The 70272-nt window shown below is 38.0% G+C and overlaps 1 protein-coding gene across 2 annotated transcripts; it reads left to right on the plus strand.

Moving 5' to 3' along the window:
- Positions 1-52683: 52683 nt before the first annotated feature.
- On the plus strand, positions 52684-60635 carry LOC135625195 (BTB/POZ domain and ankyrin repeat-containing protein NPR5-like). 2 transcript variants are annotated; one of them, XM_065129615.1, is made up of 3 exons: positions 52684-53605; positions 54215-54930; positions 60143-60635. In XM_065129615.1, exons 1-3 carry the CDS (start codon positions 53141-53143, stop codon positions 60432-60434), a joined length of 1473 nt encoding a protein of 490 aa, XP_064985687.1. In that variant the 5' UTR covers positions 52684-53140; the 3' UTR covers positions 60435-60635. The 2 variants fall into 2 exon arrangements, with proteins under 2 accessions (XP_064985687.1, XP_064985686.1); XM_065129614.1 differs by lacking the exon at positions 60143-60635 and having other exon boundaries at positions 52690-52978; positions 53066-53605; positions 54215-55108.
- Positions 60636-70272: the final 9637 nt, after the last annotated feature.

The raw sequence follows: 70272 nt of genomic DNA on the forward strand, positions 1-70272 counted from the left end.
CAGGATGAGACATTTAAAGCAGGAAAAATCATGTTGGACCGGAGGAACATGTCAGAAGATTGGACGTCAGGCCGGTGGATCGGTTGACGTATCGACAGAAAGCTTTTGGCCATAAATTCGGGCATCGGGCCAAGAAGAGCCGATATTGTGCCAAGGATATCAGAGTTGCGGAGTCAACTAGCCGATTGGGCAATAGGCTGCAAGAGAGGACGGACGATGCACTGAAGACTCGGACGAAGCGTCGAGGGACCAATGACATGCCGAACAACTTTTTTAATACTTAGTATGTATTATCTAGATCGAAGTGTGTTTTTACATGTGCAGGATTAACTCCGATAGCAAGCCATGAAGCAAAACGTGTTGAATCTCGTATTTTGATGTTGAAACCAATTGATAATTGTGTTTATGTTTTAATCTGTATTTTTGAGTGACGTAGGATGCTTCGATCAGGATGAGACAATTAAAGCAGGAAAAATCATGTTATGCCAGAAGAACATGTTAGAAGATTGGACGTCGGGCCGGTGGATCGGTTAACGTATCGATAGAAGGTTTCGGGCCGTGGACTCAGGCATCGGGCCAAGAAGAGCAGGTATTGTGCTAAGGATATCGGAGTTGCAGAGACAACTGGCCAATTGGGTAATAGGCTGCAGGAGAGGACGATGCGTCGAATAATCGGACGAAGCATCAAGGGACCAATGACATGCTGGACAACTTGGTTAATTGCTTAGAATTAATTGTCTCGATCAAAGTTTTCTTTTACATGTGCAAGATTAACTATAATGGAAGTAAGACATGCAGCAGAAGTTGCGCCGGAGTCAAGACCATGATCACGTTGGGGGTTCGAGAGTTCGACGGAAGTCCGAACGGTCATCGAAGGTTCTGCGTGAACAAATCTGAGAAGTCCAGGAGCTTGCCAAAGAAGCTCATCGAAGCTCGCCAAGTGAATCGTCGCAAGTCCAGGAGTTTGCCGGAAGTCCAGGAGTTTGCAACCACCCAGGTTAAGTAGTGCCACCACTTGGGCTCAGTCTTCGAGCGAGACTGGGTAGTGCAACCGCCCTAGTCAAGCGGTGGCACCGCTTGGGCTCAGTCTCCGAGCAAGACTGGGTAGTGCAACCGCCCCTGTCAAGTGATGGCACCACCCAGAGGCTCAATCTCCAAGCTGTCAGGCGGTTGTACCACCCTAATCAGGAGGTAGTACTGCCAGGACCCTTGAAATCCGGGAAAAGACACTTTTGAGCTCCAAATTCAAACTAGTTTGGGGCCTATGTAAACCTCACCCTTTCCTGCATGAAAGGGCAACCAAAAGCACCGAAAATCCAATCTTACTCTGTGATTTTTAGAGCTCAAAAGTGTTGTAAAGGCTAGAAGTACTCCTCCCTCTTTTCTTTCAAGTATTGATCCTTCAAGAGAGGAGAGAAAAGTTTGTAAGAGTTATCTCCTAAGCCTGTCAAAAGGAGTGAAACTGTAAAAGGGTGGTTGGCCTTCGCTTATTGAAGGAAGGCCTATAGTCGACGTCGGTGACCTCATCGAAGGAGGAAGCCAAAAGTGGATGTAGGTCAAGATTGACCGAACCACTCTAAATCTCGGTTTGCATTTACTTTCTATTCTCTATCTTAACTGCAAACTACCTCCATAGCTTTACTTTAGCTGCACTTCGCCTAATCTAAGTTAAAGCAACTTCCGAATCGGCTTTCATACCGAAATTGCTTTTATCGTACGAACATCGTATTTCGGTTTACAATTACATTCTATTCTCTATCTTAACTATAAACTGCCTCTATATCTTTACTTTAACTGCATCTCGCTTGATCACAAGTTAAAGTGATTTACGAATCGGCTTTCTTACCGAAATCATTTTTATCGTACGAACATCGTTTTAAATCGTCGAAAGTTTTCCGCTGCTCTAATTCAACCACCCCCCCCCATCTTAGTGCTCTTGATCCTAACAATTGGTATCAGAGCCCGGTATTTCTCATTTCGGATTTACACTCAAGAGAAATGACTCTTCATGGCTTTCAAGTAGGCTTTTTGGTTGTTCGTCCACCGTTGTTTAACGGATTGGACTATATTTATTGGAAAACTCGAATGAGAGTTTTCTTGATTTCTATGAATTTGGATTTATGGAATATTATTGAAAACAGTTTTCAACTTCCCTCTAAACCGATGAATGAATGGTCAGATTTGGAGAAAAAATATTTTTTCCTTAAACGTAAAGGCTATGAATGCCTTATTTTGTGCTTTGGATAAAAATGAGTTCAATCGGATTTCTAAGTGCGAATTGACTTTTGATATTTGGCGAACACTTAAAATCACGCACGAGGGAACTAGTAGAGTCAAAAACTCGAAAGTTAACATTTTATTGCATGATTTTGAGCTTTTTCGAATGCAACCAAGCGAGACTATAGGCGACATATACACCCGTTTCATGGATGTCGTCAATAATCTAAGAGTTCTTTGAAAATCTTTTTCAAATTTTGATCTCATAAGCAAGATCTTAAGATCCCTTCCAAAAAGGTGGGATCCTAAAATAACCGCAATACAAGAGATAAAAAATTTAAATGATTTTCCATTAGAAGAATTAATCGGGTCATTAATGACCTATGAAATGACACTTTTGGAACATTTTGAACCCGATGAGCACTTGAACCACCTTCCAAAGAATAGGAAGGATTTGAAACTCCAAACAAATGAATACCACTTGAGCGATGACTCAAGTGATGAGGACAATGATGAACTTGAACTTCGAACACTAAATCTTAATAAGTTCATTAAACAAAAATCTAAAATAAACAATTAACTTGAACAGAGGAAGAGGCCAAAGAAGAGGAAGGCAACCAAGGATGAATCAAGAACTTCCTAAGGTGAAACGGCGAATTGAGCTTTGACGGGCTTCGATTACAAGGTAAGTAACTCAACTCTCTTGAACTATTTTTAAATTACTTGAAGTTTTTCATGAGTGCTTAATTTAGATAGTAGGAATAGGAAATAAAAAATTATTTTTCAAAAATTATATCATGATTTTCTTTTTAGAATCTTTGAAAAATTAAAAATTTGATAATGAAAAGTATATTGTTATGGTTTCATGCATGTTATATTTTGAAATGTTGAATGATGTATGCAACATTAGGGATGAAATTATATAATATGTGATAATGCTTAGGATTAATCCATGCATGTGTATCTTGATGATTTTATTTCATGCATGAGTTTTTGAAGTAAATGTTGATTTGAAACTCTCATTTTAGATTAACATATGTTTGGTCTAATCGTTTTTATGACGAATTCAGAGGACATTCTCATGACATATTAAGATGACATAGTGCATGTACATCTATATATGAATTTCTTGATAGTCTTTTGATGATAGATGTGATATTCTGATGTGTTTGGTCTTGACGGCTTCATGACGAAACTTATGTTTCAATTTTAAATGATGATACATGTTTTCATAAAAGACTTGAATACCCTCACATGAAATCAATTGTATGAAATGGAAATGAATTTTCTATCCTATTGAGATTAATGAATTTATTTTACTAATCTTGGAATCTTATGAAAATAAACATGATGAATATTTTGAAAGTAAATGAGTGTATGATGCATTTGGTCTTAATGATTTCTCTTTAATATACTTTTTGAAATCATACTTGATGATGAATATCAAGATATTAAAAGGATGTTATCATGGAATCATGCTTGATGATTTGTTTTTTACCTTTCCATCTTAAATGTTGACACTTGTTTTATTAAAGGTAAAAGCATGCTTATAAGAACCAAATCACATGAATAGAAATTTATAAAAACAAAATATGATCCTCTATCTTATCGTCTTTTCAATAAATCTATGCTTGTCATGTATGAATTTATTGAATATGACTTTGAGGATGATTTCGGATTTCACAAATGCGAACATGAGACACATTTTAAATATGAATCATGTTCAATACTTTAATCATGTTACATCTCCCTTAATTTATTTTGTTCTCCTAGATTTATTCTTTTTGAAATGAATCACTTATAAATATCTTTTTATCGTGATGTTGATAATTTGAGATGCTTGTTGGAATTCATGACATGAGATAATTGAATCCTTGACTTACTCTTTATATGGCTTGAAAATAGATGTTTAAAATCTTGCTTGATGAGTTGTTTTATAAGATTTTACCTTTACGTCTTGAACCTTCATGCTTCTCTTGATTTGGCATATAAAGATTAAGGCATGCTTAGATGAAAAAGAATCACTTAAAAAATGTCTTTCCCATTTGATCGAGATTAATGATTTAATGATATTTTGTGAATCTCGAAATTAATTTTGATGACTTGATTATGAGTTTCAAGTTAATGATTTGACTTGAATGAGTTTTATCTAAATCATAATCTTGATCTTGCAAAATTATAATCACAAATAATATCTTTTGGTATTAATGAATTGATACTCACAATATGAAAGTATTGGTATTCATGACTTGAATTTGATTGAAACATTGCATGCTTAAATTAATCATTCTCCTATGTTTCAAAAATTCTTTAAATGCCTTATGTGATGATTGAAAATTAATTTGCTTTATGATGAATCATGAATCATGACTTGATCTATAATATTGATATATTTTAATCATGATCCTTGGTTGCATAATTCTTTTGCTCTATTAAAAAGATTTGTCAAATGAATCATGTCCTTGAATTTTCTTGATATCATGACATGATTTTGTAATATGGCTTGTATAATGTTTAAATTTTTTAGCCATTGATTTCTCCCTTCTTTTCGATAATGGTAAAGGGGGAGTTAGTTTACTAGACTACATATTTTAAAGGAAAGAAAATTTGTTAGCTCGATCATTTCATTGAAAGAACTTGCTATCATGAACACTACCAATGAATTGCAAATCTTGCAATATAAAGAGAAGCAAAGAATTGCTATCTCGAAAGAAGCAAAAAAAAATATAAAACTTAGAAAACTTGCAATATAATTGCACTTGCCATGCTTTGTATCAAAAATAGGTTGATATCTTAAAAGCATCGCATTAAATTTTTTAGTGTATCGCAATGTATCACATATATCGCAAATTGAAATTTTTGAGACTATTATCATATCATGTTTAACAATTGATGTCTTTCATGACATGATTTCTTTGCATTGTTGTCTTGTATGTATCATGTGATGATTGAAATATTGATTGATGCAAATTCATAGTTTATGTAAAAGTCTAAATCATTGGTTCCTCTCCTTCTTTTCGGCAATGACATAGGGGGAGAAAGATTGCTAGCTCAAGGCAAATGCTGGCTAGCTTGTACTCTTCCCTTCTTTTTGACAAAAACAAAGGGGAGAAAGCTTTTACTAGTTAGAATATGCAAAGAAAAGCAAAGTGCAATCTTGCACAAGAAGCAAGTGTTGAATTTCCATGATTGAACTTAAGAATCTTGCTATGCTTTTGTGCTTATATGTAGTGATAAAAATCTAGCTTCATGTTACAAAAACTTGCATATCTTTTAAAATAGCTAGAGCTACTTTTACTTTTGTTGATGACAAAGGGGGAGAAATATATGAATTGATACTATGAGTGCCATATTTAGCTTCGGATATTCGCCGGAAGTTCGTCGGAAGCTTGCCGGAAGAAGCGATTAACGCACCGCAAGAAGCGATTGATGCACCGGAGCAAGTTGCAGTAAATGTCTTAAGAAATATCATAGTTAGCATATAGATTAAGTAAGGAATTGGAGGTGATCCCATTAACTTAATCTAGGGGCAATTGGGCCCTTGATAGACCCAAATTGGGCCGAATGGATCAACCCATTTGGACTAGAATTCCTGTTAGGAGGTGGCATCGCCTAGGAGATAGTCTCCCAGGAAAGCCAGGTGGTGCAACCACCCAGGTTAGGCGGTGGCACCGCTTGGGCTCAGTCTCCGAGCTAGACTAGGCGGTGGAACCGCCCCAGTCAAGCGGTGGCACCGCTTGGGCTCAGTCTCTGAGCTGCCAAGCAGTTGTATCGCCCTAGTCAAGAGGTAGTACCGCTAGGACCTCAAAAATCCGAGAAAAGACACTTTTGAGCTCTAAATTCAAACCAATTTGGGGCCTATATAAACCCCACCCTTTCTTGCATGAAAGGGCAACCGAAAGCACCGAAAATCCGATCTTACTATGTGATTTTTAGAGCACAAAAGTGTTGTAAAGGCTAGAAGTTCTCCTCCCTCTTTTCTTCTAAGTTTTGATCCTTCAAGAGAGGAGAGAAAAGTTTGTAAGGGTTGTCTCCTAAGCCCGTCAAAAGGAGTGAAACTATAAAAGGGTGGTTGGCCTTCGCCTATTGAAGGAATGCCTCTAGTGGACGTCGGTGACCTCATCGGAAGAGGAAGCCAAAAGTGGATATAGGTCAAGATTGACCGAACCACTCTAAATCTCAGTTTGCATTTACTTTATATTCTCTATCTTAATTGCAAACTACCTCCATAGCTTTACTTTAACTACACTTCTCCTAATCTAAATTAAAGCAACTTCCGAATTGACTTTCATACCGAAATTGCTTTTATCGTATGAACATCTTATTTTGGTTTGCAATTACATTTTGTTCTCTAACTTAACTGTAAACTGCCTCTATTTCTTTACTTTAACTGCATCTCTCTTGATCACAAGTTAAAGTGATTTCCGAATCGGGTTTCTTACCAAAATCGTTTTTATCGTACGAACGTTGTTTTAAATCGTTGAAAGTTTTCCGCTACACTAATTCACCCTCCCTCACCCCCCCCCCCCCCCCCCCCCTCTCTTAGTACTCTTGATCCTAACAAAATGAAGTCCCGGAGTCAAGGACACGATTACGTTGGGAGTTTGAGAGTTCGTCGGAAGTCCGGAAGTTCGTCGGAAGTTCTGGAGGAACCAGCCAAGAAGTCTCGGAGCTTGCCAAAGAAGCTCATTAGAACTCACCAAGAAGATCGTCGTGAAGTCTAGGAGTTCGTCGGAAGTTCGCCGGAAGCTTGTCGGAAGAATAGATATAGGGATTTGTTTTGCTTAGCAAATATCTTAGGATTTCGTAGTTAGCACGTAATTGGGCTTCGATTTGGGCCAACCCAATTAGGGGCTAGATAGGCCCATGTAAGAACTGTGTTGGGCCCAATAAGAGACTCAAACAGTGCCCCAAGAAGTCTCACCGTCGTGCACAATCTTCGAGACTATGTCAAGCGGTGGTACCGCTAGTCTGGGAAGTTGTACCGCCCCTGGCAGGGTGCCAAGCGGTGGTACCACCAATCTGGGTGGTGATACCATCCAGCACTACACCCTAGGCGGTGGTACCACCAGACCTGGGCGGTGGTATCGCCCAGCGCAGGAGGTGGTACTGCCCGTGCTTGTGGAACCTAGGATGGGAAAGTTTTAGGCTCTAAGTTTGAATCAACTTGAAGCCTATAAATACCCCTCTCATCTCTAGTTAAAGCACACAAGCACAAAGAGTTTAAAAAGAAAGAATTGCTACTAAAATCTTATGTGATCTCCTCTCCCTCTTCTAAGTATTAGACTAGTTTGAGAGATGAGTAAGTGAGTGCTTGTAAGGGTTATCTCTTAAATCTGATAAAATGAGAAGAGGGATGTAAAAGGTGATTGGCCTTTGCCTATTGAAGGAAGGCCTCTAGTGGATGCTGGTGACCTTGTCGGAGAAGAAAGCCGAAAGTGGATGTAGGTCACGTTGATCGAACCACTCTAAAACTCTGGTTTACATTTCCTTTGTGCAATTTATCTTCACTACAAACCTCTTTAATCCCTTACTGCTTTCAATACATTTACAAATGGGTTTCAAGTTAAGATCTTTACGAAAAGGTTTTCGTTGGAAACGGTTTTTATCGAACGAAGTTTTAATCGAGACGAAATCTTTCCGCTGCACTAATTCACCCCCCCCCCCCTCTTAGTGCACTCTTGATCTTAACAGAGGACGCTTGACCTCCTTCATCCTTTCCAACAGATCTATGGGGATTCAAGGATATACGATCTTCTCAAATAATACAACTATCTTATATGTGATTTTCTGTATTACAGGTTTTGTGTATCAATATTCGCATGATAATGAACCACTTTTGAAAAATTTAGAATTTTTGTTTTCTGTTCTTTTGCTACGCATTTGATGTCACCCCTAGATTTCCCTACAAAAAATAAAGATGCTAATAAAATATTATATTCCTTAATAATCGAGTATGTTAGAGAGTGATACACCTTTCAAATTAGGAGCATAGAGTTATGATATGTCTTAATTAAATACCTTACCTCTTGAATTATTGATTTATAATCATTCATAGCAATAATTCATAGAAAAAGTTTAATAAAATCTCTTATAAAATATACTATACTTCACTTAAAAATTTATCTAGATTTCACTATCAATTTTTTAATAATTCACTCTATAATTAAATGATCTAGTTAGTATCAATTAAACCATCACATAATTCTGTTAAAGAATTTTTAACTCACTATTCTAGTTGACCAAACAATCTTGAATCATCATGAAATTTTGTAAAAAATTAGAAGATATAAAAACTAAATATATACTAAATTTTAGCTTAAAACAAAATCATTTGGAGGCTAAACTACTTTCCTAATTTAACTACCAACACCTATTCTATTCTACTAAAATTAAGTCGGGAGTGTCCGAAATTATAAACCTCATATATTGGTATATATAGGTGACATTCACTTAATTCCAAATCTTATAGAACTCTAACAAAATTTTTTAAAACATATCAAAAGGACAAAGCCTAATCATATCCTTAAGGAGATTATTTTAACATAAATAGAACTCTTTCTCATGAAATATGAGATTTTGAGTATCTCAAATTAGGAGAGTAATAACTATATACTAATCTTAGGTTAAAGTCATACTAGAAGTCTTAGAACATAAGAGCTTTATACAAAGCATATCCAAAAATCAAAAACATTTGAAACTAGGTTACTCAAAAGAAATTGAAAAGATCAGCCTATAATTTATAAAATTAAAACCCTAGGCAAAACAAGAAAATAATTAGAATTTTCTTATCTCAATCTTCCTTAGAGCTGAGGTTTCCTAGTCTCCATCAGAAAAAAAAAAAAAAAAAAGAGAATGACTAAAGAAAAAGAAAAAATATCATAGATTATCAGGTTGGTAAAGAGGATGAGATTAAAATAAGATAAAAGTGTTTAATATGTTATCTGAGGTCTAGGGTTCAATCCCATTAGACCTCATTTAATTTTTTTTTCTTTTTTTATTAATATAACTCTAATATTATAGTAATTTTAATTAAGTTTAATTTACTTTGATAAAGATAATATTTTTAGTCTAAATTCATCCTTCAATCTCACTTATGTATCTCAACATTTAGTATAACACTCCTATTTGATTTATATCTTTATTTAATATTTTATTACTCCATCTATACCTAAATAGCTTATGATTCTCCATATTCATAATGTTTAAAATTTAAACTTTATTACATTAATCATAGTCAAACTCATTTAAGCCTTGAAATTTATTTAAGGTCGATTAAAATTCAACCGTTACTTCTAGTCATTATATGTATGCTTATTATCGTAACTTACCCTAATATTCAAGTACACTTTAGCTTGTTGCTCTATGTTTAACGTAAACATTAATGTTTATATATGCTCAACTAACATTTCGTAGAATACTAAGAATAATATTTTTTAAAAATATATATTTTAAATTTAAAAATAAAAAATATGAGCATATCATTTATCATATTTATGAACCATCGACATCATAAATCATATCACCCAGTAGGGATAACATATAAATATTATTTGTACTTCTATTGGCATATTAGTTATAGTTGTGTGTGTTGATTCCGTATTACATTTGGAGTCTAATAATTTAAAAAAAAAATATTTAAGAAATCCTCCTAATATACTGAAAAAATATAATTGAGTATGCACAATGTAATGATTTCATGAACTCAATTGTTTTTGTATGAATCCTTTCAATCTTAGACATTTAGATCAAATAAATGATCCTAAACATCCATATATCTCCTATCAATCCTATAACTCTCTTATTAACTAAAATTATTATTCTTTGGAATCATCACTGTTTTTGTCTTCTCTCTAACTAAATTCTACAACTGATTTCACCCCTTTTTTAAAATCATTTTGTAACTGATTCTATAATTTTTATGGAATTCAAAACCGGAGCCTTCTTTAATCTCTTTTTTTTTGTCTATATATATATATATATATATATATATATATATATATATATATATATATATATATATATATATATTGCATTCAAATGATTTTAAATTTTTTTACTACATCAGAGGCATAATATATTGCTTTCCAAATGTTGTACAGTTTGGTCTTCAAAAGACAAATAAAAATTTTCTCTATATAATCTTCTAATGTGAAGAACTTGACTAATTCCTTTTTCAGCAATGTTGTGTCAATTTGAAAACATAAATAAATTATCCCAGCATTTTACTACATACATACCCCGTTTGGGCAATGTCAATTGCAAAAACAAAGAAAGGATACTAAGGTTCCCACCGCACAATCTTCGCATGTCTATTGACAGTTATAACAATAACAATTAATTTGAGATGTGTTAACATTTATAAGTATTTTTGGATTCTAAAGATAATTATAGAAGTCTTAATATAAAAAGAAAGAAAATTTCGAAAATTAAAATTTGATTATTTTATAAATATGCTATTATCTTTAGATTTTGGTGGGGCAGTAAAATGTGAATAAAATACATTGAGTGCTCTCGTATTTTTTTTCTAGGTTTCTAGAGAGAGAAAAAATAATTTTTAAAAAAAATAAATATGAAATGATATATAAGTAGATTTATATCTAATTTGAAGTTAACAGTACTTATAATTAATCTCATTTATATTTTTTTTTTATTTTTATGAATATAATTTAAAATAATAATATATCAACGTAAAATTTTTGCTATAATTATTGACTTTTAATTTTTTTTATTTTGAAAACTTCTCTCACAATAAAATGGTACGAGAAATGGAACTGTGGCAAAGAATCCAGAATGACCAGTCCAAAAGTTTTCACGTCTCCCACACTCAGATCGTAAGGCTGTCAGCGATGCGTCAATCACCTGCGTTGCCCTTCTCCCTCCTCGACGCACGAGCTCGCTCCCATGCACCACAGGCTGCAACGCTGGCGTCTTCCCGTCGGTTGACTCCACTGCGGTTGAGGCGTGCATGACAAGGTCATGGTCGCTGCTGCCGCTGTCCCCAGCTGCACGAGTCCCCATAACTGTAGTTGCACTTAAAAGACCGGCCCCCGTCGCGGAGCAGGATGCCGAGCTCTCCCAGACGCCTCAGCCTTTTTCTTTACTCTCTCTCTCTCTCTCTCTTTCTCTCTCTGTCTGCGTACGTCTCTGAACACCCGCTCTTCTCTGCAATTAAAACAATTGCTACAGTGATAGTCCAGGTCTTCAATAAGATTATAAGTATTCAAGCTCTGTGGCGCTGGTTTTTCTTGGAGGAACTTGTCAGTTGATGCCATTAGGGTTGATAGCTAGAGAGTAGCTCTTGGACCATAAGATGTTCCAATCAGTGGGAGATATAGCGTCGGAAGAAACTTCATAGTACGGGTTTCAGAGTGGGGCATCCACTGTCCTGTGGAGCTGAGCATATCTCTCAACTGTTGGGTTCGTGGAGCATGCTTGATGTGGACCTCTTAACGGAGAGGTTCACTAGTGAGCATTTCAGGATGGATGACCCTGCGCAGGGTGTTCTTTTAGGGTAACATTGGCTCATCCATGTGTTATTTTTATTGATTTTAGATATCATACTTATTAGTTTTTCTATAGAAATTTAATGAGAGAAGAAAAATAAATAAATTGATACTTAACCAGTATCAATCGATACTTAACCAGGGCTCCAAGTCACCAGCCCCAAAATGATACCATAGTGCATCCCGATATATCTCATATTAATAACTGGTAATAACCGCTCTACCTTATCAAGATCAGAAATCATTGTTGAATCTCGTATTTTGATGATGAAACTAATTGATAATTGTGTTTATGTCTTAATCTGCATTTTGAGTGACGCAGGATGCTTCGATCAAGATGAGACAATTAAAGTAGGAAAAATCATGTTATGTTGGAGGATAACATGTCAGAATATTGGACGTCGGGCTGGAGGAACGATCGACGTATCGATAGAAGGCTTCGGGCCATGGATTTGAACATCGGGCCAAGAAGAGCAGATTTTACGCCAAGGATATCGGAGTTGCGGAGTTAACTAGTCGATTGGGCAATAGGCCGCAAGAGAGGACGATGTGTGTGGACATTGTGCTTCAGTCCCTACCAGATTCCTTTTCACAGTTCATAATGAATTTTAATATGAACAAGCTTGAGGTGACTCTCCCAGAGCTCCTCAATATGTTGAGGTTCTCTACACTGGTAAGACCAGAAAGAAAAGGAAAGCAGAAAGGTCCCTTAAGACGGGAAAGGGCAAGGGCAAACCAGGTAAAGCAAAGGTTGCTAAGAAAGACCCAGCAAAGGACAAAGGCCAATGCTTCCACTGTGGTAAAGATGGGTACTGGAAGAGGAACTACAAAGAGTACCTTACAGAAAGGGCGAAATAGAAGCTTGGAGAAGCTTCAGGTACATTCATGATCAATCTCCAATTATCATATTTTTGTGATAGTGCATTGGTTTTGGATACCAGTATTGCTTATCACATCTACAATTTATTGTAAATTCTAGCAAAGCCGAGGGGAGATTGACGATAGGAATATTGCATAAAGGTTTGTTTATGCTAGACACTACTCCACATATCATGAATGTAAATGTGTCCAAAAGGAGATGCTCGTCATTGTGCGCGCAACAACGAGGTGGAGACCCTACTTGATTGGTCGACAATTTCAAATTAAAACCGACCATAAAAGCCTCAAGTACTTTTTGGAGCGAAAGATATCATCCCCTAAGCAGCAAAAATGGTTAACAAAACTTCTTGGATTTGATTATGAAATAACTTACAAAAAGGGGAAAGAGAATGTTCTTGCAGATGCGCTTTCGTAGCTACTCGAGCAAGCTGAAGTTTCGGCCATTTCACTTCCGACCAGTGACTTCCTTGAGGATATTAAGGTGGAATGGCAGGAAGATTTAGAGACTAGTAAGATTATAAAAAAATTGGAGGAAGCACCAAGCTCCGTGGCTCATTACAATTGGGACTCAAAAGAATTACATTATAAGGGACGCATTGTGCTTATGATAAATTCTACTTGCATCTTCACGAGCAGATTTTGGACAAAATTATTCCATATGCAGGGTACTAAATTGAAAAGGAGTACAGCATATCACCCACAAATCAATGGTCAGACAAAAGTTGTAAATATCACCCAAAGAATTACATTATAAGGGACGCATTGTGCTTATGATAAATTCTACTTGCATCTTCACGAGCAGATTTTGGACAAAGTTATTCCATATGCAGGGTACTAAATTGAAAAGGAGTACAGCATATCACCCACAAATCAATGGTCAGACAAAAGTTGTAAATAGGTGCTTGGAGACAGCCCAAAGCCACCCACCAAATATGACTATCCAAGGAGAACTCCAGACACAGCCAAGTGCCATTATTGATCAACGGATTGTGACTCGACGATGACGACCCACTACTAAAGTGCTAATACAGTGGGTGAACCTACCAACAGAAGATGCCACTTGGGAGAACTATGACGACTTGAAGATCAAATTCCAAAAATTCATGAATCGTCAGCCTCGAGAACAAGGCTGATTTGAAGAGGGCGAGTCTGTTAGGACTCTAGCTAGGAGAATCCTAATTGAGAGAGACATTCAAGTAAAACCTACCTAAGCCAACCCCTATTAAAGAGGTGAAGAGGTCGACCAGGATTAGGAGGTTATTTCTTAGAGATGAATTAGGAGTTGTAAAGGAATAGGAGTCTTGAGTAGAAGTCCTATTAGGAGTTGGTTAGAAGTAGGAGTCTTGAGTAGGAGTCCTATAAGGAGTTAGGGTTTAGAAACCCTATAAATAGTTATGTATTCCTCCTCTTTTGATAAGCAATAGATGAATCTTTTATACAGCCTTTGAGCAGCAACTTGGAGGGAGGAACCCCTATAGAGTTCTAAGGAGGTCGATCCCCTAAAGAGATCAACCCCAAGTTTAGAATCTGCAAGGGTTCTAACAAGACCCTACTATGTGGATCACCACTGGAGAGGAGAATAGTTGACCTCCTTCATCCTCTCTCATAGATCTGTAGATTTTCAGGGATATATAATCTCCCTAGGTAATACACATCCCTTAACTTGCATGGTTTTTCAGTTTTGCAGGTTTTTGCACACTAATTTTCATACGACGACAAGAAACTATTTTCTATTAAAATCTGGGATTTTTGTTTTCAATTCTTCCACTATGAATGTGATTTCACCCTAGGTTTTCCAATAGTCCACATACATCAAATTGGGGTTGCTAGTTGAGGAGGAGAGGGAGGGAGGAGTATAGGAGGTGGTAACTAAAAAGGGTCTAGCCTATGCTTCTTTTGGTTTCCTCCTATTTATAGAGGTCTCTGTCAACTTAACCCTAATGGATCCTACCCTATTAGGTATTGGATTTCCATCCAACTACCCAAGCATCTTAGATTAGTAGATTTCTACTTAATAATCTCTCATTGGCTCTTATTAGATCTTATCCATAAGATCCAATAATTCAAAAGCTGACTAGATATCCAATAAGATAGGGGCTCTAGTGGATATCTCATATCGGAACCTTTACTCATTGTAACACATACCATATATGTGTGACCCATAGAGCTGGTCATGAATTATACCTATCAGAACTCCATCTAGCACAATGAATTATTATCTCCATAATAATTCATTCAACTCATTGAATATGGACTACTAGGCAACTACGTCGTAGTCCCTAGACGATATAGGGGAATCCAATCCATTGGACTTATTTGTCCTTAGTTATTATGTATATATAATCCCTCATCCATCTAATATCCCAGAGATTATATACTGGGCATAGTATTGTCAGGCCCATACAGATTTTACTTATGTCTCGCTCTAATCGGATCATCTTGGAGAATTCTTTCTCTCTCAATCTGAATGACCCTAGCCGGAGATTTGCCTAAGCAAGAACACATATGATATTCCTCTCATGACACCCAGAGTGGATGATCCTCTATTGACATTCAATTGTCCTTGTAAGGTTGACTACCACTCCTAATGGTCGGTTGTGTTAGATTTGAAACTTCTAGAATTATATGTCTAGTATCAAAGAGTGGAGTACTCATATAGGACATCCTTGGTATCTGAATTCTAAGGACTAGATATGCCATTAGGACAATGGAATCTCTATGTAATAATGATGTATCACCAACCATCTAGCATTCCGTGAGCAGATTAATTAGTGAACTCATTCTCTAATAAGCACCTACACTATATCCCTAGTGTCCTCATATAAGCAACTATGAGACTAGTCGCTTCCATTATATGGATGGGTATATAGTACACCAGTTTATTCGGTTATCTCGATGTCCCTTTCGAGTAACCTACGATCGGGATTATTTTGGATCCGTGTTTAAAGACAAATTTGTCTCATTATCATGTTCTCATCACAATCTGATTCCTATTGTACAAATCCATGGATATTATAATAAATGCAATAAGCAATATAAAGTAAGAAAAATATTAAATAAATAATAAGAAAAAAGAGTTTGTATTGTGTCATATGTGCCATCACTCACATGATTGGCTTGCAAGGAACCTATGACTAGCAATCTCCTACTTAACTTAAAACCAATCACCTATATGTTTGATCCCCATCAGACCCCTATGACTCTCAAAGATAATATGAGACAATGGCTTCGTTAGTGGATTTGTAATGTTATCTTCGAATGAAACTCTTTCCATTAGTACATCTCCTAAGGCCATAATCTCTCTGATCAGGTGGAACTTCCTCAAAACATGCTTAGACTTCTAATGAGAGGGAGGATGCAAGAGGTCAAATGTCCTCTTCTCTAGCGGTGATTCACATGCTAGATGCAGTAAAGACGCTCCACAAATCACTACACGATCCTCCTCTTCACCTGCATCACGTGATCAAGAAGGGGTTGGCCCTTTTTGCTATCCACATGCCCCAAACTGGGTGCTAGCTAAGAAGGAGAGAGAGGGAGGAGTATAGAAGGTGGTAGCCAAAAAGGGTCTAGCCTATGCCCCCTTTGGTTCCCTCCTATTTATAGAGGTCCTTGTTAACTTAACCTTAATAGATCCTATCCTATTGGGTATTGGATCTCCATCCAACTACCCAAGTCTCTTGGATTAGTAGATTTCCACCAAATAATCTCTCATTGGCTCTTATCCACAAGATCCAATAATTTAGGGGCTTATTGGATATCTAATAAGATAAGGACTCTATTGGATATCTCATATCTGAACCTCTGCTCGTCACCACACCTGTCATATGTGTGTGACCCTCTAGGCCCAATATCAAGCTAGTTGTAAGTTATATCTATTAAAACTCCTTCCAGCTTAGAGAATTATTATCTCCGTAATAATTCACACAATTCATCGACTATGGACTTACCAAGCCACTTTGTAATAGTCCCCAAATAATATAAGAGAATCTTATCTATTAGACCTATCTATCCTTAGTTACCATGTATCTATATTATATACCAGGTATGGTGTTATCAAGCCCAAATGATTTTTACTTGAGCCTCGCTCTAATCGGATCCTCTTGGAGAACTCTTTCTCTCTCAATCTGAATGACCCTAGCTAGGGATTATAGGAAAATCTCAAGGTAACATCACATGCGTAATAGAAGAACACAAAATAAAAATATCAGATTTCCTAAAAAGGTATTCATCGTCGTATGAAGATTGGTGCGCAAAACCCTGTGAAATTGAAAATCACATATGAGATAGTTGTGTTACCTAGAAAGATCTTATATCCTTGAAATCCTATATATCTATGGGAGAGGAAGAAGTAGGTCAAGTATCCTCTCTAGCGGTGATCCAAATGGTAGGGGCTGCGAAGTTACTTTTCGAATCGCTACCCAAATTTTTATACTTGTTGGCTAAGAAGGAGAAGGGGATAGCAGAATAGAAAGTGGTATTGGATCGCTACCCAACAAGGCCTAGCCTATTGCCCTTTGGTTCCTTCTTATTTATAGAGGTCTCCTATCAACTTAACCATAATAGATCATGTCCAATTGGGTATTGGATCACCATCCAACTTCCTAAGCCTCTTAGATTAGTGGATCTCTATCTAATAATCTCTCATTATCTCTTATTGGATCTCATCCATAGGATCCAATAATTCAAGGGCTTATTGGATATCCGATAAGATATGAGCTCCATTGGATATCTCATATTTGAACCTCTACTCATTACAACACCTACCATATGTGTGTGACCCACTAGCCCCAATATCGAGCTAGCTATGAGTCATATTTTTAGAACTCCTTCTAGCTTAGTTAATTATTATCTTCATAATAATTCACTCGACTCATCGACTACGGATATATTAGGCCACTACGGTATAGTCCTCAAACGATACAAGGGAATCCAATCTATTAGACCTATCTATCCTGAGTTATTATGTATCTATAATCCCTCATTGATCTAATATCCTAAATTCTATATACCAAGCATAGTGCTGTCAGGCCCATATGATTTCTACTCAAGTCTTGCTCTAATCGGATTCTCCCTAAGAACTCTTTCTCTCTCATTTCAAGTGACCCTAGCCAAGAATTTTTCTAAGCAAGAACACATGAGATATTTCTCTCATGACATCGAGAGCGGATGATCCTCTATCGACACTCAATAGCCCTTGTAAGGTTGGTTGCCATTCCCGATAACCGGTTGTATTGGATCTGAAGTTTCAAACCTATAAGTCCGATATCAAAGAGTAAAGTGTTTATACAGGACATCCTTGGTGTCTCAAGTCTAAGGAGTAGATAAACCACTGGAACAATAGAATCGATATCTAACAATGAAATATCATCAACCATCTAGCATTCTGTGAGTTGATCAATCAGTGAACTCATTCTCTAATGTGCACCTGCACTATATCTCTAGTATCCCCACACGAGCAACTATAAGAACAGTCGCCTTCATCATATGGATGGGTATGCAGTATACCAGTCTATCCGGTTATCTTGATGTCTCTCTTCAGTAACCTATGACCAGGATTATTTAGGGTTTATATTTAAAGGCGAACTAGTCTCATTATCGTAATCTCATCATGATCTGATTTCTATTTGCACAGATCCACGAACATCACAATATATATATGAAATAAGTAATATAAAGTGAGAAAATATCATAATAATAATAAGAAAAAAAAGATTGCATGTCATATCACATGCTATCACTCACGTGATTGGCTTGTTGGGCACCTATGACTAGCAATCTCCCACTTTACTTAAGGCTAATCACCTATATGTCTGAACCTCATCAGACCTTTGTGACACTCAAAGATAATCTGAGACAATGACTTTGTCAATGGATCTGCAATGTTATCTTTGGATGAAACTCTTTCTACTGCTACATCTCCTCGGGCCACGATCTCTCTAATAGGCTGGAACCTCCTTAGAACACTAGACATAGGTTCCTTCATTTAAGCAATCACCCTATAATTGTGGCAATACGAGGGAATCAACTCCTTGCTGCCCGGCATGACTCCTAAATCTACGATGAACTTCTTCATCTAGACTCCCTCCTTTGGTGCCTCTACTACAGTAATGTACTCCACTTCTATGGTTAAGTTATTAGTAGTATCTTACTTGAAACTCTTCCAACATACTGCTCCTCTATTCAGGGTGAACTTATACTCTTAATTAGACTTGCTGTCAATGACATCGAATTAGAAACTCGAGTCCGTCTAGCCCTTAACCTTAAGGCTATTACCTCCATATACCAGTAAAAGATCCTTAGTCCTTCTCAAGTACTTAAGGATACACTTCACTGCTTTCCAATGCTCTAAGCTTAGATCCACCTGATACCTGCTCGTGACACTCTAGGCATATGCTATATCAGGCTTGGTATGTAGTATAGTATATATGATAGACCTATCATTGAGGTATAGGGTATCCTATTCATATTTTTCCCTTTCTTCAAGAGTTTTTGGGAACATACTCCTAGAAATCGATATCCCTTATCTTATCGGTATGAGACATCTCTTTGAAATTTTTATGTTAAACCTTTTGAAAATGGTGCCTATGTACTTGGATTGGGACAACTCAAGCATTCTCTTGGATCTATCTCTATAGATCCGAATCCCCAAGATATAGGATGATTACCCTAAGTCCTTCGTAAAGAAATTTATAGATAACCAAGCCTTTACTATAGAGAGCATTTATATATCATTCTTAATGATTAGGATGTTATCCACATATAACACTAAAAAGGTGATAGTACTCCCACTTACCTTCCTCTACACACAAGGCTAATCTTCGTTCTTCACAAAGTCATAAGATCATATCACCTCATCAAATCTTATGTTTCAACTTTGAAAAGCTTATTTCAATCTATAGATGGACCTAAGCAATCTGCACAACTTATCTAGACTTTCTTTGGACATGAATCCCTCAAGTTGTATCATATAAACCTCCTTCCCGAGGTTGTCATTGAGGAACATAGTTTTCACATCCATTTGCCAGATCTCATAATCATAGTATGCTGAAATATCCAATAGAATTTGGATGGATTTTAGCATGGCTATGGGTGAGAAAGTTTCGTCAAAGTCAATACATTATCTTTGATGATACCCATTAGCCACCAGCCTTGCTTTATAGGTCTTCATCTTTCCATCTACTTCAATTTTCTTCTTAAAGATTCACTTGCATCCAATGGGTACAGTACCATCAGGTGCATCAACAAGGTTCTAAACCCTGTTGGAGTACATGGAATCCATCTTAGAATTCATGGCTTCTTGTGACTTCCCGAAGTCTATACTCGTAATAGCTTCCTCATAGGTCTGAGGATCAATATCATCATTATCCTCTCCTTTGATATGTCTCTCATATCTCTTAGGATGATAGGGTACTCTAGTAGACTTATGTAAGGTTGGAACTTGTGTGCTAGGTGTTAGTCATAAGTGATGGCACATGTGACATGACACGCAATTTTTTTGCTTAATTATGATATTTTTCTCACTATATATTGCTCGTTGCATATATATATATATATATATATATATATATATATATATGTATATATATTTATATATATATATATATATATATATATATATGTATATATATATGTATATGTATATATGTATATATATATATATATATGTATATATATATATGTATATGTATATATTTATATATATATGTATATGTATATATATATGTATATATATACATATAATATATATACTTTTATATATATATATATAATATATATAATATATAATATATATATACATATATATACATATACACACACACACACACACACATATATATATATATATATATATATATATATATATATGTATACATACAAATATACATATACATATATATATATATACATATATATATATATGTGTATATATATATATACATATACATACATATATATATATACATATACATACATATATATACATATACATACATATATATACATATACATACATATATATACATATACATACATATATATACATACATATATATATATGTATATTTATATATATATATATATATGTATATATATATATATGTATATATATATATATATATATATATATATGTATATATATATATATATGTATGTATATATATATATATGTATGTATATATATATGTATATATATATATGTATATGTATATATATATATGTATATACATATATGTGTGTGTGTTCATGGATCTGTTCAATGAAAATCGGATTACGATGAGATCGCGATAATGAGATCGATTCACCTTTAAATACAAACCTTATATAATCCTAGTCATAGATTACTCAAGAGGGACATCGAGATAATCGAACAGACTGATGTGCTATATACCTGTCCATATGAAGGAGACAACTAGTCTCAAAGCTGCTCGTGTGGGGACACTAGGGCTATAGTGCAGGTGCTCATTAGAGAATGAGTTCACTAATTGATCCACTCACAGAATGTTGGATGGTTGATGATACCTCATTATTAAATAGCAATTCTATCATCCCAATGGTATACCTAGTCCTTGGACTTGAGATATCAAGAATTTTCTACATAAGTACTCCATTCTTTGATATCAGACTTATCGTTTTGGATATCTTAGATCTAGCACAACTGATCATCGGGAGTGGTAGCCAACCTTACGAGGGCTATTAAGTGTCGATAGAGGATTATCTGCTCGTGGTGTCATGAAAATGATATCTCATTTGTTCTTGCTTAGACAAATCCTTGGCCAAGGTCATTCGTATTGAAAGAGAAAGAGTTCTCCGAAAAAATCCAATTAGAGCTAGACTCGAGGATGTTAGGACTCTAGTTAGGAGAGTCCTAATAGAGAGGGGCATTCATGTAAAACCTATCTAAGTTGACCCTATTAAAGAGGTGAAGATGTCGGCTAGAGTCAGAAGGTTATTTCTTAAAGAAGAATTAGGATCTATAAAGGAATAGGAGTCTTGAGTAGGAGTCGTATTAGGAGTTGGTTAGAAGTAGGAGTCTTCAATAGGATTCCTATTAGGAGTTAGGGTTTAGAAACCTTTTAAAAGTCATGTATTCCTTCTCTTTTGATAAGCAATAGATGAATCTTTTTTTGAATCCTTTCAGTAGCAATTTGGAGGAAGGAACCCCTATAGAGTTCCAAGGAGGCCGATCCCCTAAAGATTTCAACCCCAAGCTATATCAGAGCAGTGTTCTTGGCATCTCGCTGCCCTTCCATAGCCATCCAACAACTCTCCACAGCCGCTCAGAGCAATTCTCACAATTGCTTAAAAAAATCATCACCAAATTCTACTATCATCTCCACCATCGCGGATCATCCTTTGATCTCCCCGTGAATTGCAACAGGTTCTGGTTTCCTTCCTTACTACTACTGTAATTTAGTTATCCTTATTTGAAAATCTAAAAAAATATTTGTCCCAATATTGCTGCATAAACTTTTTGTCGTAAAGTTTTCATCGCTATAACGAAAGAAACATTGCAGAATCTCAACCACGTTTATTTGATCATACTATTGCATGTTTTATGTCCAAATCTTTACAAAATTTTTATGATAGCTTTGAAACTTCCTAATAGCAGATTTCCCTTTTGTTTCATCAAACAATTCTTAATATAAACCACTGATCTTTTTATATCTAATTTGCTACACTTGAAAATCTATGCTGCAGAAAATTTCAACCACATATTGTTGCCTTAACCGATCTATTTGCAATCTTTTTTGAAAGAAATTTCTTATACATTTCATAGATCATCTTGGCTTATATCTAAGATTGATCTATTGAGGAATTTATCTATAAAAATAATTTTGTGTTGCTGTAAATTTTCATCGTAAGCCGTTAAAATTTTTCGACAAGAATTCTGCTATCGCAACTTGCACCAATTTCCTTACTATTATACTGCCAAAATTTTCTTGATTAAATTGGACATCTTTGCTGTCATATAAACTGAGATTTTGTTGTCCATTCCCTCCTCAAATTTCTTAGTTTTTGCTAGAAATTTTATCAAGAAACCACTATTTCTTCGACGATAATTCTACTCTTACATGACAACACATACCAGCAGCAACTTCCACTGATTTCTATCAAACCTTTGCTGTCATCTACCACAGATCTAAAACTTTTTCCCTAACCTTCATCCACTACCATAATAGTGCTAAAACTCCACCAAACCATACCCTCAAATTGCACCCAAAATAGCCACAAAACAAGCCTAAACGACAACCTACATCGACCAATCCACCAACCCTTCGACCATCACTTCTCTCAACGTATACATGCCTTTAATATGACAGAAAAAGAGAGATCTTAAGATCACAGATTTGGAGGCATATACTATGGCATATGAGGAGGCAATCAATGCTAAATTCAAAGCCTTCGAGATGTGAATGGAGGATAAGATTCGGACGCTCTTTACTGAACTCAGTTTGGGCCGACTACCAAGCTCGAAGAAATCACATCAAGGATAGAGCTTTGCCAAATCGCACCAAGCCCGAAGAGATGACTTCCAAGAGAGGGGAGGCTCTATGATGAACCCCAACTATCCATGCATATGGGTGGACTTCCTTAGATGAGAAGGAGACCCGATTGGTTGGATCTCATGCGCGGAGCGATATTTTCGATACCACAAAACCAAGGACGCATCTATGGTGGAAATTACAGCTATACCTCTTGAAAGGGATGTCATACAATGGTTTGACTAGTTTGAACATATTCATGGAGTCCTCTCATAGCAACAATTCAAAGAAAGATTGCTGATCCGCTTCGGACCAACAGATTATGAGAACACTAACAGACAACTAACAAAGATTAAACAAACCGCCACCATTCAAGGGTACCAAACCAGGTTTGAAAGGTTATCTAATCAAACTCATGATTGGTATGAAAAATAGCTATTGGGGATCTTCATTGAGGGCTTGAAGCAGGAGATCCAGGGAGAAGTTAAAGTGCAACAACCGTACACACTTTTGGCAGTCATCTCTTTCACACGATTTCAAAAGGAGCGATTGAACCATGAAGCCTGGAGGACTAAGATTGCTCCTCAACCAGCAATACTGAATCTCTCAGGACCCCTTATTGTCAACTGGGTCCCTACACCAAAAAGGTTGACAAAAGAAGAGCTTCGAGAGCAATCTATGAAGGGGTTATGTTGGCACTACGACGAGCCATGGAGCCGCAAGCATTGCTGTAGAAAAGGGAGACTTATTATGATAGAACCAATAGAAGAAGAGGTCATTGAACATTCAGAAGAGAGCCTTGAACATGATGAAGAAGACGTGGAAGAAGAGCCACAACTGACCGATGTTACGGTACACGCACTAGCCGGCTACTCAAACCTGCAAATGATGAAAGTATGAGGCCTTCTCAAATAACAACCGATCATTGTTCTCATCTACACGGGCAGCACTAATAACTTTCTAAATAGTAAGCTTACTTATCGAATGGTGCTCTACATTGAAGGTTGCTGCAAGTTCGACGTAAATGTCACCGACGGAAGAATCCTAAAGTGCAACCAAAGATGTCCGCAGGTGAAACTACTACTACAAGACCAAGAAATTATCACCGACTTCTTCCTCCAACTAATTGATGACTATGAGGTCATGCTTGGAATAGAATGGCTAATGATGCTAGGTGATGTCTCTTGGAACTTCTCTAAATTAATTATGAAATTTTATTGCAAAGGTAAACAAATCATCCTACGCGAAAAGCGTGGAAGCAACGTAACCACTATTTCGACCCAACGAATGGAGAAAGTTTTGCACAAGATAAATGGTGGCTTTTTGATGCATCTCTAGCAGCAACCAAAGGGAAAGAAAATAGAAATTGAAGACCAAAATCTCGCCCAATTGCTTGTTGAATTTGCTGACATTTTTGCTAAGCCACGTAGTCTTCCGACTACGCGGCAACATGACCATCGGATTCCAATCCTTTTAGGCAAGCCACTAGCGAACACTCGACCATATCAATATCCTCACCTCCAGAAGGATGAAATTAAAATATCGTAAAGGAGTTACTTGAAACAGGGGTAGTTCGGCCAAGTTGCATCCCCTATTCCTCACCGGTGCTACTTGTACACAAGAAGGACGGAACTTGACGGATGTGCATCGACTATTGAGCTTTAAATGGCATCACCATCAAGGACAAATATCCTATTCTAGTAGTAGATAAATTGCTAGATGAAAGGGAGCATGAATCTTCACAAAGTTGGACCTTCGATCCGGGTATCATCAAATACAAGTGTGCAAAGAAGACATACCAAAAACCACCCTTCAAACACACAATGGCCACTACGAATTTTTGCTTTCTTCAACAGAAGGTGGAATATCTTGGGCATATCATATCAGAGGAAGGTGTGGTGGTGGACCCCTCCATAATTGAAGCAATGGAGAACTGGCCGACCCCAAGGAACATAAATTTGCTACATGACTTTCTAGGTTTAATAGGTTACTACCGCAAGTTCATGAAAAACTATAGAAAGATCAGTGCACCACTTACTTCCTTGCTAAAAAAAGATAATTTCAAAGGTCGGACAAAGCCACCACCACCTTCGTCGAACTTAAAGCCATAATGATGACAACGCCCGACTTTGGCAAGAATTTTGTTATTGAAGCTAATGCTTCTAGAGTTGGAATTGGTGTTGTCCTAATACAAGAAGGCCGCCCCCTCACTTATACTAGTAAGGCGTTATCTCTTTCCCATCTCAAGATGACTATTTATGACAAGGAGATGCTCGTGATTTGGCATGTAGTGGCCAAGTGGAGATCTTACTTGATCGGGCAATACTTTCAAATCAAGGCCGACCATAAAAGCCTAAAATATTTCTTGGAGCAGAAGATATCTTCCCTTGAGCGGTAAAAATAGATAACAAAGCTTCTTCGATATGATTATGAAATAACTTACAAAAAAGTGAAAGAGAATGTTGTTACAAATATGCTTTCACGGCTACCCAAGCAAGCTGAATTTTCGGTCGTTTCACTTCTAACCAGTGACCTTCTTGAGGATGTTAAGATAGAATGGTAGGAAGATTCGGAGACCAGAAAGACAGAAAAAAAATTAGAGGAAGCACTAAGCTCCATGGCTCATTACAGTTGGGACTCAAAAGAATTGCGCTATAAAGAACGTATTGTGCTTATGCCAAATTATACTTGCATCTTTATAAGCAGATTTTGGACAGAGTTATTCCATATGCAGGGCACTAAATTGAAAAGGAGTATGGTGTATCACCCATAAATCGACGGCCAAATGGAAGTGGTGAACAGGTGCTTGGAGACAGTCCAAAGCCATCCACCAAATTTAACTACCTAAGGAGAACTCTAGACCCAACCGAGTGCTATTATTGATCGACGGATCGTGACCCGATAACAACGACCTACTACTGAAGTGCTAATATATTGGGTAAACTTACCAGTAAAAGGTGCCACTTAAGAGAACTATGATGACTTGAAGATCAAATTCCCAGAGTTCATAGAATCTCAGCCTTGAGGACAAGTCTGATTTGAAGAGGGCGGGTATGTTAGGACTTTAGCTAGGAGAGTCCTAATAGAGAGGGGCATTCATGTAATACTTACCTAAGTGGATCCCTATTAAATTGGTGAAGAGGCCGGCTAGGGTTAGGAGGTTGTTTCTTAAAGAAGAATTAGGAGTTGTAAGGGAATACGAGTCTTGAGTAGAAGTCATATTAGGAGTTGGTTAGAAGTAGGAGTCTTGAGTAGGAGTCCTATTAGGAGTTAGGGTTTAGAAGCCTTATAAATAGCCGTATATTCATCCTCTTTCGATAAGCAATAGAAGAATATTTTCTGTAGCCTTTGAGTAGCAATTTGGAGGAAGGAATTCCTATAGAGTTCCAAGGAGGCCGATCCCCTAAAGAGATCAACCCCAAGCTTAGAATCTATAAGGGTTCTAACAAAACCGTATAGACCTAACAGTACTATACCCGGTATACGGTTTCTAGGATATTAGATAGATGAGAGACTATAGTTATACGATAACTAACAACATATAGGTCCAAAGAATTAGATTCCCATGTATCGTTTGGGGACTACGACGTAGTGGCCTAGTACGTCCGTAGTCGATGAGTCGAGTGAATTATTACGGAGATAATAATTCATTGAGCCAGAAAGAGTTCTAATAGGTATGACTCACGGTTAGCTCGATATTGGGCTTAGAGGGTCACACACTTATGGTAGGTGTTGCAATCACTAGAGGTTTGGATATAAGATATCCACTGGAGCTCCTATCTTCTTGGATATCAATTAAGCCCCTAAATTATTGGATCCTATGAATAAGATCCAATAAGAGCCAATGAGAAATTATTAGATAGAGATCCACTATAATAGGCTTGGGTAGTTGGATGGAGATCCAATACCCAATAGGGCAGGATCCATTATGGTTAAGTTGATAGGGGGCCTCTATAAATAGGAGAGAACTAAAGAGCCATAGGCTAAGCTTTTTGGTTTCCACCTCCTATTATACTCTCCCCTTCTCCTCCTTAGTTTGCAAGTTTGGAGATTTGGGCAGTAACTTGAGGAGCGTATTCACAGCCCTTGTAATGTAGATAATTGCTAAAGAGGAGGGTGCTTGACCTCCTTCATCCTCTCCCATAGATCTATAGAAATTTAGGGATATATGATCTCCCTAAGTAATATACTATCTCACACATGGTTTTCAGTTTCGTAGGTTTTTTTGTACTAATCTTCATATGACAACGAATATAATTTTGGGAAATCTATGAATTTTGTTTTATTTTCTTCCATGACGATAAACACATTGTATGACGATGAACACCAATGTTCAATGGTGTCGTCAAACCCATATGATTTCTACTTGACTCTCACTCTAATCTTATACTCTTGGAGAACTCTCTCTCTCGATCCAAATGACCTTGGCTAGGGATTGTAGGGAAATCTAGAGGCGACATCATATATGTAGCAGAAGAATAGAAAATAAAATTTTTAAATATTTCAAAAAGGTGTTTGTCGTCATACGAAGATTGATGCACAAAAACCCGCGTGTGAGATAGTTGTGTTACCTAGGGAGACATATATCCTTAAATTTGTACAAATATATGGGAGAGGATGAATGAGGTCAAATGTCCTCCTCTCTAGCGGTGATCTACACGGTAGGGCCTACGAAGATGCTCCTCGAATCGCTGCCCAAATCTCTATACCTACTAGCTAAGGAGGAGAATAGGAGTTGGCAGCTAAGAAAGCTCAACCTATGGCCCTTTGGTTCCCTCCTATTTATAGAGTCATTCTGTCAACTTAACTCTAATGGATCTTGCCCTATTAAGTACTAGATCTCCATTCAACTATCTAAGCCTCTTAGATTAGTGGATCTCTGTCCAATAATTTCTCATTAGCTCTTATTGGTTCTCATCCATAGGATCCAATAATTTAAGGGCTTATTAGATATCCAATAATTTAGTGGCTTAATGGATATCTAATAAGATAGGAGCTCCAACGGAGATCTCATATTTGAACCTTTACTCGTTGTAACACCTACCATATATGTGTGACCCTCTTGGCCCAATATCGAACTGGCCATGAGTCATACTTGTCAGAACTCCTTCTAAATTAATGAATTATTATCTCCAAAATAATTCACTAGACTCATTAACTACGATCGTACAAGGCCACTACGCCGAAGTCCCCAGATGATACAGAGGAATCTAATCCATTGGACTTGTCTATCCTCAGTTACCATGTATCTATAACCCGTCATCTATCTAATATCCCAAATATCATATATCAGGTATGATGCTATCAGGCCTATATGGTTTCTACTCGAGTCTCACTTTAATCGGATTCTCCGAAATTCTTTTTCTCTCCCATTCTGAATGATCCTAGCTAGGGATTTGTTTGAGCAAGAACACATGGCATATTCCTCTCATGACACCGAGAGCAAATGATCCTCTATCGACACTTAATAGCTCTCATAAGGTTGGTTGTCATTCTTGATAACCGTTTGTATTAAATCTGAACTTCTAGACTTATAAATCGGATATTAAAGAGTGGAGTACTCATATAGAACATTCTTGGTTTCTTAAGTCCAAGGACCAGATACACCATTGGGATGAAGGAATCACTGTCTAACAATGAGGTATCATTAAGCATCCAGTATTTCGTAAGTGGATCAATCAGTGAACTCATTCTCAAATGAGTACTTGCATTATATCCCTAGTGTCCCCACATAAGTAGCTTTGAGACCAACCACCTCCATCATATGGATGGGTATATAGTACACCAGTTTGTTTGGTTATCTCAATGCTCCTCTCGAGTAACCTATGATTGAGATTATTTAGGGTCTATGTTTAAAGGCGAATCAGTCTCATTATTGTAATCTCATCACGATTTGATTTTCATTTGCACAAATCTACGGATATCATAATATATTTACAATAAGCAATATAAAGTGAGAAAATATAATAATAATAGTAAACAAAAAGATTGCATGTCATGACACACGTATCGTTACTCACTTGATTGGCTTACAAAGCACGCATGACTAGTAGGGATTTGCTTGAGCATGAACACATAAGATATTCCTCTCTTGAAATCGAGAGTAGATGATCCTTTATTGTCACTCAAATGCCTTTATAAAATTGGCTACCACTCTCAATGATCGATTGTGCTAGATCTAAAACTTCCAAACCTATAAGTTCGATATCAAAAAGTATAGCACTCATATAAGATATTCTTGGTATCTCAAGTCCAAGAACTAGATATACCACCGGGATGACAAAATCACTATCTAACAATGAGGTTGTTGGGAAATCTTGGGGGCGACATCACATGTGCAGTGGAAGAACAGAAAACAAAATCCCCAATTCCCAAAGATATGTTTGTCGTTGTGTGAAGATTAGTGTGCAATAATCCATAAAACTTAAAACTGCATATAGAATAGATTTTGTTACCTAGGGAGATCGTAAATCCCTATCTCTGCAGATCTTTAGGAGAGGGTGAAGGAGGTCAAGCGCCCTCCTCTCTAGTGGTGATCCACATAGTAGGGCTATGACAATGCTCCTCAAAACTCCAAGCTGCTTTCAGGTGGAGAGGGGGACGAGAATAGGAGAGGCAAGCAAAGACTCTAGCCTATGAACCACTGATTCACTCCTATTTATAAAGGCTCCCTATCAACTTAACTCTAATAGATCCTCCCCTATTAGGTATTAGATCTCCATCCAACTACCCAAGCCTCTTAGATTAGTGAATCTCTATCCAATAATCTCTCATGGGATCTTATTGGATCTCATCCACAAGATCCAATAATTCAAGGGCTTATTGGATATCCAATAAGATAGGGGCTCCAACGGATATCTCATATCTGAACCTCTACTCATCGCAATGTCTACTAAATGTGTGTAACCCTTTAGGCCCAATATCGAGCTGGCTGTGAGTTATACATATCAAAACTCCTTTTGGATTTGTGAATTATTATCTCTTTAATAATTCACTTAACTCATTGACCGTGGACGTACTAGGCCACTATATCGTAGTCCCTAAATGATACAGGGGAATCCAATCCATTGGACTTGTTTGTCCTCAGTTATTATGTACTTATAGTCCCTCATCCATCTAATATCCCAAAGACTGTATATCGGGCATGGTGCTATCAGACCTATACAGTTTCTACTCGAGTTTCACGCTAATCAGATTCTTCCGGAGAACTCATTCTTTCTCAATCTGAATTACCCTAGCCAGGGATTTGTTTGTACAAGAATACATGAGACATTCATCTTATGACACCGAGAGTGTATGATCCTCTATCGATACTCAATAGCCCTCGTAAGTTTGATTGTCACTCCCGATGAGCGATTGTGCTAGATCTGGGATATCCAAACCTATAAGTCTGGTATCAAAGACTGTATACCGAGCATGGTGCTATCAGACCTATATAGTTTCTACTCGAGTCTCACTCTAATCGGATTCTCCCAGAGAACTCTTTCTTTCTCAATCTGAATTACCGGATTTGTTTGAACAAGAATACATAGGACATTCATCTCATGACATCGAAAGTGGATGATCCTCTATCAACACTCAATAGCCCTCGTAAGTTTGATTGTCACTCCCGATGACCAACTGTGCTAGATCTGGGACATCCAAACCTATAAGTCTGGTATCAAAGAGTAGAGCACTCATACAGGACATCCTTAGTATCTTAAGTCTAAGGATCAGATACACCATTGGGACTATAAAATCGCTGTCTAATAATAAGGCATCATCAACCATTCAGCATTCTGTAAGCAGGGTAATCAATTAACTCATTCTCCAATGAGCACCTGTACTATATCCCTAGTGTCCCCATACGAGCAGCAATGAGACCAACTACATCTATCATATAGATGGGTATACAGCACACCAGTCTATCCGGTTATCTCGATGTCCATCCCGAGTAACCTATGACCGAAATTATTTAGGATTTGTGTTTAAAGGCAAATCGGTCTCATTATCATGATCTCATCACGATCCAATTCTCATTACACAAATCCAAGGATATCACAATATATATATATATATATATATATATATATATATATATATATATGTATATATGTATATATGTATGTATATATGTATATATGTATGTATATATGTATATATGTATGTATATATGTATATATGTATATATATATATATGTATATATGTATATATATGTATATATATATATACAATAGTCAATATAAAATGATAAAATACCATAATATAATGAGCAAAATGACTACGTGTCAAGTCGCACGTGCCATCACTCATGTGATTGGCTTGCTGGGCACCTATGACTAACAATCTCTCACTTGACTTAAAACTAATCACCTATGTGTCTGATCCCTATTAGACCCCTGTGACACTCAATGACAATCCGAGATAATGACTTTGTTAGTGGATCTGCAATGTTATCTTCGAATAGAACACTTTCCACTACTATATCTTCTCGGGTCATGATCTCTTAAGAGGATGGGATACTCTACCGAACCTACGTAAAGTTGGAACTTGTGTGTTAGGTACTTGAATAAACTCGGGCTATAGAGTGGTACTTGAGCAAGGTTCTCCAACCTTACTCAATTCTATTATGCTCCCACTATCTCCGCCAAGAATGTGTTCCTTCTCAAGGAACACCGCTCTCTTAGTTACAAAGATCTTTTGGTCCTCAATATGATAGAAATAATACCCATAAGTTTTCTTGGGGTATCTCACGAACTTGCACCACTCCATCCTTGATTCCAACTTATTGGGGTTGTATCTTTTAACGTGAGCAGGGCAGCCCCAAATCTTAACAACTTTAAGATTTTGCTTCTTTCCTTTCTATATCTCATATGATGTAGACACTATCGACTTAATTGGAACTCTATTCAGAAGATAAGCTACGATCTCTAGGGCATATCCCCATAATAAGATGGGTAGATCAACGAAACTCATACGATTCCTCCTTTCAAATAAACTATTGAGCTGAGGTGTATAAGGAGGTGTCCATTAGGATAGAATCACATGGTTCTTAAGGAACTAGGTAAACTCTATACTTAAGTACTCACCTCCTCGATTTGATCGAAGAGTCTTGATACTCTTTCTAGTCTAGTTCTCCACTTCATTCTTATACTCTCTGAATTTCTCAAAAGCATCGGACTTATACTTCATTAAGTACACATATCCATATCTTGAGAAATCATCAATAAAGGTAATGAAGTAGGAGTAACCACCAATGGCTTGAGTTGACATGGGTCCATATACATCACTATGTATGAGTTCCAACAGCTCAGCGGCTCTTTCTCCAATTTCACTAAATGGAGAGTTGGTTAGTTTTCCACGAAGGCAAGGCTCGTAAGTTACATATGACTAATAGTCGAATGGATCTAGATATCCATCTTTTAGTAACTTTTGAATCCTTCCCTCATTAATATGACTTGGCCTATAATGCCACAGGTATACACTATTTACCTCATCTCATTTCCTCTTAGACACACCTATATTCATGATATATGGAGTAGTATCTAGTATAAACAAACCATTATGCAATATTCATCTCGCTAATCTCCATGGCTTTACTAGAATCTACAACAAATTACAGATGTGATAAGCAATATCGGTATCCAATACTAATGCACTATCATAAAAATCTGACAATTGAAGATTGATCATGAATGTACCTGAAGCTTCTCCAAGCTTCTATTTCACCCTCTCTGCAAGGTACTCTTTGTAGTTCCTCTTCCAATACCCATCTTTTCCATAGTGAAGGCACTAGCCTTTGTGCTTTGTCGGGTCTTTCTTAGCAACCTTTGCTTTACCTGGTCTGCCCTTGCCCTTGCAATTCATAAGGGACTTTTCTGCTTTCCTTTTCTTTCTGGTCTTACCAGTGTAGAAAACTGGCTTCTCTTTCTTGACAGTGCTCTCTGCCTCCCTCAACATATTGAGAAGCTCCAAGAGAGTCAACTCAAGCTTGTTCATATTAAAATTCATTATGAACTATGAAAAGGAATCTGGTAGGGACTAAAGCATAAGATCCACACATAGGTTATCCTCTAGGACCATTCCTAGACTTTTGAGTTTCTCTATCCACTCAATCATCTTTAGGTTATGGTTTTGAACTAGTATCCCCTTAGTCATCCTAGTACGAAATAGGCTCTTGGATATCTCATATTGTTGAGTCATTCCCTATTCCTCAAATAGTTTACGAACATATAAGAAAATAGATCTAGCATCCATCTTTTCATGTTATCTCTATAACTCAAGAGTTATGGAGCCCAACATATAACATTGAGTAAAAGTCGAGTCATTAATGTACTTTATGTAGCAAGTGATCTCATCCTCGCTTGCCCCTTCCTCGGGCGTAGGCATCATTGTATCAAGGACGTACGTGATTTTCTCCGCCATGAGAACAATTCTCAAGTTACGGAGCCAATCTGTATAATTTGGACCAGTGAGGCGGTTGACATCAAGTATGCCATGTAAGGGATTTGAAAGTGACATTTTCTGAAAATAAAAATGCAGCAGAAATAAATAAAATGTAGATTTTATAAAAAAATTAAATAATCAAGATATGAACTTCTATCTTAATATGCTCCCACTATTTTACTTGCGATTCACATGACACCCTCAGCATGTGAAACATAAGCCTCCGACAGACTTTTAGTGGGGATTAGGATCCAATCAGCATCTTAGTATAACCTTGAGAGACTTGACCAATCACACTAAGCCCGAAAGGTAGGCAACTCTTACCGATCATAACTCCTTAGAAGATTGACTACCACTCTTGATGACCGGTTGTGCTAGATTTGGGACATCCAAACCTATAAGTTCGGTATCAAAGAGTGGAGCACTCATATAGGACATCATTGGTATCTCAAGTCTAAGGACCAGATATACCATTGGGACTACGGAATAGTTGTCTGACAATAAGGCATCATCAACCATTCAGCATTCTGTAAGCGGATCAATCAATGAACTTATTCTCTAATGAGCACATGTACTGTATCCCTAGTGTCCCCACATGAGTAGCTATAAGACCAACTGCATATATCATATGGATGGGTATATAGCACATCAGTCTATCCGGTTATCTCGATGTCCTTCTTGAGTAACCTATAATCGGGATTATTTAGGATCTGTATTTAAAGGCAAATCGGTCTCATTATCATGATCTCATCACGATCCGTTTCCTATTATACAGATCCAAGGACATCACGATATATATATGTATATATGCAATAGTCAATATAAAGTAATAAAATATTAAAATATAATAAGTAAATTGACTGTGTGTCAAGTCACACATGTCATCACTCACGTGATTAGCTTTTTGGGAATCTATGACTAGTAGAGGTATCATCAACCATCCGGCATTCCATGAGAAGATCAATCAATGACCTTATTCTCCAATGAGCACTTACACTGTATCCCTAGTGTCCCCATACGAGCAACTATGAGACTAGTTGATTCCATCATATGGATGGGTATATAGTACATCAGTCAGTCTGATTGTCATGATGTCCCTCTCGAGTAACCTGCTACCGAAATTATTTATGGTTTGTGTTTAAAGGTGAATCGGTCTCATTTTTGTGATCTTATCATGATTTGATTCCCATTGTACAAATCCATGAATATCACAATACATAACAATAATAAGCAAAATGAATATCGTGTCACACATTTCATCACTCACATAATTATCTTGCTGGGCACCTATGACTAGAATGATGTACTTTTTCATGGGTTGTAGCACGTCAAAGGACAAAGTGGCTATAGTAGGAGCCATTATTGATGGATGAGGGTGTGGTCATTGTGTGCACATCAGTGAGTGCAGTACAGATTAGGTCTAGTGATTACCATTGATAGAGAGGTGGGTGTAGGCTACTGCAATAGGGAAGAGGAAGGCGTAACGGATGACAACGAATAGTGGGAAGTGAGTAGGGAAACCCACACGAGTAGATGACGATGCGAGGGCAAGCAGCGTAGCAGTTGTTAGGGTCAAGAGCACTAAGTGGGGGGTGGGTGGGGTTGGAGGAGTGAATTAGTACAGCGGAAAACTTTCGTCGGTTCAAAAATGACTTTCGTACGGTGAAATCTATTTCGATGAAAACCATTTCGGAAAGAACTTTAACTTAAGATCAAAATGGAAGTATAGTTGATGTAAAGCAACGAAGGCAGTTTGCAGTTAAGATAAAGAGCAGAATATAAATGCAAACCGAGATTTAGAGTGGTTCGATCAATCTTGACATACATCCCCTTTTGGCTTCCTCCTCCGACGAGGTCACCGACATTCACTAGAGGCCTTCCTTCAATAAGCGAAGGCCAATCACCCTTTTATAGCTTTTCTCCTTTTGATGGGCTTAGGAGACAACCCTTACAGATTTTCATTCCTCTCTTGCATGATCAAAACTTAGAAGGAAAAAGGGAGAAGAACTTCTAGCCTTTTACAACACTTTTAAGCTCTCAAATTCTCAGAATAAATGCAAGCTTTCAGATTGCCCTTTCATGCAGAAAGTGTGAGGTTTATATAGGCCCTAATCAGTTTGAAAATGGAGCTCAAAAGTGTAATCTCTCAAATTTCTGGGGTCCTGGTGGTACCACCGCCATAACTGGGCGATACTATTGCTCAATCTAGGCTGTACCATCACCCGGTAGAGCTTAGAGACCAAGCTCTAGTGGTACCACCACCTGGTAGAGCTCGGAGACCAAGCTCTAGCAGTATCACCGCCTGACTGGGGCAGTACTACCGCCCAGAACTCATGGGAGACTAAGTCTCCTAGGCGGTGTCACAATCGGTCAGGAATTCTAGGTCCGAATGAGCTGATCTATTCGGCCCAATTTGGGTCTGTCAAGGGCCCAATTGGCCCCAGATTAAGTTAATGGGATCACCTCCCAATCTTAGTCCACCTACTAACTATGATAATTAAGACATTATAATTGCAATTTGTGTTCCGATACATCAATCGCTTCTTCCGGCGAGCTTTCGGTGAACATCTGACGAGCCCTCGGCGATTCTCCGGTGGACTCCCGACAAACTCTTGGACTTACGATGATCCTCTTAGCAAGTTCTAACGAGCTTCTTTGGCAAGCTTCTAGACTTCTCGAACTGTTCCCGCATAACCTCTGACGACCGTCCGGACTTCCGACGAACTCTCGAACCCCCAGCGTGATCTTGGTCTTGACTTTGGCTTAACACCTACTGCATGACTTACTGCCATCGTAGTTAATCCTGTATACTTATCTTAACATATATATTAGATAAACAAATGACAATTTACTTCATCATCAAAATCCGAGATTCAACAATCTCCTCCTTTTTTATGATGACAATCAATTGATGACGGAGATAACCTTAACTCCCCCTATCTATATGCCATACTTGAGATAAGTCATTCTTGAATTCCAAGCCTTTGAATTCAAGACACATATTGATAAGTTAAGTTTATTTAAACTTATCAATACTCCCATCATGATTCCTATTATGATGTATCTCCCTGAAAATGATGTCAAGGCTTGACATCCATTTTCAAGTCTTATATTTCAAATATGAAGGATAACAATCATAGCAATTCATCACATGGTAAGATATCAATTAGTAAAATTACAATATAAGCTCTTGATATCTTAACATAATGCAAATATGACATTCATAGTAATTCATCACATGGTAAGATATCAACATTGTAAAATTGCAATGTAAGCTCTTGATATCTTAACATAATGTAAATATGGCATTCATAGCAATTCATTCTATCATCAATTTATCACATATTTAATCTTCATCATATGGCAAGTGTATAGCAATTCATTCTATCATCAATTTATCACATATTTAATCTTCATCATATAGCAAGTGTATAACAATTCATTCTATCATCAATTTACCATATATTTCTCCCCCTTTGTCATCAACAAAAAGGAGAACGATTCAAGTATATTTCAAGCATAGTAATAAGTGTGATAAAGATTCATGTCATTTTTCAACAATAAGTGATAAAATACCATTCATACAAATTTTTCAAGCAAACATGACATGAAGATAGCTCTTCGTTACTTCTTCCCCCCCTTTTTTTGTATTTGTCATTAACATTTTGCATAAAGGAGGAAAGCCATTGTGAACTAACTTGAATGAATTTAAAAACGACAAGAGATTAAATCATACTTCATTTTTACAAGGATCAAGATATACATGTGAATTAAATCCTTGCAAGTGTTCATCTCAAAAGGAAATCTTCCTTCATCAAGAAGGAATTCATATGAAAGAATCATTTCATCAAATCCCTTTCTTGATTAAAAATTCAAAGATAAATCCATGAGAGATGCATTTTCATATGTCAAAAATCATGGAGCATTGATATGAAATAAACTTGATACATTGATATAAAATCATTTAGGCTCATGAAAGCTCCATTTGAGAAATACATTAAGTCCGGAAGAAAAATCCAAATTCATGTATTGTTAGGATCATGAAAGTCCGAAAATGAAATTCATGCATTTGGGCAAAGTTTTGCCATAGCTTTTCAAACAGAATCATGAAGGTAAAGCATGCTCATTATCATGAAATTTTTTGCATCCAAAACACACAATTTCCAACATGTTATTAAAGCTTGTAATTGTCATGTAAAATTTGTATCATAATATTTTCAGCATTAAGTGATTGATCATAGAATTAAGAAAGTCCGAAAAAAAAATTCAACAAATTCATGCATTCAGACAAGGTTTTGTTATGGCTCTTCAATCATAATTATGAAGCAAAATTATTAGCGTTTGTAGTACTCAAAGATTAAGAATCCGATGTATGAAATCACAATGAGAGTATAATATGCTCATCATGGAAACTTTTAGCATCAAGGCACAAAATTTTTATTTTTAAAGTAAACACGTTAGTCAATCATATCAAATTTGTATAAAATTTTCAGCATAGAATTTAAGTGATCATGGAAAATCCGAAAACAAGTAGCATAAAAAGAGGTTCAAGGAAAATCCGAAAATGAGGTTCAATTAATATTCCTCACCAAATAATACATCAAGTCATAGAAACCAATAGTTAAACATATCAAGGATTTGCAATCATCAAAGCAAGTGGTATTGTGATATAAGTGAGTAGCATAAAGAGTTTACAATAACATAGTTTTACAACATGACAAGAAGGAATTGTGTCCACATTTTCTAAATACATACATATGCTCATTCAGGTGGTGGAAAATTAAAATGTCTAAACAAAGAGTCAAATTATCGATGAATCTGCTATAGCTCAAATAGGATTTGATCTTGGCGATGTTCGAGCTGATCTTGTCTTTGTTCAAAGCAATCCATCCGAATCCCTATGTCTTCGATAGATGATGAAGGAGCTTGCTCAATTGGATGTGATTCCTCAAAGGGACCTGTTGGAGGAGACTGATTACCCCTAAAGATTGGTGCTTCTAGTTCTGGTTCAGGTTGAGCGGGATCGGTTCTTTTAGACATTCTAACCCACATACCATTTCTAAATATATATCTCATTCGCGAAGTAGATTTTTATTTATGATGCTAAATCTATCTAGCTTTATAACCTCTTCGTCGAGTGGTATTACAATATCGTAGGCATTAAGTATTCTAGTGATTATACCATCATATGGAAGCATCATGTCTTTTTTAGATATTTCTATCATATTTTGTTGGATAAGATAACCAAAACAATTGTTAAATCCTTTCATGATTCAGTATATGGTTCCTAGTTCCATTTGACTTACTTCATCATGATGGTATTGTTTAGGGAGAATGATACTAATTAGAATGTGATGAAGTATTTTGGTGTATAACGGTAATAGATGTTCACAACTTTTAGGAAGTGTCATTAAGTTGGGATTACCGAAAACTTTTACAGGGATGCTTATTATGTCACAAAGGGATCTATCCGTAATAGATATATGACATCCTAGAATATAGGTAGACACCCTTTCTTCTTCATCTATATGTAGATTGTTATAAAACAACCTAACAAGTCTAGGGTAGATGGGTTCACTTATTTGTAGGATTGGGAGAAGATCTAGATTTGCAAATCATTGAATTGGCTCTAAATCACTTAGTTCATCTAAGTCAACATACTTTCCCTTATGAACATTTCTAAATTCTATGGAAGCAAATTTTTGGGCATGTAGATTTGAATCAAAAGTGTGGAATCAAAATTTTCTTCTAATCTCCTCTTCCCTTTATCCCTAGAGGATCTTCTAGAACCCATAAATACTGCTATTTAGAAGGATAAATAATGAGCAAGAGTAGATGATACAAAATAGAAATCAAAACCTTTTAGAGATTACCTTATATGAGATCTTTAAGAGGATGTAGGATTGATTCTTGATCTTATAGGAAATGAAAAGTTTTGGGCAGCTAGAGGGGAAGAATGAAGTTGAAAGAGGGTTTAGAGCTACAAGGAGGAGAGGGAAATGAGTTGGGGTCAATTCTACTGTCGGCCCTAGCTCAGGTTTAAAAGGGGCAAGTTGCGGGCAGTGTCACCGCTGGCTGGGTGGTGCAACCGCCTACCACCCGTGACAGCCGGCGGTTCTAACTATGGAATCTCATATTTTGATGATGAAACCACTTAATATGTGTTCATGATTTAATCCGTGTTTTGAGTGATGTAGGATGCTTCGATCAGGATGAGACAATTATAGCAGGAAAATCATGTTATGTCGGAGGAACATGTCAGAAGATTGGACGTCGGGCCAGTGGATCAGTCGACGTATCGACATAAGGCTTCGGGCTGTGGATTCAGGCATCAGACCAAGAGTTACGGAGTCAACTAGCCAATTGGGCAATAGGCCATAAGAGAGGACAATGCACCGAAGAATCGGACAAAGCGTCGAGGGACCAATGACATGCCGGACAACTTGATTAATTCCTTAGGATTAATTATCTCGATCGAAGTTTTGTTTTACATGTATAGGATTAACTATGATAGCTTGAAGATATAAAGCAAGTCTATCGGAGTCAAGTTTGATGGTGTTCGAAAGTCCGAAGATTCATCGGAGATGCTGCCAGAACCAACCGAGAGGAAATCGGGGACTTGTCGGAGTTTTCGAAAGTCCACCGAAGAGATCAATGGAGGTTCGCGGAGATCACTGAGAAGGCTCAGCTACTCGCTAAACTCGCCATAAGATCGGGAGCCTATTGGGAGTCCACCGGAAGAAATTCGAGGGTGTATTGGAAGTCCGCCAGAAGTTCACCGAAAAGCTTGCCAGAAGGAAACTCAACATTGTCGGTTAAAAACTTACTTAGGATTATGTCTTAACTTCATAGTTTGCATATAATTAGGGTTAGGATTAAGAGTTAATCCTATAATCTGGTTAGGGGCCAACTAGGCCCGAATTTGGACTGGTTTAGGCCAAGTTTGGAGCCAAACTAGTGAGCTGGAACAGTCCAGGCGGTGGCACCACCCAGAACCCGAGGATCGGGCAGTGGTACTGTCAGACTGGGTGGTGGCACCGCCGAGCACCCGATAGGTCCGGCAGTGGCACCGTCGGACTGGGCGGTGGCACCGCCAATACACTGTCAATGTCAGACACTGATAGGCGATAGCACCGCCACTGACAAGCGGTGGCACCGTCAGCATCGGGAACCCAAGAGAATTTAAAATTTGAAGCCCAAATTTGAATCCTCTTTGGGCCTATAAATACCCCTCAATTCTCAGTAGAGAATACAACCTTTGAGAAGTTAGAGATTGAGATAAAGCCTTAGCAAAGTCTTTAGCAAGTCTTGTTTTCAATTGCTTGAGTGTTCACCTCCCTCTTTCTCTTTGAAAATTTGTAAGAGTGTGAACCACTTGTAAAAGGTTGTAAGAGGGGTATTTGTGCTTCCGCTTTAAAGTGATTTGCTAATGGAAGTTGGGAGTCTCATCGAAGAAGGCTTCGCAAGTAGATGTAGGTAATTTTGACCGAACAACTTTAAATTAGTGTGTTCCTTGAATGTGTTAGTGTTTACCTTTCTTAAACTGTTATTTACATAGCAGCAAGCTTTTGGTTTTTATCTTCTCACTTTACTCGAGCTACTTTCACCATGTCATTCATTGTCGAATCGAAATCTCTACGTATTTACGAAATCATTTTTAAACTTACGAGTTTTAATCCGCTGCACTAATACACCCCCCCCCTCTTAGTGTCGCTCCGATCCTTATAATTGGTATCAGAGCCACGATTTTCTACTTTGATTTAACACCTAAATAGAAATAGCTCTTTTCGACCTTCAAGAGGGTTACTCTCTTATTCATCCTCACTTTTTCAATGGGACAGACTACACTTATTGGAAAACTCGAATGAGAGTTTTCTTACTTTCATTGGATTTGAATTTATGGGACATAGTCGAAAATGGATTTGAAATGTCTTCTCTTCCAATGAACCATTGGAATGATTTAGAGAAGAAGATGTTTTCTCTAAATGTAAAGGTTATGAATGCCTTATATTGTGCACTTGACAAAAATGAATTTAATCACGTTTCGATTTGTGATTCGGCTTTTGATATTTGGAGAAGTCTTGAGATCACTCATGAAGCCACTAACCGAGTGAAAGAGTCCAAAATCAACATTCTTGTGCATTCTTACGAACTTTTTCGGAGGACACCAAGTGAGTCTATCAAAGACATGTACACCTGTTTCACGGATGTCATCAATGGACTCAAAGCTCTTGATAAAGATTTTTCTAACTTTGAACTAGTAACTAAAATTTTAAGATCCCTTCCAAAGAGTTGGGATCCAAAAGTTACGGTCATTCAAGAGGCCAAGGATCTTAAAACATTTCCACTCGAAGAACTAATTGGGTCTTTAATGACCTACGAAATGAACAATGTGATAAAAAAGAAACTCAAGAATAACATTCCAAAGGACAGGAAGGATTTGGGACATAGAATATATGAAGATCACTCGAGCATAAGCTCAAGTGATGGTGAACTTAAACTATAAATGAAACAAAAATTAAAAAGCAAAAAGAACGGAACTACTTGCTTTGAATGTAAGAAGAAGAACACAAATTGGGATGAATCGAGCTCCTCCGAAGATGAGGAGAAAATCAAGAAAGGCGAGGTGGCAAACTATACCTTAACCGCTTTCAACGATGAGGTAATCAAAATCGCCCTAATTTATTTCAAAATTACATAATACTTTTCATGAGTTATTTTTAATTTAGTTTAGGAATAATTTTCTTGAAAATTACATGTTTAATAATTTAATGTCTAAAAATAAAAATACAATAAAATGTTAAATATAAATCTTATGTATGTGCTTGATAAGAAAGAATGTGTATTTTGATGATTTGTCATTTTGATTGAAACCATGCTTGATGTTATAATAAAAATATTGAGAAGTTTAATATCATGCTTAATAATGATGCATGGCTTTTGAATGGAAGGCTTGATGATCTTTTCGAACCTTGTCTTTGGTTGTCAAACATAATGTATAGTTTTGACTTAAGAACAAAATTTGAGCACGCTAATATAAAGTCAATCACATAAATTAAAACTAAAGAAGTTTTAGTTATCTATAAGAATCATTTAAAATTATGTTCAATGAAACCAATGCAAAATGATGGAATGAAAATATTGAAATTTTGATACTATGTTTTGATGATTTTATGCATGAGATTGTAAAGTTATACATAATGATTTTTGTAATTTATTGGTCTTGATGGTTTTATGATGAAGTTTATTTTTTGATCCTAAACGTTGATGCATGTTTGAAAAACATGTTAACATGAAATCAATCACTTAAAATGAAACACTTAAAAAAAATAGGGGAAAATCTATTATCAATGAAATCATGAATCTACTTATGTTATAAATTTTGTGAACCATAAAAATGATTTTGATAATTTGAATTTGAAATGAGTTTTATCAAAATCATGATCTTGATTTTTTGGAATAATATGAGATTTTCTTTGATGATCATTTTGATTATTTAAAAGGAGATTTGTCGAAATGATTCATGAAATTTTGAATTCATGACTTAATCTTTCATTTGTTTATGAGATGGTTGAAATCTTTGTACCTTTGAATTCTTCCCTTCTCCTTTCGATTTTTGAATTCATGCATGTTATATGTTGAAGATTTGAAATCATGTTTTGATATCATGCATACCCAAGAAATATTGATTTGACAAATTGAATGATTTGAAAATGAATGATGATTTTTCTCTTGAATGTAACTTATGATATTCTTTATGAATCATCATCTTGATTTCTCGATATTCAATACATGAAATTTTATTGTGAAGCAACATCTTATTCTTTGAACTCCCATGTTTCTTCTTATTGTTTACTAAAGAAGAAAATTTCCGAAATGAATCATGATTTTTTTTTGAATTATAATTTTTATGATTCATAAAGAATTGAGAGATTAAAAAAATCTATGTTTTTCTTTTTATGAATCTCTTGAAAATGATTTTGATTTGACGATTTGAATTTGAATAAGACTTATCTTGATTTTTCAAAATTTATAACTTAAGACTTCTTATGCAAGAATCAAGGTACTATAACATTTGATCTCCTACATTTATTTTTGATATTTATAAAAATAAAGGAGATCTATTGAAATAAATCATGTCTTTTGGTATTCAAATGGTCTTATCTTTGATGATATGATTTCTTTGTATCTATACAAATGCCTTGATATGATTGACTCACTATTATAAAAGAAAAAGGAATTTGATAGCTTGCTAATTGCAAAAATATACGCTAGGTTGAATGATAAAACATGAGATTGTCTATAGTGCAAATTTATTGTTATCATGATGTGTAGATTGAAATAATGATTAGAATATTGATGTAATTATAAATGATGATTTTGTATTATGTATAAAATACTCTTGATATTATTTTGATGCATACAAATGAAAAGTTATGAAAATGCATGGTAGGATATAATTTGACAAAATTGATATCATCATGATTTGAAACATTTATGATTTGAAATTATGCATGCAACTACTTTTTATTGTGATGATATAAGCATATAATATGTATCATAAATGCTCTAAATGATGAATGCTTGGTATCATGATCAAAATATTGATAAATGCTATGATTTATTACCAAAATGATGTATCATGATATGCCCATAGTGATTAATTTATTTGTATAATGCATGAAGTAAGGATACAAATGTAAAGTTTTGAAGTTGTGCATATTTTAATTTGAAAACATAATGATGCACAAATAAGATTGATACTTTATCATATTTTAGAAATTGATGCAAAGGGTCTTCACTTCTTTTTGACAATGACAAAAGGGGAGATAGCTAACTAGCTTGCAGAAGACAAGAGAAGCAAAAATTACAAATATACATATCACAAAAAGGGGAAAAACTTATTAGTTTGCTCAACTCAAAAGCAAGAAATGCTATCTTTTAATCTCAAGCAAAAGTGCTGTCTTGCAAATCTCAAAGAAGCAACATGTGCCAAGTTACATATTTTGAAAAGAAGCAAAATAGTCCATCTTGCACATCTTTTTGCTAACTTTTTTGTGTAAAAGTTGATAACTTGCATACTATAAATTTGCATGCCAAATGTGCAATTTTGTCTATCTCAAGAAGCAGAACATGCCAAACTTGCATATCTAGAAAAATTTACAAACTTGCAAAGCTCAATTTTTTTGCTAGCTTGCATGATGATAAAACTTGATATTATGTTTTTCATGCAATAAGTTGAATTCTTATTCTCAAACACATAGAAAGTGACACTTATCTTTTTTGTTGATGACAAAGGGGGAGAAATATGATCATGTTATGCATGGTGACGTATTACAAATATTCATGATGAATATTTGCAATGATTTGAATTTGGCATGAATTCAAGGTTCTATCAATATGACATATTGATAGGAGGAGTTTGTTTAAATTTCGGGAGTTAAGGTTAACTTCGTCATCAAGTGGTTGTCATCATCAAAAAGGGAGAGATTGTTGAATCTCGTATTTTGATAATGAAACCACTTGATATGTGTTTATGATTTAATATGTGTTTTCAGTGATGTAGGATTCTTCGATTAGGATGAGATAATTATAACAAGAAAATCATGTTGTGCCAAAAGAACACATCAGAAGATTGGATGTCGGGCCAGTGGATCGGTCAACGTATCGATAGAAGGCTTTGGGCTGTGGATTCGGGCATCGGGCCAAGAAGAGCGAGTATTGCACCAAGGATATCGGAGTTGTGGATTCAACTGGCCGATTGGGCAATAGGCCGAAAGAGAGGACGATGCACCGAAGAATCGGATGAAGCGTCGAGGGACCAATGACATGCCGGACAACTTGATTAATTGCTTAGGATTAATTATCTCGATCGAAGTTTTGTTTTACATGTGTAGGATTAACTATGATAGCTTAAAGATATAAAGCAAGTTTATCGGAGTCAGGTTTGATGGGTGTTCGAAAGTCCAATGATTCATCAGAGATGCTACCGGAACCAACCGAGAGGAAATCGGGGACTTGTTGGAGCTTTTGGAAGTCCGCCGAAGAGATCGTCGGAGGTTCACGGAGATCACCGAGAAGGCTCGGCTACTCGCTGAACTCGCCACAAGATCGGGAGCCTACTAGGAGTCCCCCGGAAGAAATCCGAGGGTGTATCGGAAGTTCGCCGAAAGTTCGTCGAAAAGCTCGCCGGAAGGAAACTCAACGTTGCTGGTTAAAAACTTGCTTAGGACTATGTCTTAACTTCATAGTTTATATATAATTAGGGTTAGGATTAAGAGTTAATCCTATAATCTAGTTAGGGGCCAACTAGGCTCGAATTTGGACTGGTTTGGGCCAATTTTGGAGACCAACTAGTGAGCTGGAACAATCCAGGCGGTGGCACCGCTAGATTGGGCGGTGGCACTACCCAGAACCTGAGGATCGGGCGGTGGCACCATTAGTACACTGTTAGTGTCAGACATTGACAGGCGGTAACACCGCCACTGATAGGTGGTGGCACTGCCAACATCGGGAACCCAAGAGAATTCAAAATTTGAAGCCCAAATTTGAATCCTCTTGGGGCCTATAAATATCCCTCAATTCTCAGTAGAGAATACAACCTTTGAGAAGTTAGAGATTGAGATAAAGCCTTAGCAAAGTCTTTAGCAAGTCTTGTTTTCAATTTGCTTTAGTGTTCACCTCCCTCTTTCTCTTTGAAAATCTGTAAGAGTGTGAACCACTTGTAAAAGGTTGTAATAGGGGTATTTGTTCTTCCCCTTCAAAGTGATTTACTAGTGGAAGTTGGGAGCCTCATCGAAGAAGGCTTCGCAAGTGGATATATGTTATTTTGACCGAATCACTTTAAATTATTGTGTTCCTTGAATGTGTGAGTGTTTACTTTTCTTAAGTCGTTATTTACATAGAAGCAAGCTTTCGGTTTTTATCTTCTCACTTTACTTGAGCTATATTCACCAAATCATTCATTGTCGAATCGAAATATCTATGTATTTATGAAATCATTTTCAAACTTATGAGTTTTAATCTGCTACACTAATTCACCCCCCCCCCCCTCTTAGTGCCGCTTCGATCCTAACACTAACGTCAGCTGGGTGGTGCCATTGCCTTCAGGTAGTGAGCACTGCTTTCAGGGGTGTGTGGGCTGATGTGGGTGTTTTCAATTTGAAGAGAGTGTTTTGTTTGTGAAGCACACAACCCTAATTTCATAATCATGTAAAAATTCACATCACAAGATGAGAAAATTTGTGCATTCATGATCAATCTTGTGAAATGCATACTCTACTCAAATGTCATATAGAGCTTATATGTTTTTAATATGTTCATAACTTACATCATACAAAATTTGTATGCAAACTTGGCTTGCAAGACGTAAGTTGATGGTCTTGTGAGATATAGTTGGATCTGAAAAATTTGAGGAAGGAATGTATTCGATGAATTCAGAAAATCCGAAGGATGTGTGAAGGGGAATTCATGCATAAGAGTTTACATATTTCAAAATTTGAGGGATTATCTTAAGTGTTTATCATGCAAGATTGCATCATTAACGTATGGTATATTAGTATCATTTTGTTATTGATTCTATTGATCCTCTTTTTGTCATTTTAGCTAGAGAGCGTTATAAGTCATTTTAGATCTCTGGTCAAAAACCTTGAGCACCTAAAAAGCATGATATCATCTCTTGCTCCTAGTTTGTGATGGTATACGTTTCTAAAAATGAGGATGATTTTTAGGTACCCATTTAATCTTGGGTGCCTCAAAAACCAATCTAAATTGTTTGTCATGTTACATGAAATTCTTTATGGTTTCTTTTGGAACCCAAATCAATTTGCTTAGACTAACCTTTTTGAATGGATAATGATAAGTTCTATGTCCATGTTTGCAACAAAAGTTGCATTTGTTTTAGTGCAAAACATGCAAGATAGGGCCTTTAATGAAAGTGGTTAGATTTTGGTTAGAGCTTCTCACAAATCCGATTTCACTTCTTTTAGGAACGTGACCCTTATTGGTAAGGATTATATTCAATGACCTGTTATCAACCTCGAATTTCTTCATGGTGTCCTTGAGTAGTAAGTTCTCCTTTTGGAGAGTTTCTAAATCATGACATTTCATACATGGAACTAAACTATCATTATATTTAATTTTTAATTTATCAAAATTACTAACAAGAATATCATACTCCTTTTTTAATAATTTATATTTTTTACTAATTATTTTGCATTCATCAAATAAATCATGAAAAGTATTTAATAATTTATTAAAAGATAAATCTACATCAATTAAATTTGATACCTCCTTTCTGATTGCCATGAGTGCATAATGAGCAACTTGCTCGGTGTTGGACTCCTCGTCTTTGGATGCGCTTGAGTTATCCCACGTTGCTTTGAGTGCCTTCTTCTTTGGTGTTCTCTTCTTGGCTTGGGGACAATCACTTTTACAATGTCCCCGCTTATTGCATTCATAGCAAATAACTTAATCCTTTTTGTGTTCAAATTTATTTTTAGTGTCATTTTTAAATTTATTTCTTTTAATAAATTTTTTAAATGTCCTTATTAGAAGTGCCAAGTCATCATCAAAGTCCTCATCACTTAAGTATTCTCTCAAGTGGTCTTCTTAAGTTCTAAGTATCATATCCTTCTTGTTCTTTAGAAAGGTGTCCTCATACTCTTCATGAGCTTTGCAAGTCATTTCATAGGTCATTAATGACCCGATTAATTCTTCAAGAGGGAAGTTATTTAAATCTTTAGCCTCTTGAATAACAGTAACTTTAGGGTCCTAACTCTTTGGAAGGGATCTTAGAATTTAATTAACGAAATTCGAAAAACTTTTACCGAGTCTTTTAAGACCATTGATGACATCCGTAAAATGGGTGTACATATCACCTATGGTCTCACTCGATTTTATACGAAAAAGTTCATAAGAATGTACTAAAATATTGATTTTTGACTCTTTGACTCTACTCATACCTTCGTGAGTCACTTCGAATGTATGCCAAATATCAAATGTAGTTTCACAAATCAAAACATGATTGAACTCGTTTTTATCAAGTGCATAAAATAAGGCATTCATAGCCTTTGCATTAAGAGCGAAAGTCTTCTTCTCCAATTCATTCCAATCGATCATTGGAAGAGAAGACTTTGAAAATCCATTTTCAATAATATTCCAAAGTTTAAAATCAATGGAAATAAGGAAGATCCTCATTCGGGTCTTCCAATAGGTGTAATCCGTCCCATTGAACATGGGCGGACATGTAATAGAGTGACCCTCTTGGTTTTCGGTACATGCCATCTCTCTTGAGTTTTAATCTGATTGAGAGTGAACCTACTCTGATACCAATTGTTAGGATCAAAAGCACTAAGGAGGGGGGGGGGGGGGTGTGAATTAGTGTAGCGGAAAACTTTCGTTGGTTCAAAAATCACTTAAATTTGTTTTCGATGAAATCCATTTCGGAAAGAACTTTAACTTAAGATCAAAACAGAAGTATAGTTGATGTAAAGCAATGGAGGCAGTTTGCAGTTAAGATAAAAAGCAGAATGTAAATGCAAATTGAGATTTAGAGTGGTTCGGTTAATCTTAACCTACATCCACTTTTGGCTTCCTCCTCCGACGAGGTCACCGACGTCCACTAGAGGCCTTCCTTCAATAGACGAAGGTCAATCACCCTTTTATAACTATTCTCCTTTTGACGGGCTTAGGAGACAACCCTTACAGATTTTTACTCCTCTCTTGAATGATCAAAACTTAGAAGGAAAGAGGGAGAAGAATTTCTAGCCTTTTACAACACTTTTAAGCTATCAAATTCTCAGAATAAATACAAACTTTCGGATTGCCCTTTCATGCAGAAAGGGTGGGGTTTATATATGCCCCAATCAGTTTGAAATTGGAGCTCAAAAGTGTCATCTCCTAGATTTCTGGGGTCCTGACGGTACCATCACCATAACTGGACGATACTACCACCTGACATTTGACACTAGACGGTACTACCTCTCAGTTTAGGCGGTACCACCGCTTGGCAGAGCTCGGAGAATGAGCTCTAGCAGTACCGCCGCTTAACTAGGGTGGTACCACCGCTTGCTAGAGCTTGGAGACCGAGCTTTGACGGTACCACCGCCTGACTAGGGCGGTAATACCACCCAAAACTCTTGGGAGACTGAGTCTCCTAAGTGGTGCCACCATCGACTAGGAATTTTGGGTCCGAATAGATTGATCCATTCAGCCCATTTTGGGTCTGTCAAGGGCCCAGTTGGCCCTAGATTAAGTTAATAGGATCACCTCCTAATCTTAATCCACCTACTAACTATGACAATTAAGACATTATAACTATAATTTGTGTTCCGATGCATCAATCGCTTCTTCCGACGAGCTTCCGACGAACTTCCGGTGAACATCTAACGAACCCTCGGCAATGCTCTGGTAGACTACCGGCAAACTCCTGGACTTGCGATGATCTTCTTAGCGAGTTCCGACGAGCTTCTTTGGCAAGCTCCTGGACTTCTCGGATTGTTCCCGCGGAACCTCCGATGACCGTCTGGACTTTCGATGAACTCTCGAACCCCCAGCGTGATCTTGGTCTTGACTCCAGCTCAACACCTGCTGCATGTCTTACTGCCATCGTAGTTAATCCTGCACACTTATCTCAACATATAGATTTGATAAATAAATGATAATTGACTTCATCATTAAAATCCGAGATTCAATAGTAGTTCGTTGAGGGCAACTAGAGGTTTGTCAATATTGGTGATGCTGTGCACCTCCAAGGATAAGGCAGCGGGGGCTCAGCCTCCTACTATGCAACCACCTAGAGGAGACAATGGGCACTTCGTCGATATCTCCTATAGCTCCTACTATTGAGGGTGATGAATAGAGAAGATGTTTCAGTAGTGATGGTAGCGGATTAGTGATGCCCCAATGCTGAAGGTGCTATGCAACCAAGCGAGTAGGCCAACTCTACGCTCGATGCAAAGACGAGCGTTTAACATAGAGTTAGAGATACAAATCAGCACCCTGGTAAGGGAAAGGGATTCTGCACTAGTGATCCTCAACAAGGCCGACAAGGTAGGCTAACGATCGCTTGACGAGGATGGCTGCACCCTGGCAGTGTGGGAGTAATTGAGAATTAGCGACAATGAGTAAGAAGAAGAGAGTGGCTCACGATCAATGGATCGAAGCTGCTAGAGGAGGTGTAGATCTGTTGGCGAAGTGCGCTTCATCGATGAAGAGGTGGGTTAGTCGCTTGTGTAGATACAACAATGAGGATGGGATGAGTCACTTTGCTCATGCTTTCTGCTTATGTGAAGAGTGGTTGTGCTAGAGGTGCCACGGTAGGGAGATCAATGGAAGAGGAGGAGGAGCTTCGTCGCAGTTAGGGAACCGCTATAGTTCCACCGGTGAGGAAGAACAAAGAGGCTTCACCAGGAGAGAGCCCTCAGCGGGGGGCCGTAGTGACAACAGCACGGTGCAAGTTTGTTAGAGTTCCCCGGAATAGAAGGAGAAGACAAATAAGAAGAGCACTATGCAGGGGTTGAGCCGGTGTACGAGAAGCTACAAGAGGATGTTAAGGGAGAGCTCCTCTATTGGAGGAAGAGCCTCGAGGGATAAGGAAAGAGGTGATAGTAGAAGTCGCTTCGTCTAGGCGACTAGGACCCATAGTGGAAGCCGTCACCTCATCTAGGCGACTGGAACCGAAGGTTCATCGGCGGAGAGGAAGATACAATAGTAAGCACACTAGCGACAAGGTGGATGTGGAGGATCTCATTGATCCACTTCTCATCGACCTCGCAAGTGTAATGTTGTTGTGCTGTTGGCGACACTAATAGAAGGTGAGTTAGCTTTTGCTGGACAGCAAGGAAGGGAAGAGAAATCTTACTTTAATGCAATTGCTCTAATATTATGTGAAAACTATTAAATTGGAATGTGATTACAAAGCTTAATGAAGTTTATTGAATATAATGTCTATTTATACAAGTTAGAGGAAAATATTTTTCTCAACTGATAAGCGAGATTTTCTCGTGCATTTGAAGAAATCTTATCTGCTATCAGTTTTAGCATATAGAGGGCTTTTGTATTTTTCTATGTATTCTCATTCATATGATCTCTTTAATTTTTAGTTATATTAGGATCCTATAGATCATACTCAATAAAATCATTCTCTACCAAATTTCACAATCATTATAAAATAAATAAAAATTTAATATTAATAACCTAAAATTGATAATTATCACTTTTGAAGATAAGAAGAAGTTGATTTGGAATACTTACTCTAGTATTTGTCATATTCTTTTTTTATTTTTCTAGATCTACTAGTCTTCTCTTCATTTTAATTGACATATTTCTATTAGTCTTCTTCGAACCAAGCTCTAATACCACATTGTTCACTTTGATATCACATTTGTTGCTTTTCTATAGAACTTTAATGATAAAAAGGAAGAGATTAGTATAGAGAACTAGGATTGCTCCAAAAGCACCTATTTATATTGACTAAAAAGATAAAGTATAATTTTTTTATAATAATAAAAAATTTATTATATCCCAATAAATATTTTAATCCTAATCTATTTATTTAAATCTAAATTTAAATCTTTTATTTATCTAATCGTAACTATTTAAATTAATCTTATTAGTTTTGTAACTAAGTTTGACCTGGCTAATCGATCTGAATTATTAAACAGGATATATATGTCTTGCTCATATGAATAAGGAATAAACAATTTGGAATCCATTAGGTAATGGCAAAGGATTATTTCTGCAACATGCAGTAATGCATCCAAAATGTGATGCAATCCGTAGCTCAAGGTCAGAGACAGGTTCTCAGAGGTGTTTTGTGGAAATGTATACATCTTGTCACGGCTCATAGACTTGCATTGTGCAACCAGTTCCACCACTGTACCTTCATGAAAATAAATTTAGCACCACCAAACAAGGGATTGGTTTGGTATACCATGAATATTCTGTACATATTGTACCGAGTTGTTTATGATCACGTAGAAAATTTTCGCTTGGTGCTAGTACATTAAGTATTATTATAAGAAGTATCTGAACATGATATGTGGACTAATTCTGTCGTCCACTGAAGGAAATGGAATATAGTTAGTGAGACACGTTAACAAGAAGTAGTCTCAAAGTGTCATCTGATCAGATCATGCCTCCTTCTATATGGATTAATGAAGTTAGGTGTAAACCCTGTTGTTGCACTTACCAAGCGAGTCCATTCCATCTCAGAGCATGTCTGTATCCGATCTCCCCTTTTTACCACCTCAATTATTTGTATCCCCCAGCCGCCGGAGCACAACCATCCAAATTGCTCTCCCTTTCTATCACTGATACATACACCACAAGTCATTTCTTCCCCTCTCTTTCTCTCGTCAGGAAAAGATCACATCCCCATCAGAAGCACACAAATGTGCAGATAGGAAGAACAACGTGGACCAGAAGTAGCAGCAGCAGCAGGATACACGAGAGGATTGAATTAGGTCGTCCCTTTCTCTAGCCGCCGCCCTTCTGTCTTCTCTCTTTTTATCGCACTACCTCTTCTTCCCTGACAAAAATTACTCTTCCAGAATTGTAATCACACATATCTGAACCCTAAGCTTGTGAAAGGGAGAGATCAGAGAGAGTAAAGAAAGGAGGTGTTCATGGAGGAGGCCCTCAAATCCCTCACCTTGGATTACCTCAATTTGCTCATCAATGGCCAGGCCTTCAGCGACGTCACCTTCAGTGTCGAGGGCCGATTCGTGCACGCCCACCGCTGCATCCTCGCGGCCCGCAGTCTCTTCTTCCGTAGGTTCTTCTGTGGCACCAACCCGCCGTCGCCACGCCTCCTATCGTCACCGAGGAGGGTGGCGGCTTCCCCTGGAACTGCCGGTGGCGGCGGCACCGTCATCCCAGTGAATTCGGTCAGCTACGAGGTGTTCCTGCTGATTCTGCAGTTCCTGTACAGTGGGCAGGCCTCCGTCGTGCCGCAGAAGCACCAGCCTCGGTCCGGTTGCGGCGAGCGCAGCTGCTGGCACACCCACTGCACCGCAGCCGTCGACCTCGCCCTCGACACCCTCGCCGCTGCCCGCTCCTTCGGCATCAAGCAGCTCGAGCAGATCATCGAGGTCGCCTCTCAAAGCTAGATCGGTCCCTCTCGCCCAATTCCTCGGGTTCAAACAGCTGTCGGTCATTATCCATTTGTCCTTCTCAAAAGAGTGACCTCCTTTCCTTTTATTTGCAACTTTGTGTCTAATGTGTTTGCTCTTTTTTAGATGTCTCTTACTGTTGCTTCTGTTGGTGTTCTTCTTCTTCAAAACCTCTCCGGCTTCTTTTCACTGTATGCAAGGCGTCCTCCACAGCAAATTCCATGAGCGGGTCTCTTTCACTGATCCGACCATCTTTCAACCACCACAGGCGTTTCTAAAACTAAGCTTTTCCCTTTGTTAATACATCTTCCCTTCTTTGATGTCACATTCATGCATCATTCCCAATTTCTTGAAATTGGGATACCTTTTGTTCTCTCACAGCCCAATCATCAGCTCCATCACTCCCCAATAAACCGAGCATCCTCTTTCTCCTCCTATATTTTATGCGAGGAACCAACCTAAAGTTCCTTCCCTACTGTCCTATTACACTCCAAACTAGCATTCCAGGAGAGCAACTTTTAGTTCGTTATCTGTCGCAGACTCATGTTTGGTACTGCGGTTGTTCATTCTGGCTGTGGCTGGGTGCAGAAGCAATTGGCGGTCATGGTGGAGAAGGCGTCGATCGAGGACGTGATGAAGGTCCTGGTCGCGTCGCGGCAGCAAGACCTGCAGCAGCTCTGGACCACGTGCTCGCACCTCGTCGCCAAGTCGGGCCTCCCGGCCGAGGTGCTTGCGAAGCACCTCCCCATCGACGTGGTCGCCCGGATCGAGGAGCTTCGTTTCAAGTCCTCCCTCGTTCGCCGGTCCTCCTTTGTCGCTCACCACCACCACCAACAGGTCGACGTTGCCGGTTCCTCTGCTGACATCGACGACCACCACCACAAGATCCGCCGCATGCGTCGCGCTCTCGACTCGTCCGACGTCGAGCTCGTCAAGCTGATGGTCATGGGGGAGGGGCTGAACCTGGACGACGCGCTCGCCCTCCACTACGCCGTCGAGAACTGTAGCCGCGAGGTCGTCAAGGCTCTCCTTGAGCTCGGCGCGGCGGACGTCAGTCGCCCGACCGGTCCCTCCGGAAGGACGCCGCTCCACGTCGCGGCCGAGATGGTGTGCCCCGACATGGTAGCCGTCCTCCTCGACCACCACGCTGACCCCAACGTTCGTACCGTGGACGGCGTGACCCCGATCGACATACTTCGCACTCTAACTTCCGAGTTTCTCTTCAAGGGCGCAGTGCCAGCTCTATCGCACATCGTACCCAACAAGCTACGTCTGTGTCTCGAGCTCGTCCAGTCTGCGGCACTGGTCATTGATAAGCAGATAAGATTTCCTCAAGGCAGTTGAGGAAATCTCTCAGCAGTTGAGAAAAATCCTCCATGCTGAATGTGTATAACCTCCCTACTGAGTGTGTATAAATGGCTGTCAAGAACTCACTATCAAAATGTATTAGGCAATTATATCTTATACATTTCATAGTTTCTTCTACAATTTCTATCTTTCTATCTTCTTCGCTTAATTTCTATCATGGTATCAGAGCAGTTTGCCTAGAGCAAGCCCTTTTCTCCGGAGTTCAACCATCCCTCTCGTGGCGACGCCTCCGCCCCTCAGTCGTAGCCATTCGCTGCAGCCTACTGTAGCACTTGCGGCTACTAATATCAGATCCTAAAGGAAGCACAGTCACGACCTTTGTTTCTACCGCCGGCTGCTACTCCCTTGCCAACCGAAGTCTTCCGCTGAAAACTCCGCTGCTCTTCCGGCCACCAAACTCCAATACTGCATTACTGCAACTATCTCCAACCTTGCAGATTTCTCCAGCATCGCTGCAAAAATCGCTGCAAGCTGCAGAGATTTCTTCCACATCACTGCCTTTCTTGCTGCAGATTGCTCGCCCATCACTGCAGTTCATCACGCTGCAGCCTTCTCTGCAGTTCATCGCGCTGCAGCCTACTCTGCAGCGCATCGATCTGCTTTTCTCCTCCTCCCTTCCTCCTATATCTTTACATCTTCTATAAAGATCACTTGACCCGCCACAAAATATCTGAGATGTCTTCATTTACCTCTTCCGATATTCCTGTCCCTATTTCTGCAGGGACTCTGAGCACTTCTCAAAGTCTTATCACCATCAATGCTGCAGCACTCATTCCCTTCAAATTATCCAAAGGCGGCAATTACGCATCTTGGCGGGCACAACTTTCTAATCTTTTATTTGGCTATGATCTCTTAGGTTACGTTGATGGCTCTCTCCAGTGTCCACCTGAAATGATCAACATCCCAAGCGAACCCAATCCAGTGCCAAATCCAGCCCACCAACTATGGTTACGTCAAGATCGCCTCATCCTCCAAGCTATTCAAGCTTCCGTTGCTGGATCCATTGCCCCGCTGATATCCTCATGTACGACTGCTGTAGAAGCATGGTGCAAATTACAAACAACTTTGGCAAATCGCTCGCGTACTCGCATGCTCGGACTTCTCTCCAATCTGATGAAAATGAAACAAGAGGGAAGTACTATTGCTGATTATCTACAAAATATCAAAGTTATTATCGATGATTTAGCTTTGATAGGTCATTCTCTCAGCGATGAAGAAGTCCTAATCCATACCCTCAATGGCTTAGGAGGCGAGTACAAAGAACTGACAGCAGCACTTCGGGCACGTGACTCACCAATATCATTCGAAGAACTTTATGATAAGTTGATCGACTATGAGACGTACTTGAAGCGTGATGATAAGTTGCCCGGACCACCTATTACAGCTCAGGTCAATCAAAAATCCAAGAGGAAGAGCAACCAGTACAATAAGCACGTCAACAACGATTTGGCTAAGCTGCCTCCTAGCCTTATGGGGCCTAGACCAAACCCTCCTTACCCATATCAAGGTGGTAACTTTCATAATACTCAGCCGTCGCGTCCTGACTTCACAGGCCGCCAACGAGTTGTTTGCCAACTATGTGATAAAGTTGGACACTCCGCGAAAGTCTGTCGGTCTCGTCCCAGACTCCCTACTCCATCACAGTGGCCTCAGGCGAATTTCATGGCTACTCCAACTCCTACTCAACCTAATTGGATTGTGGATTCGGGCGCCTCTCATCACATCACCTCTGATCTTCAAAACTTGTCCATCCACAACAACTATGACGGAAATGAAGATATCATCATCGGTGACGGTAAAAGAATTCCTATTACTCATTCTGGTTCCTCAACGCTTAGTTCACTTACCACAACCTTTACACTCGATGATGTTTTGTGTGCACCTAATATTAAAAGAAACCTCATTTCCGTTTCTCAATTCTGTAAACAAAATAATACATCAATTGAATTCTTTCCTAACTTTTTTATTGTCAAGGATTTGAGCACGGGGGCATCCTTGGTCCAGGGCCAGAACAAAGACAACATTTATGAGTGGCCATCCACTTCACAAATTACCCTTCCTACTGCTCACTCCTCAATCGCAGCTCCGGTTGATGTATGGCATCGTCGTCTTGGTCATCCCTCCCCTTTTATTCAGCAAAAATTACTTTCTCGTTATTCTCTTCCTACCTTGAAAATCAATAGCACTATTAATCATTGTGATGCTTGTCTTTGCAATAAAAGTCATAAACTGCCTTTTGGGACAACCTCCATTTCTTGCTCTAAACCGTTTGAAATCATTTATACCGACGTGTGGGGCCCTGCCCCAATTCCTTCTTTTGACAAGTTTCGTTTTTATGTCATTTTTGTAGATTATTTTACTAAGTACACATGGTTATATCCTCTCCATCATAAGTCTGATGTTTCTACTGTATTTACCAACTTTCGAAAGTTGGTCGAGAATTTTTTTCAATCTTCCATTAAAACAGTTTACTCTGATGGTGGAGGCGAATATCAAGCCCTCACATCCTGTCTCTCTGCTTGTGGTATACAACACCTCAAGTCACCCCCACATACTCCCCAATTGGTTGGTTCTGCCGAACGCAAACATCGGCATATCGTTGAAACTGGTCTCTCCCTTCTACATCAAGCATCCATGCCACCATCTTTTTGGTCAGTAGCTTTTCAAACTGCAGTTTATCTCATTAATCGTATGCTCACTCCAGTCTTACAATACCAGTCACCATTTGAAAAATTATTCCACAAACTTCCAAACCTTCATAAACTTAGAGTTTTTGGCTGTTTATGTTATCCATGGCTCCGTCCCTATGCGTCACATAAGCTAACACCACGATCTAAGCCTTGCACTTTTATAGGCTACTCTCTTGAACATAATGCTTTTCGATGCTATGAACCCCAAACTAAAAAGGTCTTTATATCACGTCATGTTATCTTTGAGGAGTCTGTCTTTCCTTTTCAAAATAATCCTACCATGCAAACTACTCCGATAAACATACATCACTGGAATATCCCTCCGATCTCATCACACGAACCTCCAATGACACCGTCCAGTCCTTACTCTCAAGATTCACATACTACTATTACTCCAGTTCAACAGCTTCTCACTCCCTCTATTCCTCCACTCCCTTCCTCACAAGTTTCTCCTATTAATGAAGTCATACCCTCGGCAACATTGCCACTGGCTTTACCTTCTCCTAGATCTAGTGACATTGTTGTGCCGACGGTTGACCCGGTCCATGACAGTGACTCGCCCTTGGCTATACCACCAACACAATCTACCACTTCCACCCCCCCTAGACATCCAATGACAACACGCTCCAAAAGTGGTATTTTCAAACCACGTCAAGTCCTTGACTTACATGCTATAACAAATTCCTCCACCGAGGCCAGTGAACCCACTACAATCACTCAAGCTCAAAAATCTTCTCACTGGCGTAAAGCCATGTGTGACGAATATGATGCTCTCCTCCATAACTCTACATGGACCTTAGTACCCTTTCATCACACACAAAATATCATCGGGTGTAAATGGGTCTTTCGAATTAAGCGGAACCCAGACGGATCCATTGCCAGATACAAAGCACGTCTAGTCGCCAAAGGGTTTCATCAACGACCTGGTGTCGACTTCACAGAGACATTTAGTCCCGTTGTTAAACCCACAACAATCCGTCTTATCCTGAGTTTGGCTATCTCAAAGGGCTGGCACATACGACAATTGGATGTTAACAATGCCTTTTTACAGGGGTCACTTACTGAAGATGTCTTTATGCAACAACCTCCTGGTTTTGTTCATCCTCAATATCCGAGGCATGTCTGCAAACTTCAAAAAGCTATTTATGGACTTCGTCAAGCTCCAAGGGCTTGGTATAACGAGCTTGGCTCGTTTTTGACTTCAATTGGCTTCATCAATTCAAAGTCTGATACCTCGTTATTCATTTGCCAGCACAATGGAAGCATAATATATCTTTTAGTATATGTGGATGATATTATTGTCACAGGAAATGATCCTTTGAAGACTCAGGCATTTCTAAAGCACTTGGCCGATCGATTCTCTCTCAAAGATCTAGGAACTTTAAGCTACTTTCTGGGAGTGGAAGCAACATTTACATCTTCAGGTCTCTTCCTATCACAAAGAAAGTATATTCAAGATTTATTATCAAAGGCAAACATGCAGGATGTGAAAGAGGTTACAACTCCTCTCTCTACCAGTGAATCACTTAAATTATGTGATGGAAGTCCTGCTACAGATTCGACTCAGTATCGACAAGTCCTTGGCTCCTTACAGTACTTGGCTCTCACCCGTCCAGATATTTCATTTGCCGTCAATAAGTTATCGCAATTCATGCATCGACCATCTACTACGCATTAGTCTGCGGTCAAACGAATTTTGCGGTATCTTAAAGGGACTCTTAATTATGGCATTTTTTTTCGCAAAAATACTTCACTCCATCTCCATGCCTTTGCTGATGCTGATTGGGCAGGGAACTTTGATGATAGAACATCTACGTCCGGATACATTGTCTTCCTTGGAGCTACTCCAATCAGTTGGAGTTCTAAAAAACAAAAGACGGTTGCACGATCTACAACTGAAGCTGAATACCGTGCCGTCGCCACCGCCGCTGCTGAACTCAATTGGGTCACAAATTTGCTCAAGGAACTCAACGTCAACTCCACGGTTATTCCTACAATATATTGTGATAATATTGGAGCTACTTATTTATGTGCCAATCCAGTGTTCCATTCCCGCATGAAACACATAGCCATCGACTTCCATTTTGTGCGAGATCAAGTTGCCAGACATCAACTCCGAGTTTCTCATGTACATACAGCAGATCAACTAGCCGACTCACTCACAAAGCCTCTCGCCCGTAAACTATTTTCATCTCATCGGTCCAAGATCGGCATCCTTGATGGAAGCTCAATCTTGCGGGGGCATGATAAGCAGATAAGATTTCCTCAAGGCAGTTGAGGAAATCTCTCAGCAGTTGAGAAAAATCCTCCATGCTGAATGTGTATAACCTCCCTACTGAGTGTGTATAAATGGCTGTCAAGAACTCACTATCAAAATGTATTAGGCAATTATATCTTATACATTTCATAGTTTCTTCTACAATTTCTATCTTTCTATCTTCTTCGCTTAATTTCTATCCGTCATGACCCGGGAGGAGCCTAATAACTGTGGTGCCGAAAGCAACCCGAGCACGTCCATCTTTCCACAGATGAGTCTGGAAGCAGGTTCTTGTAACGCGAGTTGTTCAAGATCCAGCATGATCGACCTTAGCCCAGACTCAAGAATGGTGTATCTGAATCTTGGCATGGCGGAACAATTTGGATGCAAGATGAACGATGGAGGCGGAGACGAAAATAGCAGCAGTAGATCACAAGGAGGAGGTGGTGGCATTGACCCATCATCCATGTATCCTTCTCAGGGCTTCCCATGACCACAACCATGCATCATCTGAAAGATCACCTTGTCTCCGGTTACTATTTACAACACATACACAGCGAGGGACCGACGATTTGTAAAGGGTGATTTCACTGTCGCATCTTTTTTCCAAGGATTTTGTTCTTCTCGGGGGAACAGGGAGAAGAGCCTGTGCAGCTACAGGCATCTCACAATTTTTAATGTTCTTCTTGATCTATTTGGATTGTTGTGTTGGTCCACTGAATGGTGGAGATGCAAGTCGATCTTTTCCTTCAGTTGTCAATTTCTATTCAATTCAATCCAAAAGCCTAAATTATTATATTGTAAGTTAGACTTAAAAAAAATTCATCTCATTAACTGGATATTTATGAGACTATTTTTTTTAGTCATTTTTTAAATTTCTCCTTACACAAATAATTTCTAACAAAAACGATTAGCAACGATAGCTACCTTCAAGTACAAGTAGGGTCATCAACATCTATTGAGCGTGAGTATAATTCCTTACTCTTATTGACTTCAAATGGTGTTCTTTTCCTTCCCACTTAGGCTTTATTTGGAGAAGGAAAGACAAAGGCAATGTCCGAAGTGTGGCAATAAGCTGTCCAGAATTGGTTCGTAGTTACGTTTGGTAGTTTCTCCTAATGTGATAAAGTAGCCCATGTTCTCATCAGTTATGCACAAATGTCTCATGATATATGTAGTTATCATAAAAGGTAGTTTCTATACCTAATTGAGTCACGAGTGAGTTTATACCTAATTGAGTCATGAGTGAGTTCATGGGTGAGATAGTTTTCAATTATGTTCTATATAGAGAATCTTGATTCGTTAAAAATATAACTTGTGGGGATATATTGTAAGTGTTTATCTCTTTCTTAATATTATTTTAGTTTTCTTATTTAGAAGTATTTTCCTTCAATTACATTCATAATATCCTGTTTTAATACTTATATTGCTCCTCCATCCCCGAAAACAACTCCTCCTATGCTGCTTAAATATCTTTCCATTTCTTTTTTACCTGGTTATATATGCAACAGTAATATCTTTATTTTTCTATTTCTTTTATATAATATGATGGACTAACATCATACAACGTATACTCTATTAATCTATTGGCATGCATGAATGCATGACAGTCGGACAACACAACATCTTTATTGATTGCAATTTTTTCATGAATTTAACTGCTTTAGTGTCTGCTGCTTCTTTCATGGTCTTCGATAAGGCTAAATCGTACAATCTTTCTTGATCGATATTAATAATAATATTTTGCTCCTCCATCCCCGAAAACAACTCCTCCTATGCTGCTTAAATATCTTTCCATTTCTTTTTTACCTGGTTATATATGCAACAGTAATATCTTTATTTTTCTATTTCTTTTATATAATATGATGGACTAACATCATACAACGTATACTCTATTAATCTATTGGCATGCATGAATGCATGACAGTCGGACAACACAACATCTTTATTGATTGCAATTTTTTCATGAATTTAACTGCTAGTGTCTGCTGCTTCTTTCATGGTCTTCGATAAGGCTAAATCGTACAATCTTTCTTGATCGATATTAATAATAATATTTTTTATGTTATATTATATGACGAATATATTATGATGTTCTTAAATTTATGTAATAAGAATTGGATCATGATAATAAGATTAATTTATTTTTAAACATAGAACATAAATATTCCTAGTTATAGGTTACCTGAGAGGGATATCGAGATAACCAAATATACCAATGTGCTATATACCCATCCATATGATAGAGGCATTTAGTCTCATAACCACTTGTGTAAGGACATAGGGGTATAGTGCATATATGCTAGTTATAGGTGCCCTGTAAATTCATCACGTGAGTAATAACATGTGTGTCATGATAAGCACTCATTTTTCTTATTATTATTTATTGATATTTTTCTCACTTTATGTTATCTGTTATATTATGATGTTCATAGATCTATGTAATGAGAATCGGATCATGATGATATCATGATAATGAGATCGATTCGTTTTTAAACACAAACCTTAAATAATCATGTTTATAGGCTACTCGAGAGGGACATCGAGATAACCGGATAGACTAGTGTATTGTATATTCGTTCATATGATGGAGGTGGCTGGTCTCATAATTGCTTATGTAGGGACACTAGAAATATAGTGCATGTGCTTATTATAGAATGAGTTCACTGATTGATCTACTCTTGAAATGTTGGATTATTGATAATACCGTATTTTTATATAGTGATTCCATCATCCCAATTATATATCTGGTCCTTAAACTTGAGATACTAAGAATATTCTGTATGAGTACTCCACTCTTTGATACTAGACTTATAGGTCAAGAAGTTTCAGATCTAGTATAGTCGGTCATCGGGAGTGACAACTAACTTTACAAAAGCAATTGAGTGTCGATAGAGGATAATCTGCTATCGGTGTTATGAGAGGAATATCCTATATATTCTTACTTAAAAAAATCTCTAGCTAGGGTTATTCAGATTGAGAGAGAAAGAGTTCTCATGGAGAATCGGATTAGAGCGAGACTCGAGTAGATTCCATATGGCCTAATAGCACCATACTCGATATTTGGTCTCAAGGATATTAAATGAATGAGGGATTATAGATATATAGTAATTGAGGACAAATATGTCCAATAGATTGACAATTAACCTTATGAAGATAATTTGGTGTCGATAAAGGATCATCCACTCTCGATATCATAAGTGGAATATCTTATATATCTTCACTCAAGCAAATCCTAGGCCAAGATCAATCAGATTGAAAAAAATCTGATAAGAGCAAAACTCGGATTAAGAGGGAAGAAGTTCTCCAAGAGAATCTGATTAGAGTGTGACTCGAATAGATTTTGTATAGGCCTAACAGTACCATGCTTGGTATATGATCTCTGAGATATTAGATAGATGAGGACTATATATACACAGTAACTGAGGGGCAGATAGACCTAATGGATTATATCCCCCCTCTATTGTTTGGGGTTATGGCGCAATGCCCTATTGCATCCATTGTCAATGAGTTAAGTGAATTATTATGGAGATAATAATTCATTAAGTCCAATAGAGTTTTAACAAATGTAACTCACGGCCAATTCGGTATTAGGCTTAAAGAGTCACATACATATGATGGACAATGTAATGAATAGAGGATTAGATATAAGATATCCAATAAGGCCATGTTTTAATGGATCCATTGGGTGAGACTCAATAGGGCCTCGAGTGATTATTGGATGGGGATCCAATACCCATTAAGGCAGGTCCATTAGGGTTAGCGATAAGAGCCCTCTATAAATAGAAGTTGGGGCTTCATGAGTCATAGGCTTCCCTTATAGCCGTTCGACTCCTATCGCCTCCTCCCTCCATCTCTCCTTGCCATGAGCCTCCCTGGTGCGAAAGGATAGCAATAGGGCTAGCCCCTCTAATGATTACTATTGCTTAGTTTCATGCCTCCCGAATTATCACATTCAGGAGGTGTGATCTTATCTTAAATCAATAATATTATAATTCATCAACAATCGAATCTAGGATCCAAATTAATATTTATGGGCATTGAGAAACATTCGAGATAAAATTAACATCTATAAAACCTATGCAGTTTATAATTAGACATCATATCACTCAAACATTTATGAAAACACAAATCAACTTAACAAAACATTAATCACACTTATCAATCCTCAAGCATAAGAATTTATACAATCAAAACTCGAACTATTTATCATATATTATCGTAAAACTAACTTAATATTCTAAAATTCCAAATGTGAGAGGTCTTTTAAAACATTGAAATGATACATCAACTCAAATTGATTAGCAATATTTCATTACACATAAAATTGAAGTATACAATAATTACATATCAACTAACAAGATTTGCCTAAAATCTGAATAGATTTCCACTACTTTAGCCCAATTCTAACTTTTTAATAAATGACAAGCTAACTTGAAAATTTTATATAGCAACGAAGTGAGCATACAAAGCTTAGCAAACGACTAATATATCTATAACAAAATAAGATAGTTTTAAGCAAACTTAGTATCAAATGTAAGACAAGGACATAATAATTCAAGATAATCACTCATTAAATATAGAATCATAATGTCATTTCATTTGAAGCATGTTTTATTCATAACAATGAAGTAAAAAGTAATTGGAGTATATTAATGACGTAAGAAGTATCTTGGAGCATATCAATGGAACATAGGATATTTTGGAGTATATTAATGGCGTATGAAATGTTTTCGAAGCATATTAATGACACATATATTTCGAAGCATATTAATGACTTATGAAATATTTCAAAGCATATTAATAGCAAATGAAATATTTCGGAACATATCATTGAGCAAATAAGAAACATTAAGTTCAAATGCCATATTTGATATTGTATTCATTTCATTCTTATCCAAAGCACACATAGAAACTCATAAGTAATACTTTGGATATCATATCAAAAACACAAAGGGTGAAATGAGATCATAACAAATATGGTCCATCCATTTCTAAATGACTACCAAACATAAGTCTCCCATGTTTGGAAGCTCTATCCACCCATGTTTGAGTGAAGTCATAGGGGGCTGATAGAGCATTGTGAGCTCTAAGCATAACTCTCTTTCTTATTTTTTTTAGAAGTTTACATTATCCTACAAACACTAAAGAACAAAAGGGCTTTGTAAACCATAAACTCGACACATATCGAAAGCATATATAGAACAATGAAACATACAAGTACCTATATGAGTCAATACGATACAAATATAATATTTTAAATAATAGATTCAAGTATATAAATAGATTAAGGATAAGAGCATATAAGAATTCAAAGCATAGGGAGAAATCGATTCCCTATGCTTGACTCACGTAGCCTTCCATCATTATAGGGAGTGTTAGGATCAATTTGTCACTAAGAGAGGGGGGGAGGGGGGGGGGGTGGGAAGGGGTTGAATTCGTGCTTACAATAAAAATTTCATTGATTTAAAAAATTCAATGATTTTGAAAAGCTTGATTCAATGAAACCAGTATCAGAATTGATATCGAAAGTGTGTTTCACTTGAGGTAAATATAATAAGCAATTAAAAATAAAGAACAATAGTAATGAAGAGCAAAAAGAGAGTGTACACTAAATTTATAGTGGTTTGGTCATCGTGACCTATATCTACTCCTGATTCCTCCTCCGTTGAGGTCACCAACGTCTATTAACAGTCTTCCTTCAATGGACGAAGACCAACTATCCTCTTACAACTCTTTTTTTCTTTTTACAGGTTTAGGAGATAACTTTTTACAAGCCTCACATCTTTCTTAGATTGATCACAAATTTAAAGAATGAGGAGAAAGACACATAGCACTTTTTCACACTTTTATAACAAAAATCTCTAACACTTTTGTTTACACTTTTTGTACTCTTTCATGCAGGAAAGAGTGAGGTATTTATATACCTCAGTGACTTCAAAAATAGAGCCAAAAAGTGTCTCATCATTGATTTTCGAAGTACTGACGGTACCACCATCATTATTGGGCAATACCATCGCTTGTAGACTAATATTAGGTGGTACCACTACCCAGTCTATGTGGTGTGACTGCCTAATAGAGCCTCAAAGACCAGTCTCTAGTGGTACCATCACTTAACAGGGAGGTATCATTGCTTGGTAGCATTAACTACCGATAGTATCACCGTCTAGTCTGGGCAGTACCACCACCTAGTCCGCTTGGGAGGCTAAGCCTCAAGCGATTCCATTGCCTGAGGTAGCTCAAAGACCAGGCTCTGGTGATACCATCATCTGACAAGGAGGTACCATTGCTTGGTAACATTAATTACCGATAGTATCACCATCTAGTCTGGGCAGTACCACCACCTAGTCCGCTTGGGACGCTGAGCCTCAAGCGATTCCACTGCCCAATCTGCGTAGTGCCATTGCCTGACGTAGCTTAAAGTGGTTGAATGGGCCATCCAACCAGCCTAATTCAACTCTATTAAGGGCCCAGTTGGCTCCTAATTGAGTTAGTAAGATTTCTCTTAGAACTAACTCTAATTAAAGTTCTTGTTAGGATCGAGAGCACTAAGAGGGGGGGGGGGGTGAATTAGTGCAGCGGAAATCTTATAGCGATTTTAAAACGAAAGCTGCGTTCATTTGATAAAAAATGATTTCGATATAAAAGCAGAATCACAGTGCAGTTTGCGTCTAAGCGCAGTTTGCGTCTAAGCGCAGTTTTCCTCTAAACACAGTTTGCGTCTAAGCGCAGTTTGCGTCTAAGCGCAGTTTGCGTCTAAACGCAGTTTTACGTCTAAACGCAGTTTTGCGTCTAAACGTAGTTTTACGTCTAAACGCAGTTTTACGTCTAAACGCAGTTTTACGTCTAAACGCAGTTTTGCGTCTAAACGCAGTTTTATGTCTAAACGTAATTTTATGTCTAAATGTAGTTTTGCGTCTAAAAGCAGTTTTGAACCTTGAAAAGCGTTTTACGTAGAAAGCAATTTGCAGTTACAAATGGAATCCGAATGTAAGCGTAAGCTGCAATGTGAAGATCGTACGAAAACACGATTTACATTTGAATGCAGATTCTGAAAGATCAGAGCTTAGAAACTTGTTCGTAAAGGCGCAGAGGGCAGTAGCAATGTAGGAGGTTTGCAGTAATGATAAAGTGCTCAAAGTTAAAGCAAACCAGAGATTTAGAGTGGTTCGGTCAGTCTTGACCTACTCCACTTTTGGCTTCCTCCTCCGACGAGGTCACCGACGTCAACTAGCTGCCTTCCTTCAATGGGCGAAGGCTAACTGCCCTTTTACAGTTTCTCTCCTTTTGACAGGCTCAGGAGACAACCTTTACAGATCCTTTCTCTCCTCTCTTTACAACTCAAGACTTGAAGAACAGAAGGAGGAGAACTTTAGGATTTTACACAAATTTGAGCTCTTAGAATCACTGAAAAGATCAAGAATTCGGTGTGGATCTGTATCTTTTCAGTGTTGAATGGGTGGGGTATTTATAGGCCCCAACCCAGTTCAAATTTGGAGCTCAAAACGATCAAATCGATCAAATCCCAGAATTCTGGGATCAGGCGGTTGCACCTCTTGACTGGAGAGGTGGCACCGCCTGGCAGAGCTCGAAGACTGAGCTCAGGCGATTGCTCCTCTTTGCCAGAGCTCGAAGACTGAGCTCGATGGTTGCATCACCTGGCAGAGCTCGAAGACTGAGCTTGGTGGTTGCACCGCCTGGCAGAGCTCGAAGTCTGAGCTCGGTGGTTGCATCACCTGGCAGAGCTCGAAACTGAGCTCAGGCTGATGCACCTCTCTGCCAGAGCTCGAAGACTGAGCTCGGTGGTTGCATCACCTGGCAGAGCTCGAGACTGAGCTCAGGCTGATGCACCTCTCTGCCAGAGCTCGAAGACTGAGCTCGGTGGTTGCACCGCCTGGCAGAGCTCGAAACTTGAGCTCTGGCGGTGCTACCTCTTGACAGAGGAGGTTGCACCGCCCAGTCTAGCTCGAAGACTAAGCTCTGGGCGGTTGCACCTCTTGGCTGGGGCGGTTGCACCTCCCAGCCTCGCAGCCCTGGCGGTTGCACCTCCTGGCTGGGGCGGTTGCACCTCCCAGCCTCGCAGCCCTGGCGGTTGCACCTCCTGGCTGGGGCGGTTGCACCGCCTGGTGCAATCAGGGTCCGAATGGTTCGCTCCATTCGGCCCAATTTGAATCTTTTCAGGGGCCCAATTGCCCCAAGATTAAGCTAATGGGATCACCTCCCATTTTCAAGCTTAATCATCATGCTAACTACGATTAACTCTAAGACAACTTCTGCAGCTTTGCTCCGATGCGTCAATCGCTTCTTCCGGCGAGTTTCCGGCCAACTTCCGTCGATCATCCGATAAACCCTCGGTGATCCTTCTGCGGACATCCGGCATACTCCTGGACTTTGCGACGATCCACTTGGCGAGTTCCGACGAGCTTCGCTTGGCAAGCTTCTGGACTTCTCGGATCTGTTCTCGCTGAACCTCCGACGACCGTCCGAACTTCCGTCGAACTCTCGAACTCCCAACGTGATCATGATCTTGACTCCGGCGCAACACCTGCTGCTTGTCTTACTCTCATCGTAGTTAATCCTGCACAACAAATCAAAACTTCGATCGAGACAATTAATCCTAAGCAATTAACCAAGTTGTCCGACATGTCATTGGTCCCTCGACGCTTCGTCCGATTCTTCGGCGCATCGTCCTCTTCTGCAGCCTATTGCCCAATCGGCCAGTTGACTCCGCAACTCCGATATCCTTGGTACAATACCCGCTCTTCTTGGCCCGATGCCCGAGTCCACGACCCGAAGCCTTCTGTCGATACGTCGACCGATCCACCGGCCCGACGTCCAATCTTCTGACGTGTTCCTTCGGCACAACATGATTTTCCTGCTTTAATTGTCTCATCCTGATCGAAGCATCCTGCGTCACTCAAAATGTAGATTAAATCATAAACATATATCAAGTAGTTTCATCATCAAAATACGAGATTCAACAATCTCCCCCTTTTTGATGATGACAACCACTTGATGACGGAGTTAAACTTAACTCCCGGAGTTTAAACAAACTCCCCCTATCAATATGCCATATTGATAGAACCTTGAATTCAAACTGAATTCAAGTTATTGCAATATTCATCATGAATACTTGCAACACGTCAACATGAACATATGCATAAACTTATGCATCACATGTCATGTCATCAACATACTTTCATCAACATACTTCTCCCCCTTTGTCATCAACAAAAAGAAGAAGTATCACAATCAAGTGTTTGTGATATTGATTCAACTCATTGCATGAAAAACATAGTATCAAGTTTTATCATCATGCAATCTTGGAGCTAGAAGATTTAGCAAGTGTTATATCATGCTTAGAACATTCATGCCATCAAGTTTTAGATATTCAAGTTTTATAACATATAAGATAGCACTTTTGGTAATGTTCAAGATAGCAAGTTCTATATCATGCAAGCTAGCAAATTAGAGATGTTCAAGAAGGCAACTCTTGCTTCTTGAAAATTTTGCTCACTTTGCTAGATGCGCAAGTTAGCATTTTTGCCTCTTGAGATAGGCAAGATAGCACATTTGCTTCTTTTGAGATAGCAACTTTTTGCTTCTCTTCAGACCAACAAGCTAGCAATTTTTATGATATACAAGTTTCACAATATATAAGCTAGCAAAAATTTCGAAAGCAAATGCAAGATAGCTTTCTTGTGTAAGCTCATGATTCTTGCTTCCTATTGCAATGTGCAAATTGCAAGTTTTACTTCTTGAGATATTCAAGATAGTGATGTTCAAGAAGACAATTTTTCTTCTTGAAATAAGCAAGTTAGCAATCTTTGCTACTTAAAATAGGCAAGCTAGCAATCGAGTTTTTGCATCTTCTTGACTTGTACAAGCTAGCTATCTCCCCCTTTGTCATTGTAAAAAAGAAAGAGAGAATACAGTTTTGTAGTTCTCTTTTCCTTTTACAACGATTTCAAAATCATGACAAATGATGAATAATCAAGTTATGAATGTCAAGACAATTTTTCATCATGAATATTTTATCATTGCATGCATCATTATTGAAGTATTACATGCATGATATCATATCACCATTCATAATTACATTAATGTTTCAATATAACAATTTCTTCTCAAAATGTGTAACTTGGCACTCATAGCATTTTAAATCATGATTTACATTATATGCAATACATCACATCATAATTAGAAAGCACAAGTATTGCATGCATAATTGCACATCATAAATGTTTCATATCATGATGGTATCAATTTTGTCAAATTATATCCTACCATGCATGATCAAAACTTCTCCCCATTTTATCATTGAAAACAAG

This window comes from Musa acuminata, chromosome BXJ2-10 (assembly GCF_036884655.1).
Source record: "Musa acuminata AAA Group cultivar baxijiao chromosome BXJ2-10, Cavendish_Baxijiao_AAA, whole genome shotgun sequence".
Classification (NCBI taxonomy): Eukaryota; Viridiplantae; Streptophyta; class Magnoliopsida; order Zingiberales; family Musaceae; genus Musa; species Musa acuminata.

Excerpts from the sequence above, each read along its gene's own strand:
- LOC135625195 (XM_065129615.1), top strand. The coding sequence starts at position 53,141 with ATGGAGGAGGCCCTCAAATCCCTCACCTTGGATTACCTCAATTTGCTC. Across the intron at positions 53,606-54,214 it reads AGCTCGAGCAGATCATCGAG|AAGCAATTGGCGGTCATGGT; the intron begins GTCGCCTCTCAA and ends GGCTGGGTGCAG. Across the intron at positions 54,931-60,142 it reads CTCGTCCAGTCTGCGGCACT|CGTCATGACCCGGGAGGAGC; the intron begins GGTCATTGATAA and ends TTAATTTCTATC.